General features: G+C 41.5%; 1 protein-coding gene across 1 annotated transcript; it reads right to left on the bottom strand.

Annotated features, from left to right (window-relative positions):
- Nucleotides 1–18,001: 18,001 nt before the first annotated feature.
- LOC144111977 (uncharacterized) lies at nt 18,002–22,261 on the bottom strand. Its single transcript, XM_077645065.1, has 3 exons — nt 21,868–22,261; nt 18,371–18,660; nt 18,002–18,017 (listed from the first exon to the last, which is right to left on the bottom strand). The coding sequence occupies exons 1-3, from the start codon at nt 22,036–22,038 to the stop codon at nt 18,002–18,004; spliced, it is 477 nt and encodes a 158-aa protein (XP_077501191.1). The 5' UTR covers nt 22,039–22,261.
- Between the last annotated feature and the right edge of the window lie 49,828 nt (nt 22,262–72,089).

Here is a 72,089-nt window from a genome sequence, read left to right as displayed (position 1 = left end):
GGTGTAAACATTTTCTCTCAGAACTGCGCGAAAACTTCTATTCCAGCTCAAAACAACGGGATACATCGTTGTAGATCGAAACTAGCAAGATATACGAGCATTGATTTTACAAGTCGTCGAAGAGTAGACGAGAGAAATGTGTAAACTTTTTCTCTCAGAACTGCGCCAAAACTTGTATTCCGGCTCAAAAAAAAACGGGATACATCGTTTTACATCGAAACTAGCAAGATTCACGAGCATCGATTTGACAAGTCTTCGAAGAGTAGACGAGAGAAAGGTGTAAACTTTTTCTCTCAGAACTGAGCGAAAACTTGTATTCCGGCTCAAAACAACGCGATACATCGTTTTAGATCGAAACTAGCAAGATTCACGGGCATCGATTTTACAAGTCTTCGAAGAGTAGACGAGAGAAAGGTGTAAACTTTTTCTCTCAGAACTGCGCGAAAACTTGTATTCCGGCTCAAAACAACGCGATACATCGTTTTAGGTCGAAACTAGCAAGATTCACGAGCATCGATTTTACCAGTAGTCGAAGAGTAGACATAAGAAAGGTGTAAACTTTTTCTCTCAGAACTGCGCGAAAACTTCTATTCCAGCTCAAAACAACGGGATACATCGTTGTAGATCGAAACTAGCAAGATATACGAGCATTGATTTTACAAATCGTCGAAGAGTGGACAAGAGAAAGGTGTAAACTTTTTCTCTCAGAACTGCGCCAAAACTTGTATTCCGGCTCAAAAAAAACGGGATACATCGTTTTACATCGAAACTAGCAAGATTCACGAGCATCGATTTGACAAGTCTTCGAAGAGTAGACGAGAGAAAGGTGTAAACTTTTTCTCTCAGAACTGCGCGAAAACTTGTATTCCGGCTCAAAACAACGCGATACATCGTTTTAGGTCGAAACTAGCAAGATTCACGAGCATCGATTTTACCAGTCGTCGAAGAGTAGACAAGAGAAAGGTGTAAACTTTTTCACTCAGAACTTCATGAAAACTCGTATTCCGGCTCAAAACAACGGAATACATCGTTTTAGATCGAAACTAGCAAGATTCACGAGCATCGATTTTACAAGTCGTCGAAGAGTACTCGAGAGAAAGGTGGAAACTTTTTCTCTCAGAACTGCGCGAAAACTTGTATTCCGGCTCAAAACAACGGGATTTATCGTTTTAGATCGAAACTAGCAAGATTCACGAGCATCGATTTTACAAGTCGTCGAAGAGTAGACGAGAGAAAGGTGTGAACTTTTTCTCTCAGAACTGCGCGAAAACTTGTATTCCGGCTCAAAACAACGGAATACATCGTTTTAGATCGAAACTAGCAAGATTCACGAGCAACGATTTTACAAGTCGTCGAAGAGTAGACGAGAGAAAGGTGTAAACTTTTTCTCTCAGAACTGCACGAAAACTTGTATTCCGGCTCAAAACAACGGGATACATCGTTTTAGATCGAAACTAGCAAGATTCACGAGCATCTATTTTACAAGTCGTCGAAGAGTAGACGAGAGAAAGGTGTAAATTTTTTCTCTCAGAACTGCGCGAAAACTTGCATCCCGGCTCAAAACAACGGGATTCATCGTTTTAGATCGAAACTACCAAGATTCACGAGCATCGATTTTACAAGTCGTCGAAGAGTAGACGAGAGAAAGGTGTAAACTTTTTCTCTCAGAACTGCGCGAAAACTTGTATTCCGGCTCAAAACAACGGTATATATCGTTTTAGATCGAAAGTAGCAAGATTCACGAGCATCGATTTTACAAGTCGTCGAAGAGTAGACGAGAGAAAGGTGTAAACCTTTTCTCTCAGAACTGCGTCAGAACTTGTATTCCGGCTCAGAACAACGGGTTACATCGTTTTAGATCGAAACTAGCAGGATTCACGAGCATCGATTTTACACGTCGTCGAAGAGTACACGAGAGAAAGGTGTAAACGTTTTCTCTCAGAACTGCGCGAAAACTTGTATACCGGCTCAAAAAGCGGGATACATCGTTTTAGATCGAAACTAGCAAGATTCACGAGCATCGATTTTACAAGTCGTCGAAGAGTATACGAGAGAAAGGTGTAAACTTTTTCTCTCAGAACTGCACGAAAACTTGTATTCCGGCTCAAAACAACGGGATGCATCGTTTTAGATCGTAACTAGCAAGATTCACGAGCATCGATTTTACAAGTCGTCGGAGAGTCCACGAGAGAAAGATGTAAACTTTTTCTCTCAGAACTGCGCGAAAACTTGTATTCCGGCTCAAAACAACGGGATACATCGTTTTAGGTCGAAACTAGCAATATTCACGAGCATCGATTTTACAAGTCGTCGAATAGTAGACGAGAGAAAGGTGTAAACATTTTCTCTCAGAACTGCGCGAAAACTTCTATTCCAGCTCAAAACAACGGGATACATCGTTGTAGATCGAAACTAGCAAGATATACGAGCATTGATTTTTCAAGTCGTCGAAGAGTAGACGAGAGAAAGGTGTAAACTTTTTCTCTCAGAACTGCGCGAAAACTTGTATTCCGGCTCAAAACAACGAGATACATCGTTTTAGATCGAAACTAGCAGGATTCACGAGCAAAGATATTACAAGTCGTCGAAGAGTAGACGACAGAAAGGTGTAAACTTTTTCTCTCAGAACTGCGCGAAAATTGTATTCTGGCTCAAAACAACGGGATACATCGTTTTAGATCGAAACTAGCAAGATTCACGAGCATCGATTTTACACGTCGTCGAAGAGTACACGAGAGAAAGGTGTAAACGTTTTCTCTCAGAACTGCGCGAAAACTTGTATACCGGCTCAAAAAGCGGGATACATCGTTTTAGATCGAAACTAGCAAGACACGAGCATCGATTTTACAAGTCGTCGAAGAGTGGACGAGAGAAAGGTGTAAACTTTTTCTCTCAGAACTGCACGAAAACTTGTATTCCGGCTCAAAAAAAAGGGGATACATCGTTTTAGATCGAAACTAGCAAGATTTACGAGCATCGATTTTACAAGTTGTCGGAGAGTCCACGAGAGAAAGGTGTAAACTTTTTCTCTCAGAACTGCGCGAAAACTTGTATTCCGGCTCAAAACAACGGGATACATCGTTTTAGGTCGAAACTAGCAATATTCACGAGCATCAATTTTACAAGTCGTCGAATAGTAGACGAGAGAAAGGTGTAAACTTTTGCTCTCAGAACTGCGCGACAACTTGTATTCCGGCTCAAAAAAACGGGATACATCGTTTCAGATCGAAACTAGCAAGATTCACGAGCATCGATTTTGCAAGTCCTCGAAGAGTAGACGAGAGAAAGGCTAAACTTTTTTTCTCAGAACTGCACGAAAAACTTCTATTTCAGCTCAAAACAACGGGATACATCGTTGTAGATCGAAACTGGCAAGATATACGAGCATTGATTTTTCAAGTCGTCGAAGAGTAGACGAGAGAAAGGTGTAAACTTTTTCTCTCAGAACTACGCCAAAACTTGTATTCCGGATAAAAAAAAACGGGATACATCGTTTTAGATCGAAACTAGCAAGATTCACGAGCATCGATTTTACAAGTCGTCGAAAAGTAGACGAGAGAAAGGTGTAAACTTTTTCTCTCAGAACGGCGCCAAAACTTGTATTCCGGCTCAAAAAAAAGGGGATACATCGTTTTAGATCGAAACTAGCAAGATTTACGAGCATCGATTTTACAAGACTTCGAAGAGTAGACGAGAGAAAGGTGTAAACTTTTTCTCTCAGAACTGCGCGAAAACTTGTATTGCGGCTCAAAACAACGAGATACATCGTTTTAGATCGAAACTAGCAAGATTCACGGGCATCGGTTTTACAAGTCTTCGAAGAGTAGACGAGAGAAAGGTGTAAACTTTTTCTCTCAGAACTGCGCGAAAACTTGTATTCCGGCTCAAAACAACGCGATACATCGTTTTAGGTCGAAACTAGCAAGATTCACGAGCATCGATTTTACCAGTCGTCGAAGAGTAGACAAGAAAAAGGTGTAAAATTTTTCTCTCAGAACTGCACGAAAACTTGTATTCCGGCTCAAAACAATGGGATACATCGTTTTAGGTCGAAACTAGCAATATTCACGAGCATCGATTTTACAAGTCGTCGAATAGTAGACGAGAGGAAGGTGTAAACTTTTTCTCTCAGAACTGCGCGAAAACTTGTATTCCGGCTCAAAACAACGGGATACATCGTTTTAGGTCGAAACTAGCAAGATTCACGAGCATCGATTTTACAAGTCGTCGAAGAGTGGACGAGAGAAAGGTGTAAACTTTTTCTCTCAGAACTGCACGAAAACTTGTATTCCGGCTCAAAACAACGGGGTGCATCGTTTTAGATTGTAACTAGCAAGATTCACGAGCATCGATTTTACAAGTCGTCGGAGAGTCCACGAGAGAAAGATGTAAACTTTTTCTCTCAGAACTGCGCGAAAACTTGTATTCCGGCTCAAAACAACGGGATACATCGTTTTAGGTCGAAACTAGCAATATTCACGAGCATCGATTTTACAAGTCGTCGAATAGTAGACGAGAGAAAGGTGTAAACATTTTCTCTCAGAACTGCGCGAAAACTTCTATTCCAGCTCAAAACAACGGGATACATCGTTGTAGATCGAAACTAGCAAGATATACGAGCATTGATTTTTCAAGTCGTCGAAGAGTAGACGAGAGAAAGGTGTAAACTTTTTCTCTCAGAACTGCGCGAAAACTTGTATTCCGGCTCAAAACAACGAGATACATCGTTTTAGATCGAAACTAGCAAGATTCATGGGCATCGATTTTACAAGTTGTCGGAGAGTCCACGAGAGAAAGGTGTAAACTTTTTCTCTCAGAACTGCGCGAAAACTTGTATTCCGGCTCAAAACAACGGGATACATCGTTTTAGATCGAAACTAGCAAGATTCACGAGCATCGATTTTGCAAGTCCTCGAAGAGTAGACGAGAGAAAGGCTAAACTTTTTTTCTCAAAACTGCACGAAAAACTTCTATTCCAGCTCAAAACAACGGGATACATCGTTGTAGACCGAAACTGGCAAGATATACGAGCATTGATTTTTCAAGTCGTCGAAGAGTAGACGAGAGAAAGGTGTAAACTTTTTCTCTCAGAACTACGCCAAAACTTGTATTCCGGCTCAAAAAAAAACGGGATACATCGTTTTAGATCGAAACTAGCAAGATTCACGAGCATCGATTTTACAAGTCGTCGAAGAGTAGACGAGAGAAAGGTGTAAACTTTTTCTCTCAGAACGGCGCCAAAACTTGTATTCCGGCTCAAAAAAAAAGGGGATACATCGTTTTAGATCGAAACTAGCAAGATTTACGAGCATCGATTTTACAAGTTGTCGGAGAGTCCACGAGAGAAAGGTGTAAACTTTTTCTCTCAGAACTGCACGAAAACTTGTATTTCGGCTCAAAACAACGGGATACATCGTTTTAGGTCGAAACTAGCAATATTCACGAGCATCAATTTTACAAGTCGTCGAATAGTAGACGAGAGAAAGGTGTAAACTTTTGCTCTCAGAACTGCGCGACAACTTGTATTCCGGCTCAAAAAAACGGGATACATCGTTTTAGATCGAAACTAGCAAGATTCACGAGCATCGATTTTGCAAGTCCTCGAAGAGTAGACGAGAGAAAGGCTAAACTTTTTTTCTCAGAACTGCACGAAAAACTTCTATTCCAGCTCAAAACAACGGGATACATCGTTGTAGATCGAAACTGGCAAGATATACGAGCATTGATTTTTCAAGTCGTCGAAGAGTAGACGAGAGAAAGGTGTAAACTTTTTCTCTCAGAACTACGCCAAAACTTGTATTCCGGATAAAAAAAAACGGGATACATCGTTTTAGATCGAAACTAGCAAGATTCACGAGCATCGATTTTACAAGTCGTCGAAAAGTAGACGAGAGAAAGGTGTAAACTTTTTCTCTCAGAACGGCGCCAAAACTTGTATTCCGGCTCAAAAAAAAGGGGATACATCGTTTTAGATCGAAACTAGCAAGATTTACGAGCATCGATTTTACAAGACTTCGAAGAGTAGACGAGAGAAAGGTGTAAACTTTTTCTCTCAGAACTGCGCGAAAACTTGTATTGCGGCTCAAAACAACGAGATACATCGTTTTAGATCGAAACTAGCAAGATTCACGGGCATCGGTTTTACAAGTCTTCGAAGAGTAGACGAGAGAAAGGTGTAAACTTTTTCTCTCAGAACTGCGCGAAAACTTGTATTCCGGCTCAAAACAACGCGATACATCGTTTTAGGTCGAAACTAGCAAGATTCACGAGCATCGATTTTACCAGTCGTCGAAGAGTAGACAAGAAAAAGGTGTAAAATTTTTCTCTCAGAACTGCACGAAAACTTGTATTCCGGCTCAAAACAATGGGATACATCGTTTTAGGTCGAAACTAGCAATATTCACGAGCATCGATTTTACAAGTCGTCGAATAGTAGACGAGAGGAAGGTGTAAACTTTTTCTCTCAGAACTGCGCGAAAACTTGTATTCCGGCTCAAAACAACGGGATACATCGTTTTAGGTCGAAACTAGCAAGATTCACGAGCATCGATTTTACAAGTCGTCGAAGAGTGGACGAGAGAAAGGTGTAAACTTTTTCTCTCAGAACTGCACGAAAACTTGTATTCCGGCTCAAAACAACGGGGTGCATCGTTTTAGATCGTAACTAGCAAGATTCACGAGCATCGATTTTACAAGTCGTCGGAGAGTCCACGAGAGAAAGATGTAAACTTTTTCTCTCAGAACTGCGCGAAAACTTGTATTCCGGCTCAAAACAACGGGATACATCGTTTTAGGTCGAAACTAGCAATATTCACGAGCATCGATTTTACAAGTCGTCGAATAGTAGACGAGAGAAAGGTGTAAACATTTTCTCTCAGAACTGCGCGAAAACTTCTATTCCAGCTCAAAACAACGGGATACATCGTTGTAGATCGAAACTAGCAAGATATACGAGCATTGATTTTTCAAGTCGTCGAAGAGTAGACGAGAGAAAGGTGTAAACTTTTTCTCTCAGAACTGCGCGAAAACTTGTATTCCGGCTCAAAACAACGAGATACATCGTTTTAGATCGAAACTAGCAGGATTCACGAGCATCGATATTACAAGTCGTCGAAGAGTAGACGAGAGAAAGGTGTAAACTTTTTCTCTCAGAACTGCGCGAAAATTGTATTCTGGCTCAAAACAACGGGATACATCGTTTTAGATCGAAACTAGCAAGATTCACGAGCATCGATTTTACACGTCGTCGAAGAGTACACGAGAGAAAGGTGTAAACGTTTTCTCTCAGAACTGCGCGAAAACTTGTATACCGGCTCAAAAAGCGGGATACATCGTTTTAGATCGAAACTAGCAAGATTCACGAGCATCGATTTTACAAGTCGTCGAAGAGTGGACGAGAGAAAGGTGTAAACTTTTTCTCTCAGAACTGCACGAAAACTTGTATTCCGGCTCAAAACAACGGGGTGCATCGTTTTAGATCGTAACTAGCAAGATTCACGAGCATCGATTTTACAAGTCGTCGGAGAGTCCACGAGAGAAAGATGTAAACTTTTTCTCTCAGAACTGCGCGAAAACTTGTATTCCGGCTCAAAACAACGGGATACATCGTTTTAGGTCGAAACTAGCAATATTCACGAGCATCAATTTTACAAGTCGTCGAATAGTAGACGAGAGAAAGGTGTAAACATTTTCTCTCAGAACTGCGCGAAAACTTCTATTCCAGCTCAAAACAACGGTATATATCGTTTTAGATCGAAAGTAGCAAGATTCACGAGCATCGATTTTACAAGTCGTCGAAGAGTAGACGAGAGAAATGTGTAAACCTTTTCTCTCAGAACTGAGTCAGAACTTGTATTCCGGCTCAGAACAATGGGTTACATCGTTTTAGATCGAAACTAGCAGGATTCACGAGCATCGATATTACAAGTCGTCGAAGAGTAGACGAGAGAAAGGTGTAAACTTTTTCTCTCAGAACTGCGCGAAAATTGTATTCTGGCTCAAAACAACGGGATACATCGTTTTAGATCGAAACTAGCAAGATTCACGAGCATCGATTTTACACGTCGTCGAAAAGTACACGAGAGAAAGGTGTAAACGTTTTCTCTCAGAACTGCGCGAAAACTTGTATACCGGCTCAAAAAGCGGGATACATCGTTTTAGATCGAAACTAGCAAGATTCACGAGCATCGATTTTACAAGTCGTCGAAGAGTATACGAGAGAAAGGTGTAAACTTTTTCTCTCAGAACTGCGCGACAACTTGTATTCCGTCTCAAAACAACAGAATACATCGTTTTATATTGAAACCAGAAAGATTCACGTGCATCAATTTTACAAGTCGTCGAAGAGTAGACGAGAGAAAGGTGTAAACTTTTTCTCTCAGAACTGCGCGAAAACTTGTATTCCATCACAAAACAAAGGGATACATCGTTTTAGGTCGAAACTAGCAAGATTCACGAGCATCGATTTTACAAGTCATCGAATAGTAGAAGAGAGAAAGGTGTAAACTTTTTCTCTCAGAACTGCGCGAAAACTTGTATTCCGGCTCAAAACAACGAGATACATCGTTTTAGATCGAAACTAGCAAGATTCATGGGCATCGATTTTACAAGTTGTCGGAGAGTCCACGAGAGAAAGGTGTAAACTTTTTCTCTCAGAACTGCGCGAAAACTTGTATTCCGGCTCAAAAAAAAAAGGGGATACATCGTTTTAGATCGAAACTAGCAAGATTTACGAGCATCGATTTTACAAGTTGTCGGAGAGTCCACGAGAGAAAGGTGTAAACTTTTTCTCTCAGAACTGCGCGAAAACTTGTATTCCGGCTCAAAACAACGGGATACATCGTTTTAGGTCGAAACTAGCAATATTCACGAGCATCAATTTTACAAGTCGTCGAATAGTAGACGAGAGAAAGGTGTAAACTTTTGCTCTCAGAACTGTGCGACAACTTGTATTCCGGCTCAAAAAAACGGGATACATCGTTTCAGATCGAAACTAGCAAGATTCACGAGCATCGATTTTGCAAGTCCTCGAAGAGTAGACGAGAGAAAGGCTAAACTTTTTTTCTCAGAACTGCACGAAAAACTTCTATTCCAGCTCAAAACAACGGGATACATCGTTGTAGATCGAAACTGGCAAGATATACGAGCATTGATTTTTCAAGTCGTCGAAGAGTAGACGAGAGAAAGGTGTAAACTTTTTCTCTCAGAACTACGCCAAAACTTGTATTCCGGATAAAAAAAACGGGATACATCGTTTTAGATCGAAACTAGCAAGATTCACGAGCATCGATTTTACAAGTCGTCGAAAAGTAGACGAGAGAAAGGTGTAAACTTTTTCTCTCAGAACGGCGCCAAAACTTGTATTCCGGCTCAAAAAAAAAGGGATACATCGTTTTAGATCGAAACTAGCAAGATTTACGAGCATCGATTTTACAAGACTTCGAAGAGTAGACGAGAGAAAGGTGTAAACTTTTTCTCTCAGAACTGCGCGAAATCTTGTATTGCGGCTCAAAACAACGAGATACATCGTTTTAGATCGAAACTAGCAAGATTCACGGGCATCGGTTTTACAAGTCTTCGAAGAGTAGACGAGAGAAAGGTGTAAACTTTTTCTCTCAGAACTGCGCAAAAACTTGTATTCCGGCTCAAAACAACGCGATACATCGTTTTAGGTCGAAACTAGCAAGATTCACGAGCATCGATTTTACCAGTCGTCGAAGAGTAGACAAGAAAAAGGTGTAAAATTTTTCTCTCAGAACTGCACGAAAACTTGTATTCCGGCTCAAAACAATGGGATACATCGTTTTAGGTCGAAACTAGCAATATTCACGAGCATCGATTTTACAAGTCGTCGAATAGTAGACGAGAGGAAGGTGTAAACTTTTTCTCTCAGAACTGCGCGAAAACTTGTATTCCGGCTCAAAACAACGGGATACATCGTTTTAGGTCGAAACTAGCAAGATTCACGAGCATCGATTTTACAAGTCGTCGAAGAGTGGACGAGAGAAAGGTGTAAACTTTTTCTCTCAGAACTGCACGAAAACTTGTATTCCGGCTCAAAACAACGGGGTGCATCGTTTTAGATCGTAACTAGCAAGATTCACGAGCATCGATTTTACAAGTCGTCGGAGAGTCCACGAGAGAAAGATGTAAACTTTTTCTCTCAGAACTGCGCGAAAACTTGTATTCCGGCTCAAAACAACGGGATACATCGTTTTAGGTCGAAACTAGCAATATTCACGAGCATCGATTTTACAAGTCGTCGAATAGTAGACGAGAGAAAGGTGTAAACATTTTCTCTCAGAACTGCGCGAAAACTTCTATTCCAGCTCAAAACAACGGGATACATCGTTGTAGATCGAAACTAGCAAGATATACGAGCATTGATTTTTCAAGTCGTCGAAGAGTAGACGAGAGAAAGGTGTAAACTTTTTCTCTCAGAACTGCGCGAAAACTTGTATTCCGGCTCAAAACAACGAGATACATCGTTTTAGATCGAAACTAGCAGGATTCACGAGCATCGATATTACAAGTCGTCGAAGAGTAGACGAGAGAAAGGTGTAAACTTTTTCTCTCAGAACTGCGCGAAAATTGTATTCTGGCTCAAAACAACGGGATACATCGTTTTAGATCGAAACTAGCAAGATTCACGAGCATCGATTTTACACGTCGTCGAAGAGTACACGAGAGAAAGGTGTAAACGTTTTCTCTCAGAACTGCGCGAAAACTTGTATACCGGCTCAAAAAGCGGGATACATCGTTTTAGATCGAAACTAGCAAGATTCACGAGCATCGATTTTACAAGTCGTCGAAGAGTGGACGAGAGAAAAGTGTAAACTTTTTCTCTCAGAACTGCACGAAAACTTGTATTCCGGCTCAAAACAACGGGGTGCATCGTTTTAGATCGTAACTAGCAAGATTCACGAGCATCGATTTTACAAGTCGTCGGAGAGTCCACGAGAGAAAGATGTAAACTTTTTCTCTCAGAACTGCGCGAAAACTTGTATTCCGGCTCAAAACAACGGGATACATCGTTTTAGGTCGAAACTAGCAATATTCAGGAGCATCAATTTTACAAGTCGTCGAATAGTAGACGAGAGAAAGGTGTAAACATTTTCTCTCAGAACTGCGCGAAAACTTCTATTCCAGCTCAAAACAACGGTATATATCGTTTTAGATCGAAAGTAGCAAGATTCACGAGCATCGATTTTACAAGTCGTCGAAGAGTAGACGAGAGAAAGGTGTAAACCTTTTCTCTCAGAACTGAGTCAGAACTTGTATTCCGGCTCAGAACAACGGGTTACATCGTTTTAGATCGAAACTAGCAGGATTCACGAGCATCGATATTACAAGTCGTCGAAGAGTAGACGAGAGAAAGGTGTAAACTTTTTCTCTCAGAACTGCGCGAAAATTGTATTCTGGCTCAAAACAACGGGATACATCGTTTTAGATCGAAACTAGCAAGATTCACGAGCATCGATTTTACACGTCGTCGAAAAGTACACGAGAGAAAGGTGTAAACGTTTTCTCTCAGAACTGCGCGAAAACTTGTATACCGGCTCAAAAAGCGGGATACATCGTTTTAGATCGAAACTAGCAAGATTCACGAGCATCGATTTTACAAGTCGTCGAAGAGTATACGAGAGAAAGGTGTAAACTTTTTCTCTCAGAACTGCGCGAAAACTTGTATTCCGTCTCAAAACAACAGAATACATCGTTTTATATTGAAACCAGAAAGATTCACGAGCATCAATTTTACAAGTCGTCGAAGAGTAGACGAGAGAAAGGTGTAAACTTTTTCTCTCAGAACTGCGCGAAAACTTGTATTCCATCACAAAACAAAGGGATACATCGTTTTAGGTCGAAACTAGCAAGATTCACGAGCATCGATTTTACAAGTCATCGAATAGTAGAAGAGAGAAAGGTGTAAACTTTTTCTCTCAGAACTGCGCGAAAACTTGTATTCCGGCTCAAAACAACGAGATACATCGTTTTAGATCGAAACTAGCAAGATTCATGGGCATCGATTTTACAAGTTATCGGAGAGTCCACGAGAGAAAGGTGTAAACTTTTTCTCTCAGAACTGCGCGAAAACTTGTATTCTGGCTCAAAACAACGGGATACATCGTTTTAGGTCGAAACTAGCAATATTCACGAGCATCAATTTTACAAGTCGTCGAATAGTAGACGAGAGAAAGGTGTAAACTTTTTCTCTCAGAACTGCGCGACAACTTGTATTCCGGCTCAAAAAAACGGGATACATCGTTTTAGATCGAAACTAGCAAGATTCACGAGCATCGATTTTGCAAGTCCTCGAAGAGTAGACGAGAGAAAGGCTAAACTTTTTTTCTCAGAACTGCACGAAAAACTTCTATTCCTGCTCAAAACAACGGGATACATCGTTGTAGATCGAAACTGGCAAGATATACGAGCATTGATTTTTCAAGTCGTCGAAGAGTAGACGAGAGAAAGGTGTAAACTTTTTCTCTCAGAACTACGCCAAAACTTGTATTCCGGCTAAAAAAAAACGGGATACATCGTTTTAGATCGAAACTAGCAAGATTCACGAGCATCGATTTTACAAGTCGTCGAAGAGTAGACGAGAGAAAGGTGTAAACTTTTTCTCTCAGAACGGCGCCAAAACTTGTATTCCGGCTCAAAAAAAAGGGGATACATCGTTTTAGATCGAAACTAGCAAGATTTACGAGCATCGATTTTACAAGTCTTCGAAGAGTAGACGAGAGAAAGGTGTAAACTTTTTCTCTCAGAACTGCGCGAAAACTTGTATTCCGGCTCAAAACAACGCGATACATCGTTTTAGGTCGAAACTAGCAAGATTCACGAGCATCGATTTTACCAGTCGTCGAAGAGTAGACAAGAAAAAGGTGTAAAATTTTTCTCTCAGAACTGCACGAAAACTTGTATTCCGGCTCAAAACAATGGGATACATCGTTTTAGGTCGAAACTAGCAATATTCACGAGCATCGATTTTACAAGTCGTCGAATAGTAGACGAGAGGAAGGTGTAAACTTTTTCTCTCAGAACTGCGCGAAAACTTGTATTCCGGCTCAAAACAACGGGATACATCGTTTTAGGTCGAAACTAGCAAGATTCACGAGCATCGATTTTACAAGTCGTCGAAGAGTGGACGAGAGAAAGGTGTAAACTTTTTCTCTCAGAACTGCACGAAAACTTGTATTCCGGCTCAAAACAACGGGGTGCATCGTTTTAGATCGTAACTAGCAAGATTCACGAGCATCGATTTTACAAGTCGTCGGAGAGTCCACGAGAGAAAGATGTAAACTTTTTCTCTCAGAACTGCGCGAAAACTTGTATTCCGGCTCAAAACAACGGGATACATCGTTTTAGGTCGAAACTAGCAATATTCACGAGCATCGATTTTACAAGTCGTCGAATAGTAGACGAGAGAAAGGTGTAAACATTTTCTCTCAGAACTGCGCGAAAACTTCTATTCCAGCTCAAAACAACGGGATACATCGTTGTAGATCGAAACTAGCAAGATATACGAGCATTGATTTTTCAAGTCGTCGAAGAGTAGACGAGAGAAAGGTGTAAACTTTTTCTCTCAGAACTGCGCGAAAACTTGTATTCCGGCTCAAAACAACGGGATACATCGTTTTAGGTCGAAACTAGCAATATTCACGAGCATCAATTTTACAAGTCGTCGAATAGTAGACGAGAGAAAGGTGTAAACATTTTCTCTCAGAACTGCGCGAAAACTTCTATTCCAGCTCAAAACAACGGTATATATCGTTTTAGATCGAAAGTAGCAAGATTCACGAGCATCGATTTTACAAGTCGTCGAAGAGTAGACGAGAGAAAGGTGTAAACCTTTTCTCTCAGAACTGAGTCAGAACTTGTATTCTGGCTCAGAACAACGGGTTACATCGTTTTAGATCGAAACTAGCAGGATTCACGAGCATCGATATTACAAGTCGTCGAAGAGTAGACGAGAGAAAGGTGTAAACTTTTTCTCTCAGAACTGCGCGAAAATTGTATTCTGGCTCAAAACAACGGGATACATCGTTTTAGATCGAAACTAGCAAGATTCACGAGCATCGATTTTACACGTCGTCGAAGAGTACACGAGAGAAAGGTGTAAACGTTTTCTCTCAGAACTGCGCGAAAACTTGTATACCGGCTCAAAAAGCGGGATACATCGTTTTAGATCGAAACTAGCAAGATTCACGAGCATCGATTTTACAAGTCGTCGAAGAGTATACGAGAGAAAGGTGTAAACTTTTTCTCTCAGAACTGCGCGAAAACTTGTATTCCGTCTCAAAACAACAGAATACATCGTTTTATATTGAAACCAGAAAGATTCACGAGCATCAATTTTACAAGTCGTCGAAGAGTAGACGAGAGAAAGGTGTAAACTTTTTCTCTCAGAACTGCGCGAAAACTTGTATTCCATCACAAAACAAAGGGATACATCGTTTTAGGTCGAAACTAGCAAGATTCACGAGCATCGATTTTACAAGTCGTCGAATAGTAGAAGAGAGAAAGGTGTAAACTTTTTCTCTCAGAACTGCGCGAAAACTTGTATTCCGGCTCAAAACAACGAGATACATCGTTTTAGATCGAAACTAGCAAGATTCATGGGCATCGATTTTACAAGTTGTCGGAGAGTCCACGAGAGAAAGGTGTAAACTTTTTCTCTCAGAACTGCGCGAAAACTTGTATTCCGGCTCAAAACAACGGGATACATCGTTTTAGGTCGAAACTAGCAATATTCAAGAGCATCAATTTTACAAGTCGTCGAATAGTAGACGAGAGAAAGGTGTAAACTTTTTCTCTCAGAACTGCGCGACAACTTGTATTCCGGCTCAAAAAAACGGGATACATCGTTTTAGATCGAAACTAGCAAGATTCACGAGCATCGATTTTGCAAGTCCTCGAAGAGTAGACGAGAGAAAGGCTAAACTTTTTTTCTCAGAACTGCACGAAAAACTTCTATTCCAGCTCAAAACAACGGGATACATCGTTGTAGATCGAAACTGGGAAGATATACGAGCATTGATTTTTCAAGTCGTCGAAGAGTAGACGAGAGAAAGGTGTAAACTTTTTCTCTCAGAACTACGCCAAAACTTGTATTCCGGCTAAAAAAAAAACGGGATACATCGTTTTAGATCGAAACTAGCAAGATTCACGAGCATCGATTTTACAAGTCGTCGAAGAGTAGACGAGAGAAAGGTGTAAACTTTTTCTCTCAGAACGGCGCCAAAACTTGTATTCCGGCTCAAAAAAAGGGGATACATCGTTTTAGATCGAAACTAGCAAGATTTACGAGCATCGATTTTACAAGTCTTCGAAGAGTAGACGAGAGAAAGGTGTAAACTTTTTCTCTCAGAACTGCGCGAAAACTTGTATTGCGGCTCAAAACAACGAGATACATCGTTTTAGATCGAAACTAGCAAGATTCACGGGCATCGATTTTACAAGTCTTCGAAGAGTAGACGAGACAAAGGTGTAAACGTTTTCTCTCAGAACTGCGCGAAAACTTGTATTCCGGCTCAAAACAACGCGATACATCGTTTTAGGTCGAAACTAGCAAGATTCACGAGCATCGATTTTACCAGTCGTCGAAGAGTAGAAGAGAAAAAGGTGTAAAATTTTTCTCTCAGAACTGCACGAAAACTTGTATTCCGGCTCAAAACAATGGGATACATCGTTTTAGGTCGAAACTAGCAATAATCACGAGCATCGATTTTACAAGTCGTCGAATAGTAGACGAGAGGAAGGTGTAAACTTTTTCTCTCAGAACTGCGCGAAAACTTGTATTCCGGCTCAAAACAACGGGATACATCGTTTTAGGTCGAAAATAGCAAGATTCACGAGCATCGATTTTACAAGTCGTCGAAGAGTGGACGAGAGAAAGGTGTAAACTTTTTCACTCAGAACTGCACGAAAACTTGTATTCCGGCTCAAAACAACGGGGTACATCGTTTTAGATCGTAACTAGCAAGATTCACGAGCATCGATTTTACAAGTCGTCGGAGAGTCCACGAGAGAAAGATGTAAACTTTTTCTCTCAGAACTGCGCGAAAACTTGTATTCCGGCTCAAAACAACGGGATACATCGTTTTAGGTCGAAACTAGCAATATTCACGAGCATCGATTTTACAAGTCGTCGAATAGTAGACGAGAGAAAGGTGTAAACATTTTCTCTCAGAACTGCGCGAAAACTTCTATTCCAGCTCAAAACAACGGGATACATCGTTGTAGATCGAAACTAGCAAGATATACGAGCATTGATTTTTCAAGTCGTCGAAGAGTAGACGAGAGAAAGGTGTAAACTTTTTCTCTCAGAACTGCGTGAAAACTTGTATTCCGGCTCAAAACAACGGGATACATCGTTTTAGGTCGAAACTAGCAATATTCACGAGCATCAATTTTACAAGTCGTCGAATAGTAGACGAGAGAAAGGTGTAAACATTTTCTCTCAGAACTGCGCGAAAACTTCTATTCCAGCTCAAAACAACGGGATACATCGTTGTAGATCTAAACTAGCAAGATATACGAGCATTGATTTTACAAGTCGTCGAAGAGTAGACGAGAGAAATCTGTAAACTTTTTCTCTCAGAACTGCGCTAAAACTTGTATTCCGGCTCAAAACAACGGGATACATCGTTTTAAGTCGAAACTAGCAATATTCACGAGCATCGATATTACAAGTGGTCGAATAGTAGACGAGAGAAAGGTGTAAACTTTTTCTCTCAGAACTGCGCGAAAATTTGTATTCCGGCTCAAAACAACGGGATACATCGTTTTAGGTCGAAACTAGCAAGATTCACGAGCATCGATTTTAAGAGTCGTCGAAGAGTGGACGAGAGAAAGGTGTAAACTTTTTCTCTCAGAACTGCGCGAAAACTTGTATTCCGGCCTAAAACAACGGAATACATCGTTTTAGATCGAAACTAGCAATATTCACGAGCATCGATTTTACAAGTCGTCGAATAGTAGACGAGAGAAAGGTGTAAACTTTTTCTCTCAGAACTGCGCGAAAACTTCTATTCCAGCTCAAAACAACTGGATACATCGTTGTAGATCGAAACTAGCAAGATATACGAGCATTGAGTTTACAAGTCGTCGAAGAGTAGACGAGAGAAAGGTGTAAACTTTTTCTCTCAGAACTGCGCCAAAACTTGTATTCCGGCTAAAAAAAAAACGGGATACATCGTTTTAGATCGAAACTAGCAAGATTCACGAGCATCGATTTTACAAGTCTTCGAAGAGTAGACGAGAGAAGGGTGTAAACTTTTTCTCTCAGAACTGCGCGAAAACTTGTATTGCGGCTCGAAACAACGAGATACATCGTTTTAGATCGAAACTAGCAAGATTCACGAGCATCGCTTTTACAAGTCGTCGAAGAGTAGACGAGAGAAAGTTGTAAACTTTTTCTCTCAGAACTGCACGAAAACTTGTATTCCGGCTCAAAACAACGGGATACATCGTTTAAGATCGAAACTAGCAAGATTCACGAGCATCGATTTTACAAGTCTTCGAAGAGTAGACGAGAGAAAGGTGTAAACTTTTTCTCTCAGAGCTGCGCGAAAACTTGTATTGCGGCTCAAAACAACGAGATACATCGTTTTAGATCGAAACTAGCAAGATTCACGAGCATCAATTTTACAAGTCGTCGAAGAGTAGACGAGAGAAAGTTGTAAACTTTTTCTCTCAGAACTGCACGAAAACTTGTATTCCGGCTCAAAACAACGGGATACATCGTTTTAGATCGAAACGAGCAAAATTCGCGAGCATCGATTTTACAAGTCGTCAAAGAGTACACGAGAGAAAGGTGTAAACTTTTTCTCTCAGAACTGCGCGAAAACTTGTATTCCGGCTCAAAACAACGGGATACATCGTTTTAGGTCGAAACTAGCAATATTCACGAGCATCGATTTTACAAGTCGTCGAATAGTAGACGAGAGAAAGGTGTAAACTTTTTCTCTCAGAACTGCGCGAAAACTTTTATTCCGGCTCAATCCAACGGGATACTGTGGACACGACGAAGCATGGTGCATGAATGACGCTTTATTGAAGAAGGCGAGCGGTTAGATAACAGAAATGGGGGCTGCTTCTGTCCGGCTAGGCGCGTGTGCATGACTTGCACTACGTCACATCTCCCCTCTCTCTCTTTTTTTTTTCGTCGAATCAAGTAGAGTTTCAGAACTCAGGCGCCGGGTATCTTCGTGGTGGTTGGCGCTTCCGTTCACTCCTGCGGAGTTGTGTAGATTCGGATGTCCCTGTAGTGTCTGGGACTCCCACAGCTGGCAGCGGCGCGGGAGTCTTGTGGTCTGGAGACGAGGGACGAGGAGCCGGATTGAGGTGTTCTCTTGTGCGCTGAAACTGTTGACCCTCTTCCGTTTTGACGATGTAGGCACGAGGAGTCTCAGCCCGCTGTACGACTGTGACAGGGGACCATGATCTTGAGGGCACATTGTACATAGTTGCGGTCGAGCCAGTGCGAAGCTCTGGAAGAGGCCGTGTACCTCTGTTGTAGAAGCAGCGTTGCTTGCTCCTGATGTCTTCTAGCCTTCGTCGCACGGTCTTGGGTGGCACTGTTTGTGGCTGTAGGTGGCTAGTTGGTACAGGAAGCAGCGTTCTTGTCTGTCGGCCCATGAGCCTCTGCACAGGGGACTTCAGAGAAGAGTCCCGAGGTGAATTTCGACACTCAAGCAATGCGGCACAAAACTCAGTGCTACCGAAAGGAAACCGCCTTAACAGCTTCTTAGCTTCCTGTACTGCTCTTTCTGCCATTCCATTCGAGCGGGGATAGTACGGACTAGACCGGACGTGTTGCAGGCCAATCTTATCGGCGTAATCCTTGAACTGTTGGCTACTGAAGGGTGGTCCGTTGTCTGTGCAAAGTCGCCTTGGGAAGCCATGTGTTGCGAAGATGTCATTGCATGCTGCAATAACCTTGTTGGCTGACGGCGCTTGCACAAGCCTGATTTCAAAAAAGAAAGAGTAGAAGTCAACAACGACTAAGTACTCGGCACCGTTGTGATGACAAATATCAGCTCCTACTGACTCCCAGGGCAGAGTTGGTATCTCGTGACTTAACAGCGGTAGTCGCGCATTTCTTGATTTGTACTTTTGGCATGTTTGACAGCGTTGAGCGACTTCCTCAATATCGCTGTTTATACTTGGCCAGAAGACAACGGTTCGGGCGCGTGCCTTCATTTTTTCTGCTCCTGTGTGCGCGGCATGAAGAGAAGCCAGTACCTCACTGCGCAGTCTGGCAGGAATGATAAGGCGATTGCTCCAGAACACAAGGCCGGAATCAGTATGCAGCTCGTCGCGGAAGCTCCAGTAGCTGCGTAGCTCGGTAGGGACGTCAGCCTTGTCAATGGGCCACGCTGTGCTTGCATACTGGCGAAGTTTCACCATGCTTGGGTCACGGTCCGTCTCCCGCAGAACTTGCTCCAGGCGCCTGTCTGAAGCTTGAAGACAAGCGATAGTGTTAACGTGGAAATGCGCGCAATGTTCTACGAGCTGTGCTTTATTAGGAAAACTTGATAACGCGTCAGCGATGAACAGTTGTTGTCCCGGAGTATACTTGACGTTTATATGGTATTTTTGTAGGTTTAGACGCATACGCTGCAGGCGGAGAGGGCACTGGCATAATGGCTTCTTGAAAATCATTTCGAGCGGCTTGTGATCAGATTCCACAATGACTTCAGGCTGCCCGAAAATGTAGTCCTTGAATTTTTCACAGCCGTGGACGATTGCAAGCATCTCTTTCTCTATCTGCGCGTACCTTTGCTGTGCTTCTGTCAGCGAGCGAGATGAGTAAGCTAAGGGGTGTCCATCCTGCATTATCACAGCGCCAATTCCGTTTTGGCTGGCGTCTACAGATAGGGTGATTGGTTTGCCCTTCTGGTAATATGCCAATATGGGAGCCGTTGCTAGTGCTTCGCGCAGTGCTTCAAAGCTTTTTTGATGTCTGTCTTCCCAAACCCATGCAGCATTCTTTTTTAAAAGTTCTCGGAGCGATGCTGTGAGCGTTGACATATTAGGAATGAAGCGGGAAACGAAGTTCACCATACCCAAGAATGTCTGTAGCTCTTTCCGGTTGCAAGGGGCCTGCACGTGGAAAATATCTTCCAGTCTCCCTGGATCCAGGCTCAACCCGTCGCGCGTCAACACCTGGCCTAGGTACTTGACGGATTCCTGCAAGAAGTTACACTTTGTTTTGTTCAATTTCAAGTTGTGCTCCTGACATCTTGTCAGCACATTGACAAGATTTGCGTCATGCTCTTCTTTAGTGCGACCCCAGACTAGAATGTCGACTGCTGTGCCAGTGAGACCTTCTAATACTTTGTGCATGGCGCGCTGAAATATTTCGGGAGCCGAAGAAATGCCGAAAGGCATACGTAGGAACCTGTAACGACCGTACGGAGTGCTCATTGTGCAAATTCTGGAGCTTTCCTCATCCAGTTTTATCTGCCAAAATCCCGTAGCGGCATCCAAAGTCGAAAAGTATTGTGCTCCACACAGAGACGGTGCAATGTCTTCTAGCGTTGGCATAGAATAATGTTCCCTCAGCAGCGCTTTGTTCAAATCAGATGGATCGAGACATATGCGTACCTTGTCGTTCTTTATGACGGTAACCATGTGGCTGGACCACTCGGTTGGCTCGGTCACCTTGGAAACTACACCGGCTGCTTCCATGCGGTCCAGTTCCGCTTTTACTCTGTCCTCGAGTGCGAACGGAATCCGGCGTGTTGCTTTGACCACTCCTTGGGAACCTGGCTTGAGCTTCAAGTGGTAGACGACACCCTTGAGCTCGCCTAATCCGGAGAAGACGTCTTCATACGGCTTGACTACGTCGTACAGCTCTTGGTGCTCCAGTGAAGCAATTCGGCGAATCAAGCCTAGCTTCTCGGCAACTGAGCCGCTAAGAGTCACGGGTATGTCGTCTTCCATTACGAAGAATGTCGTTTCAAATGTTCCCTCGGGTCCGGTCACATGAAGGTGACTACGTTTCGTTGCTTTTTTCTGAAAGCCAAAAAATGTGTTCAGCACGACAGCGCAGTTTTCGGGTTGCTTTTGAGTTATCTTCTGCAGCAGGCTGCGTGATATGACCGAGCAATTGGCTCCTGTATCAAGCTTGCAGGCAACGGGCGTTTCTTCTATTTTCACGATTGCAGTCCAGCGGTCGTCTTTCTTGCTGCTTGGCGATAAAGTTTGCAACCAGAAATTATCTGCCTGTCCGTCTGAATTCGCTTCCAGTGACGCCACTTTTTGCTCTTTCACGCAGAGGTTAGCGCTCTTCGTTTTGCACGCAGCTGCAAAATGATTTCTTTTGCCACATTTTAAGCACGTGCGTCCCTTTGCAGGGCATGTTTCACTGTTGTGAACACGAGCACATTTGTTACAGCGACTTTTCATTTGGAGGACCGCATTGACGTCCACTTGACAGTTCTTGCTGGAGTGTATTTCTTCACTTTGCTCTTTGCCGTGTTCCCGAGCTCGACACATTTCAACAGTTTTGGCCAAGGAAGCATTTTCAGAAAGAAGCGTTTCTTGAAGCTTCTTGTCTCTCATTCCCAGAATGATTCTGCTTCTTAGCATGCGTTCTTCCAGCTCACCGAATTCACAGCTTTTTGCTAGTACACGCAGCTCCGTTAACCAATCGTTAAAATGATCATCTTCCTTCTGGTCACGCTTTCCAAATCGAAACTCGTGATAAGCTAGGTTTAGTGCTGGTTTGCAGAACGCTTCAAACTTTCGCTTCAGTACAGCAATGTCGCTTTTATCCTCTCCAGCATCAAATACGAAAGTGCTGTACGTTTTGCGTGCGTCTTCTCCAATACTGATGAGAAAAGTGGCTCCCTGTACCTCTTTCGGTTGTTGGTCCAGGTAGGTTGCAGTTGAGAAGAGCTCGAACTCTTGCTTCCATGCTTCCCAGCTATGCCAGACATCTCCCGTTGTATCCAGGGCCTTCGGTGGTGGCAGCAGCGAAGTGACGGGGGCGGCAGGCTGGGCGCGGTGCTGCTCGGCGTCTGTCATGGCTCTGGTCCGATGAAATTACCCGGGCCTCCCGGATTGCCGTGCTTCTGCCGTCGGTTACGTTGCCCGGTTGCGTTGCGCGATCGCTAACCGGCCACTTCTGACACCATGTGGACACGACGAAGCATGGTGCATGAATGACGCTTTATTGAAGAAGGCGAGCGGTTATATAGGCAAGCGGTTAGATAACAGAAATGGGGGCTGCTTCTGTCCGGCTAGGCGCGTGTGCATGACTTGCACTACGTCACAGATACATCGTTTTAGATCCAAACTAGCAAGATTCACGAGCATCGATTTTTCAAGTCCTCGAAGAGTAGACGAGAGAAAGGCGTAAACTTTTTCTCTCAGAACTGCGCGAAAACTCGTATTCCGGCTCAAAACAACGGAATACATCGTTTTAGATCGAAATTAGCAAGATTCACGAGCATCGATTTTACAAGTCGTCGAAGAGTAGACGAGAGAAAGGTGTAAACTTTTTCTCTCAGAACTGCACGAAAACTCGTATTCCGGCTCAAAACAACGGAATACATCGTTTTAAATCGAAATTAGCAAGATTCACGAGCATCGATTTTACAAGTCGTCGAAGAGTAGACGAGAGAAAGGTGTGAACTTTTTCTCTCAGAACTGCGCGAAAACTTGTATTCCGGCTCAAAACAACGGAATACATCGTTTTAAATCGAAACTAGCAAGATTCACGAGCAACGATTTTACAAGTCGTCGAAGAGTAGACGAGAGAAAGGTGTAAACTTTTTCTCTCAGAACTGCGCCAAAACTTGTATTCCGGCTCAAAACAACGGGATATTCGTTTTAGGTCGAAACTAGCAATATTCACGAGCATCGATTTTACAAGTCGTCGAAGAGTAGACGAGAGAAAGTTGTAAACTTTTTTTCTCAGAACTGCACGAAAACTTGTATTCCGGCTCAAAACAACGGGATACATCGTTTTAGATCGAAACGAGCAAAATTCGCGAGCATCGATTTTACAAGTCGTCAAAGAGTACACGAGAGAAAGGTGTAAACTTTTTCTCTCAGAACTGCGCGAAAACTTGTATTCCGGCTCAAAACAACGGGATACATCGTTTTAGGTCGAAACTAGCAATATTCACGAGCATCGATTTTACAAGTCGTCGAATAGTAGACGAGAGAAAGGTGTAAACTTTTTCTCTCAGAACTGCGCGAAAACTTGTATTGGGGCTCAAAACAACGAGATACATCGTTTTAGATTGAAACTAGCAAGATTCACGAGCATCGATTTTAAGTGTCGTCGAAGAGTAGACGAGAGAAAGTTGTAAACTTTTTCTCTCAGAACTGCACGAAAACTTGTATTCCGACTCAAAACAACGGGATACATCGTTTTAGATCGAAACGAGCAAAATTCGCGAGCATCGATTTTACAAGTCGTCGAATAGTAGACGAGAGAAAGGTGTAAACTTTTTCTCTCAGAACTGCGCGAAAACTTTTATTCCGGGTCAAAACAACGGGATACATCGTTTTAGATCGAAACTAGGAAGATTCACGAGCATCGATTTTGCAAGTCCTCGAAGAGTAGACGAGAGAAAGGCGTAAACTTTTTCTCTCAGAACTGCGCGAAAACTTCTATTCCAGCTCAAAACAACTGGATACATCGTTGTAGATCGAAACTAGCAAGATATTCGAGCATTGATTTTACAAGTCGTCGAAGAGTAGACGACAGAAAGGTGTAAACTTTTTCTCTCAGAACTGCGCCAAAACTTGTATTCCGGCTAAAAAAACGGGATACATCGTTTTAGATCGAAACTAGCAAGATTCACGAGCATCGATTTTACAAGTCTTCGAAGAGTAGACGAGAGAAAGGTGTAAACTTTTTCTCTCAGAGCTGCGCGAAAACTTGTATTGCGGCTCAAAACAACGAGATACATCGTTTTAGATCGAAACTAGCAAGATTCACGGGCATCAATTTTACAAGTCGTCGAAGAGTAGACGAGAGAAAGTTGTAAACTTTTTCTCTCAGAACTGCACGAAAACTTGTATTCCGGCTCAAAACAACGGGATACATCGTTTTAGATCGAAACGAGCAAAATTCGCGAGCATCGATTTTACAAGTCGTCAAAGAGTACACGAGAGAAAGGTGTAAACTTTTTCTCTCAGAACTGCGCGAAAACTTGTATTCCGGCTCAAAACAACGGGATACATCGTTTTAGGTCGAAACTAGCAATATTCACGAGCATCGATTTTACAAGTCGTCGAATAGTAGACGAGAGAAAGGTGTAAACTTTTTCTCTCAGAACTGCGCGAAAATTTTTATTCCGGCTCAATCCAACGGGATACATCGTTTTAGATCGAAACTAGCAAGATTCACGAGCATCGATTTTTCAAGTCCTCGAAGAGTAGACGAGAGAAAGGCGTAAACTTTTTCTCTCAGAACTGCGCGAAAACTCGTATTCCGGCTCAAAACAACGGAATACATCGTTTTAGATCGAAATTAGCAAGATTCACGAGCATCGATTTTACAAGTCGTCGAAGAGTAGACGAGAGAAAGGTGTAAACTTTTTCTCTCAGAACTGCACGAAAACTCGTATTCCGGCTCAAAACAACGGAATACATCGTTTTAGATTGAAATTAGCAAGATTCACGAGCATCGATTTTACAAGTCGTCGAAGAGTAGACGAGGGAAAGGTGTGAACTTTTTCTCTCAGAACTGCGCGAAAACTTGTATTCCGGCTCAAAACAACGGAATACATCGTTTTAAATCGAAACTAGCAAGATTCACGAGCAACGATTTTACAAGTCGTCGAAGAGTAGACGAGAAAAAGGTGTAAACTTTTTCTCTCAGAACTGCGCCAAAACTTGTATTCCGGCTCAAAACAACGGGATACATCGTTTTAGGTCGAAACTAGCAATATTCACGAGCATCGATTTTACAAGTCGTCGAAGAGTAGACGAGAGAAAGTTGTAAACTTTTTCTCTCAGAACTGCACGAAAACTTGTATTCCGGCTCAAAACTACGGGATACATCGTTTTAGATCGAAACGAGCAAAATTCGCGAGCATCGATTTTACAAGTCGTCAAAGAGTACACGAGAGAAAGGTGTAAACTTTTTCTCTCAGAACTGCGCGAAAACTTGTATTCCGGCTCAAAACAACGGGATACATCGTTTTAGGTCGAAACTAGCAATATTCACGAGCATCGATTTTACAAGTCGTCGAATAGTAGACGAGAGAAAGGTGTAAACTTTTTCTCTCAGAACTGCGCGAAAACTTTTATTCCGGCTCAATCCAAAGGGATACATCGTTTTAGATCGAAACTAGCAAGATTCACGAGCATCAATTTTTCAAGTCCTCGAAGAGTAGACGAGAGAAAGGCGTAAACTTTTTCTCTCAGAACTGCGCGAAAACTTCTATTCCAGTTCAAAACAACGGGATACATCGTTGTAGATCGAAACTAGCAAGATATACGAGCATTGATTTTACAAGTCGTCGAAGAGTAGACGAGAGAAAGGTGTAAACTCTTTCTCTCAGAACTGCGCCAAAACTTTTAATCCGGCTCAAAAAAACGGGATACATCGTTTTAGATCGAAACTAGCAAGATTCACGAGCATCGATTTTACAAGTCTTCGAAGAGTAGACGAGAGAAAGGTGTAAACTTTTTCTCTCAGAACTGCGCGAAAACTTGTATTCCGGCTCAAAACAACGCGATACATCGTTTTAGGTCGAAACTAGCAAGATTCACGAGCATCGATTTTACCAGTCGTCGAAGAGTAGACAAGAGAAAGGTGTAAACTTTTTCTCTCAGAACTGCACGAAAACTCGTATTCCGGCTCAAAACAACGGAATACATCGTTTTAGATCGAAATTAGCAAGATTCAAGAGCATCGATTTTACAAGTCGTCGAAGAGTAGACGAGAGAAAGGTGTGAACTTTTTCTCTCAGAACTGCGCGAAAACTTGTATTCCGGCTCAAAACAACGGAATACATTGTTTTAAATCGAAACTAGCAAGATTCACGAGCAACGATTTTACAAGTTGTCGAAGTGTATACGAGAGAAAGGTGTAAACTTTTTCTCAGAACTGCGCGAAAACTTGTATTCCGTCTCAAAACAACAGAATACATCGTTTTATATCGAAACCAGCAAGATTCACGAGCATCGATTTTACAAGTCGTCGAAGAGTAGACGAGAGAAAGGTGTAAACTTTTTCTCTCAGAACTGCGCGAAAACTTGTATTCCATCACAAAACAACCGAATACATCGTTTTAGATCGAAACTAGCAAGATTCACGCGCATCGATTTTACAAGTCGTCGAATAGTAGACGAGAGAAAGGTGTAAACTTTCTCTCTCAGAACTGCGCGAAAACTTGTATTCCGGCTCAAAACAACGGGATTCATCGTTTTAGATCGAAACTAGCAAGATTCACGAGCATCGATTTTACAAGTCGTCGAAGAGTACACGAGAGAAAGGTGTAAACTTTTTCTCTCAGAACTGCGCGAAAACTTGTATTCCGGCTCAAAACAACGGGATACATCGTTTTAGGTCGAAACTAGCAATATTCACGAGCATCGATTTTACAAGTCGTCGAATAGTAGACGAGAGAAAGGTGTAAACTTTTTCTCTCAGAACTGCGCGAAAACTTGTATTGCGGCTCAAAACAACGAGATACATCGTTTTAGATCGAAACTAGCAAGATTCACGAGCATCGATTTTACAAGTCGTCGAAGAGTAGACGAGAGAAAGTTGTAAACTTTTTCTCTCAGAACTGCACGAAAACTTGTATTCCGGTTCAAAACAACGGGATACATCGTTTTAGATCGAAACGAGCAAAATTCGCGAGCATCGATTTTACAAGTCGTCGAATAGTAGACGAGAGAAAGGTGTAAACTTTTTCTCTCAGAACTGCGCGAAAACTTTTATTCCGGCTCAAAACAACGGGATACATCGTTTTAGATCGAAACTAGAAAGATTCACGAGCATCGATTTTGCAAGTCCTCGAAGAGTAGACGAGAGAAAGGCGTAAACTTTTTCTCTCAGAACTGCGCGAAAACTTCTATTCCAGTTCAAAACAACGGGATACGTCGTTGTAGATCGAAACTAGCAAGATATACGAGCATTGATTTTACAAGTCGTCGAAGAGTAGACGAGAGAAAGGTGTAAACTCTTTCTCTCAGAACTGCGCCAAAACTTTTAATCCGGCTCAAAAAAACGGGATACATCGTTTTAGATCGAAACTAGCAAGATTCACGAGCATCGATTTTACAAGTCGTCGAAGAGTAGACGAGAGAAAGTTGTAAACTTTTTCTCTCAGAACTGCACGAAAACTTGTATTCCGGCTCAAAACAACGGGATACATCGTTTTAGATCGAAACTAGCAATATTCACGAGCATCGATTTTACAAGTCGTCGAATAGTAGACGAGAGAAAGGTGTAAACTTTTTCTCTCAGAACTGCGCGAAAACTTTTATTCCGGCTCAATCCAAAGGGATACGTCGTTGTAGATCGAAACTAGCAAGATATACGAGCATTGATTTTACAAGTCGTCGAAGAGTAGACGAGAGAAAGGTGTAAACTCTTTCTCTCAGAACTGCGCCAAAACTTTTAATCCGGCTCAAAAAAACGGGATACATCGTTTTAGATCGAAACTAGCAAGATTCACGAGCATCGATTTTACAAGTCGTCGAAGAGTAGACGAGAGAAAGTTGTAAACTTTTTCTCTCAGAACTGCACGAAAACTTGTATTCCGGCTCAAAACAACGGGATACATCGTTTTAGATCGAAACTAGCAATATTCACGAGCATCGATTTTACAAGTCGTCGAATAGTAGACGAGAGAAAGGTGTAAACTTTTTCTCTCAGAACTGCGCGAAAACTTTTATTCCGGCTCAATCCAAAGGGATACATCGTTTTAGATCGAAACTAGCAAGATTCACGAGCATCAATTTTTCAAGTCCTCGAAGAGTAGACGAGAGAAAGGCGTAAACTTTTTCTCTCAGAACTGCGCGAAAACTTCTATTCCAGTTCAAAACAACGGGATACATCGTTGTAGATCGAAACTAGCAAGATATACGAGCATTGATTTTACAAGTCGTCGAAGAGTAGACGAGAGAAAGGTGTAAACTCTTTCTCTCAGAACTGCGCCAAAACTTTTAATCCGGCTCAAAAAAACGGGATACATCGTTTTAGGTCGAAACTAGCAAGATTCACGAGCATCGATTTTACCAGTCGTCGAAGAGTAGACAAGAGAAAGGTGTAAACTTTTTCTCTCAGAACTGCACGAAAACTCGTATTCCGGCTCAAAACAACGGAATACATCGTTTTAGATCGAAATTAGCAAGATTCAAGAACATCGATTTTACAAGTCGTCGAAGAGTAGACGAGAGAAAGGTGTGAACTTTTTCTCTCAGAACTGCGCGAAAACTTGTATTCCGGCTCAAAACAACGGAATACATTGTTTTAAATCGAAACTAGCAAGATTCACGAGCAACGATTTTACAAGTTGTCGAAGAGTATACGAGAGAAAGGTGTAAACTTTTTCTCTCAGAACTGCGCGAAAACTTGTATTCCGTCTCAAAACAACAGAATATATCGTTTTATATCGAAACCAGCAAGATTCACGAGCATCGATTTTACAAGTCGTCGAAGAGTAGACGAGAGAAAGGTGTAAACTTTTTCTCTCAGAACTGCGCGAAAACTTGTATTCCATCACAAAACAACCGAATACATCGTTTTAGATCGAAACTAGCAAGATTCACGCGCATCGATTTTACAAGTCGTCGAATAGTAGACGAGAGAAAGGTGTAAACTTTCTCTCTCAGAACTGCGCGAAAACTTGTATTCCGGCTCAAAACAACGGGATTCATCGTTTTAGATCGAAACTAGCAAGATTCACGAGCATCGATTTTACCAGTCGTCGAAGAGTAGACAAGAGACAGGTGTGAACTTTTTCTCTCAGAACTGCACGAAAACTCGTATTCCGGCTCAAAACAACGGAATACATCGTTTTAGATCGAAATTAGCAAGATTCAAGAGCATCGATTTTACAAGTCGTCGAAGAGTAGACGAGAGAAAGGTGTGAACTTTTTCTCTCAGAACTGCGCGAAAACTTGTATTCCGGCTCAAAACAACGGAATACATTGTTTTAAATCGAAACTAGCAAGATTCACGAGCAACGATTTTACAAGTTGTCGAAGAGTATACGAGAGAAAGGTGTAAACTTTTTCTCAGAACTGCGCGAAAACTTGTATTCCGTCTCAAAACAACAGAATACATCGTTTTATATCGAAACCAGCAAGATTCACGAGCATCGATTTTACAAGTCGTCGAAGAGTAGACGAGAGAAAGGTGTAAACTTTTTCTCTCAGAACTGCGCGAAAACTTGTATTCCATCACAAAACAACCGAATACATCGTTTTAGATCGAAACTAGCAAGATTCACGCGCATCGATTTTACAAGTCGTCGAATAGTAGACGAGAGAAAGGTGTAAACTTTCTCTCTCAGAACTGCGCGAAAACTTGTATTCCGGCTCAAAACAACGGGATTCATCGTTTTAGATCGAAACTAGCAAGATTCACGAGCATCGATTTTACAAGTCGTCGAAGAGTACACGAGAGAAAGGTGTAAACTTTTTCTCTCAGAACTGCGCGAAAACTTGTATTCCGGCTCAAAACAACGGGATACATCGTTTTAGGTCGAAACTAGCAATATTCACGAGCATCGATTTTACAAGTCGTCGAATAGTAGACGAGAGAAAGGTGTAAACTTTTTCTCTCAGAACTGCGCGAAAACTTGTATTGCGGCTCAAAACAACGAGATACATCGTTTTAGATCGAAACTAGCAAGATTCACGAGCATCGATTTTACAAGTCGTCGAAGAGTAGACGAGAGAAAGTTGTAAACTTTTTCTCTCAGAACTGCACGAAAACTTGTATTCCGGCTCAAAACAACGGGATACATCGTTTTAGATCGAAACGAGCAAAATTCGCGAGCATCGATTTTACAAGTCGTCGAATAGTAGACGAGAGAAAGGTGTAAACTTTTTCTCTCAGAACTGCGCGAAAACTTTTATTCCGGCTCAAAACAACGGGATACATCGTTTTAGATCGAAACTAGGAAGATTCACGAGCATCGATTTTGCAAGTCCTCGAAGAGTAGACGAGAGAAAGGCGTAAACTTTTTCTCTCAGAACTGCGCGAAAACTTCTATTCCAGTTCAAAACAACGGGATACGTCGTTGTAGATCGAAACTAGCAAGATATACGAGCATTGATTTTACAAGTCGTCGAAGAGTAGACGAGAGAAAGGTGTAAACTCTTTCTCTCAGAACTGCGCCAAAACTTTTAATCCGGCTCAAAAAAACGGGATACATCGTTTTAGATCGAAACTAGCAAGATTCACGAGCATCGATTTTACAAGTCGTCGAAGAGTAGACGAGAGAAAGTTGTAAACTTTTTCTCTCAGAACTGCACGAAAACTTGTATTCCGGCTCAAAACAACGGGATACATCGTTTTAGATCGAAACTAGCAATATTCACGAGCATCGATTTTACAAGTCGTCGAATAGTAGACGAGAGAAAGGTGTAAACTTTTTCTCTCAGAACTGCGCGAAAACTTTTATTCCGGCTCAATCCAAAGGGATACATCGTTTTAGATCGAAACTAGCAAGATTCACGAGCATCAATTTTTCAAGTCCTCGAAGAGTAGACGAGAGAAAGGCGTAAACTTTTTCTCTCAGAACTGCGCGAAAACTTCTATTCCAGTTCAAAACAACGGGATACATCGTTGTAGATCGAAACTAGCAAGATATACGAGCATTGATTTTACAAGTCGTCGAAGAGTAGACGAGAGAAAGGTGTAAACTCTTTCTCTCAGAACTGCGCCAAAACTTTTAATCCGGCTCAAAAAAACGGGATACATCGTTTTAGATCGAAACTAGCAAGATTCACGAGCATCGATTTTACAAGTTGTCGAAGAGTATACGAGAGAAAGGTGTAAACTTTTTCTCAGAACTGCGCGAAAACTTGTATTCCGGCTCAAAACAACGGGATACATCGTTTTAGATCGAAACTAGCAATATTCACGAGCATCGATTTTACAAGTCGTCGAATAGTAGACGAGAGAAAGGTGTAAACTTTTTCTCTCAGAACTGCGCGAAAACTTTTATTCCGGCTCAATCCAAAGGGATACATCGTTTTAGATCGAAACTAGCAAGATTCACGAGCATCAATTTTTCAAGTCCTCGAAGAGTAGACGAGAGAAAGGCGTAAACTTTTTCTCTCAGAACTGCGCGAAAACTTCTATTCCAGTTCAAAACAACGGGATACATCGTTGTAGATCGAAACTAGCAAGATATACGAGCATTGATTTTACAAGTCGTCGAAGAGTAGACGAGAGAAAGGTGTAAACTCTTTCTCTCAGAACTGCGCCAAAACTTTTAATCTGGCTCAAAAAAACGGGATACATCGTTTTAGGTCGAAACTAGCAAGATTCACGAGCATCGATTTTACCAGTCGTCGAAGAGTAGACAAGAGAAAGGTGTAAACTTTTTCTCTCAGAACTGCACGAAAACTCGTATTCCGGCTCAAAACAACGGAATACATCGTTTTAGATCGAAATTAGCAAGATTCAAGAGCATCGATTTTACAAGTCGTCGAAGAGTAGACGAGAGAAAGGTGTGAACTTTTTCTCTCAGAACTGCGCGAAAACTTGTATTCCGGCTCAAAACAACGGAATACATTGTTTTAAATCGAAACTAGCAAGATTCACGAGCAACGATTTTACAAGTTGTCGAAGAGTATACGAGAGAAAGGTGTAAACTTTTTCTCTCAGAACTGCGCGAAAACTTGTATTCCGTCTCAAAACAACAGAATACATCGTTTTATATCGAAACCAGCAAGATTCACGAGCATCGATTTTACAAGTTGTCGAAGAGTAGACGAGAGAAAGGTGTAAACTTTTTCTCTCAGAACTGCGCGAAAACTTGTATTCCATCACAAAACAACCGAATACATCGTTTTAGATCGAAACTAGCAAGATTCACGCGCATCGATTTTACAAGTCGTCGAATAGTAGACGAGAGAAAGGTGTAAACTTTCTCTCTCAGAACTGCGCGAAAACTTGTATTCCGGCTCAAAACAACGGGATTCATCGTTTTAGATCGAAACTAGCAAGATTCACGAGCATCGATTTTACAAGTCGTCGAAGAGTACACGAGAGAAAGGTGTAAACTTTTTCTCTCAGAACTGCGCGAAAACTTGTATTCCGGCTCAAAACAACGGGATACATCGTTTTAGGTCGAAACTAGCAATATTCACGAGCATCGATTTTACAAGTCGTCGAATAGTAGACGAGAGAAAGGTGTAAACTTTTTCTCTCAGAACTGCGCGAAAACTTGTATTGCGGCTCAAAACAACGAGATACATCGTTTTAGATCGAAACTAGCAAGATTCACGAGCATCGATTTTACAAGTCGTCGAAGAGTAGACGAGAGAAAGTTGTAAACTTTTTCTCTCAGAACTGCACGAAAACTTGTATTCCGGCTCAAAACAACGGGATACATCGTTTTAGATCGAAACGAGCAAAATTCGCGAGCATCGATTTTACAAGTCGTCGAATAGTAGACGAGAGAAAGGTGTAAACTTTTTCTCTCAGAACTGCGCGAAAACTTTTATTCCGGCTCAAAACAACGGGATACATCGTTTTAGATCGAAACTAGGAAGATTCACGAGCATCGATTTTGCAAGTCCTCGAAGAGTAGACGAGAGAAAGGCGTAAACTTTTTCTCTCAGAACTGCGCGAAAACTTCTATTCCAGCTCAAAACAACGGGATACATCGTTTTAGATCGAAACTAGCAAGATTCACGAGCATCGATTTTACAAGTCTTCGAAGAGTAGACGAGAGAAAGGTGTAAACTTTTTCTCTCAGAGCTGCGCGAAAACTTGTATTGCGGCTCAAAACAACGAGATACATCGTTTTAGATCAAAACTAGCAAGATTCACGAGCATCAATTTTACAAGTCGTCGAAGAGTAGACGAGAGAAAGTTGTAAACTTTTTCTCTCAGAACTGCACGAAAACTTGTATTCCGGCTCAAAACAACGGGATACATCGTTTTAGATCGAAACGAGCAAAATTCGCGAGCATCGATTTTACAAGTCGTCAAAGAGTACACGAGAGAAAGGTGTAAACTTTTTCTCTCAGAACTGCGCGAAAACTTGTATTCCGGCTCAAAACAACGGGATACATCGTTTTAGGTCGAAACTAGCAATATTCACGAGCATCGATTTTACAAGTCGTCGAATAGTAGACGAGAGAAAGGTGTAAACTTTTTCTCTCAGAACTGCGCGAAAACTTTTATTCCGGCTCAATCCAACGGGATACATCGTTTTAGATCGAAACTAGCAAGATTCACGAGCATCGATTTTTCAAGTCCTCGAAGAGTAGACGAGAGAAAGGCGTAAACTTTTTCTCTCAGAACTGCGCGAAAACTCGTATTCCGGCTCAAAACAACGGAATACATCGTTTTAGATCGAAATTAGCAAGATTCATGAGCATCGATTTTACAAGTCGTCGAAGAGTAGACGAGAGAAAGGTGTAAACTTTTTCTCTCAGAAGTGCACGAAAACTCGTATTCCGGCTCAAAACAACGGAATACATCGTTTTAGATCGAAATTAGCAAGATTCACGAGCATCGATTTTACAAGTCGTCGAAGAGTAGACGAGGGAAAGGTGTGAACTTTTTCTCTCAGAACTGCGCGAAAACTTGTATTCCGGCTCAAAACAACGGAATACGTCGTTTTAAATCGAAACTAGCAAGATTCACGAGCAACGATTTTACAAGTCGTCGAAGAGTAGACGAGAAAAAGGTGTAAACTTTTTCTCTCAGAACTGCGCCAAAACTTGTATTCCGGCTCAAAACAACGGGATACATCGTTTTAGGTCGAAACTAGCAATATTCACGAGCATCGATTTTACAAGTCGTCGAAGAGTAGACGAGAGAAAGTTGTAAACTTTTTCTCTCAGAACTGCACGAAAACTTGTATTCCGGCTCAAAACTACGGGATACATCGTTTTAGATCGAAACGAGCAAAATTCGCGAGCATCGATTTTACAAGTCAAAGAGCACACGAGAGAAAGGTGTAAACTTTTTCTCTCAGAACTGCGCGAAAACTTGTATTCCGGCTCAAAACAACGGGATACATCGTTTTAGGTCGAAACTAGCAATATTCACGAGCATCGATTTTACAAGTCGTCGAATAGTAGACGAGAGAAAGGTGTAAACTTTTTCTCTCAGAACTGCGCGAAAACTTTTATTCCGGCCCAATCCAAAGGGATACATCGTTTTAGATCGAAACTAGCCAGATTCACGAGCATCAATTTTTCAAGTCCTCGAAGAGTAGACGAGAGAAAGGCGTAAACTTTTTCTCTCAGAACTGCGCGAAAACTTCTATTCCAGTTCAAAACAACGGGATACATCGTTGTAGATCGAAACTAGCAAGATATATGAGCATTGATTTTACAAGTCGTCGAAGAGTAGACGAGAGAAAGGTGTAAACTCTTTCTCTCAGAACTGCGCCAAAACTTTTAATCCGGCTCAAAAAAACGGGATACATCGTTTTAGATCGAAACTAGCAAGATTCACGAGCATCGATTTTACAAGTCTTCGAAGAGTAGACGAGAGAAAGGTGTAAACTTTTTCTCTCAGAACTGCGCGAAAACTTGTATTCCGGCTCAAAACAACGCGATACATCGTTTTAGGCCGAAACTAGCAAGATTCACGAGCATCGATTTTACCAGTCGTCGAAGAGTAGACAAGAGAAAGGTGTAAACTTTTTCTCTCAGAACTGCACGAAAACTCGTATTCCGGCTCAAAACAACGGAATACATCGTTTTAGATCGAAATTAGCAAGATTCAAGAGCATCGATTTTACAAGTCGTCGAAGAGTAGACGAGAGAAAGGTGTGAACTTTTTCTCTCAGAACTGCGCGAAAACTTGTATTCCGGCTCAAAACAACGGAATACATTGTTTTAAATCGAAACTAGCAAGATTCACGAGCAACGATTTTACAAGTTGTCGAAGAGTATACGAGAGAAAGGTGTAAACTTTTTCTCTCAGAACTGCGCGAAAACTTGTATTCCGTCTCAAAACAACAGAATACATCGTTTTATATCGAAACCAGCAAGATTCACGAGCATCGATTTTACAAGTCGTCGAAGAGTAGACGAGAGAAAGGTGTAAACTTTTTCTCTCAGAACTGCGCGAAAACTTGTATTCCATCACAAAACAACAGGATACATCGTTTTAGGTTGAAACTAGCAAGATTCACGAGCATCGATTTTACAATTTGTCGAATAGTAGGAGAGAAAGGTGTAAACGTTTTCTCTCAGAACTGCGCGAAAACTTGCATTCCAGCTCAAAACAACGGGATACATCGTTTTAGATCGAAACGAGCAAAATTCGCGAGCATCGATTTTACAAGTCGTCGAAGAGTAGACGAGAGAAAGTTGTAAACTTTTTCTCTCAGAACTGCACAAAAACTTGTATTCCGGCTCAAAACAACGGGATACATCGTTTTAGATCGAAACGAGCAAAATTCGCGAGCATCGATTTTACAAGTCGTCGAATAGTAGACGAGAGAAAGGTGTAAACTTTTTCTCTCAGAACTGCGCGAAAACTTTTATTCCGGCTCAATCAAACGGGATACATCGTTTTAGATCGAAACTAGCAAGATTCACGAGCATCGATTTTTCAAGTCCTCGAAGAGTAGACGAGAGAAAGGCGTAAACTTTTTCTCTCAGAACTGCGCGAAAACTCGTATTCCGGCTCAAAACAACGGAATACATCGTTTTAGATCGAAATTAGCAAGATTCACGAGCATCGATTTTACAAGTCGTCGAAGAGTAGACGAGAGAAAGGTGTAAACTTTTTCTCTCAGAACTGCACGAAAACTCGTATTCCGGCTCAAAACAACGGAATACATCGTTTTAGATCGAAATTAGCAAGATTCACGAGCATCGATTTTACAAGTCGTCGAAGAGTAGACGAGGGAAAGGTGTGAACTTTTTCTCTCAGAACTGCGCGAAAACTTGTATTCCGGCTCAAAACAACAGAATACATCGTTTTAAATCGAAACTAGCAAGATTCACGAGCAACGATTTTACAAGTCGTCGAAGAGTAGACGAGAGAAAGGTGTAAACTTTTTCTCTCAGAACTGCGCCAAAACTTGTATTCCGGCTCAAAACAACGGGATACATCGTTTTAGGTCGAAACTAGCAATATTCACGAGCATCGATTTTACAAGTCGTCGAAGAGTACACGAGAGAAAGGTGTAAACTTTTTCTCTCAGAACTGCGCGAAAACTTGTATTCCGGCTCAAAACAACGGGATACATCGTTTTAGGTCGAAACTAGCAATATTCACGAGCATCGATTTTACAAGTCGTCGAATAGTAGACGAGAGAAAGGTGTAAACTTTTTCTCTCAGAACTGCGCGAAAACTTTTATTCCGGCCCAATCCAAAGGGATACATCGTTTTAGATCGAAACTAGCAAGATTCACGAGCATCAATTTTTCAAGTCCTCGAAGAGTAGACGAGAGAAAGGCGTAAACTTTTTCTCTCAGAACTGCGCGAAAACTTCTATTCCAGTTCAAAACAACGGGATACATCGTTGTAGATCGAAACTAGCAAGATATACGAGCATTGATTTTACAAGTCGTCGAAGAGTATACGAGAGAAGGTGTAAACTTTTTCTCTCAGAACTGCGCGAAAACTTGTATTCCGGCTCAAAACAACGGGATACATCGTTTTAAATCGAAACTATCAAGATTCACGAGCATCGATTTTGCAAGTCCTCGAAGAGTAGACGAGAGAAAGGCTAAACTTTTTCTCTCAGAACTGCACGAAAAACTTCTATTCCAGCTCGAAACAACGGGATACATCGTTGTAGATCGAAACTATCAAGATATACGAGCATTGATTTTACAAGTCTTCGAAGAGTAGACGAGAGAAAGGTGTAAACTTTTTCTCTCAGAACTGCGCAAAAAACTTGTATTCCGGCTCAAAACAACGGAATATATCGTTTTAGATCGAAACTAGCAAGATTCACGAGCATCAATTTTACAAGTCGTCGAAGAGTAGACGAGAGAAAGGTGTAAACGTTTTCTCTCAGAACTGCACGAAAACTTGTATTCCGGCTCAAAACAACGGGATACATCGTTTTAGATCGAAACGAGCAAAATTCACGAGCATCGATTTTACAAGTCGTCAAAGAGCGCACGAGAGAAAAGTGTAAACTTTTTCTCCCAGAACTGCGCGAAAACTTGTATTCCGGCTCAAAACAACGCGATACATCGTTTTAGATCGAAACTAGCAAGATTCACGAGCATCGATTTTACATGTCGTCGAAGAGTAGACGAGAGAAAGGTGTGAACTTTTTCTCTCAGAACTGCGCGAAAACTTGTATTCCGGCTCAAAACAACAGAATACATCGTTTTAGATCGAAACTAGCAAGATTCACGAGCAACGATTTTACAAGTCGTCGAAGAGTAGACGAGAGAAAGGTGTAAACTTTTTCTCTCAGAACTGCACGAAAACTTGTATTCCGGCTCAAAACAACGGGATACATCGTTTTAGATCGAAACTAGCAAGATTCACGAGCATCGATTTTACAAGTCGTCGAAGAGTAGACGAGAGAAAGGTGTAAACTTTTTCTCTCAGAACTGCGCGAAAACTTGCATTCCGGCTCAAAACAACGGGATTCATCGTTTTAGATAAAAACTAGCAAGATTCACGGGCATCAATTTTACAAGTCTTCGAAGAGTAGACGAGAGAAAGGTGTAAACGTTTTCTCTCAGAACTGCGCGAAAACTTGTATTCCGGCTCAAAACAACGGGGTACATCGTTTTAGATCGTAACTAGCAAGATTCACGGGCATCGATTTTACAAGTCGTCGGAGAGTAGGCGAGAGAAAGGCGTAAACTTTTTCTCTCAGAACGGCGCGAAAACTTCTATTCCAGCTCAAAACAACGGGGTACATCGTTGTAGATCGAAACTAGCAAGATATACGAGCATTGATTTTACAAGTCGTCGAAGAGTAGACGAGAGAAAGGTGTAAACTTTTTCTCTCAGAACTGCGCCAAAACTTGTATTCCGGCTCAAAAAAACGGGATACATCGTTTTAGATCGAAACTGGCAAGATTCACGAGCATCGATTTTACAAGTCTTCGAAGAGTAGACGAGAGAAAGGTGTAAACTTTTTCTCTCAGAAAGGCGCGAAAACTTATATTCCGGCTCAAAACAACGCGATACATCGTTTTAGGTCGAAACTAGCAAGATTCACGAGCATCGATTTTACCAGTCGTCGAAGAGTAGACAACAGAAAGGTGTAAACTTTTTCTCTCAGAACTGCACGAAAACTCGTATTCCGGCTCAAAACAACGGAATACATCGTTTTAGATCGAAACTAGCAAGATTCACGAGCATCGATTTTACAAGTCGTCGAAGAGTAGACGAGAGAAAGGTGTGAACTTTTTCTCTCAGAACTGCGCGAAAACTTGTATTCCGGCTCAAAACAACAGAATACATCGTTTTAGATCGAAACTAGCAAGATTCACGAGCAACGATTTTACAAGTCGTCGAAGAGTAGAGGAGAGAAAGGTGTAAACTTTTTCTCTCAGAACTGCACGAAAACTTGTATTCCGGCTCAAAACAACGGGATACATCGTTTTAGATCGAAACTAGCAAGAATCACGAGCATCGATTTTACCAGTCGTCGAAGAGAAGACAAGAGAAAGGTGTAAACTTTTTCTCTCAGAACTGCACGAAAACTTGTATTCCGGCTCAAAACAACGGGGTACATCGTTTTAGATCGTAACTAGCAAGATTCACGGGCATCGATTTTACAAGTCGTCGGAGAGTAGGCGAGAGAAAGGCGTAAACTTTTTCTCTCAGAACGGCGCGAAAACTTCTATTCCAGCTCAAAACAACGGGGTACATCGTTGTAGATCGAAACTAGCAAGATATACGAGCATTGATTTTACAAGTCGTCGAAGAGTAGACGAGAGAAAGGTGTAAACTTTTTCTCTCAGAACTGCGCCAAAACTTGTATTCCGGCTCAAAAAAACGGGATACATCGTTTTAGATCGAAACTGGCAAGATTCACGAGCATCGATTTTACAAGTCTTCGAAGAGTAGACGAGAGAAAGGTGTAAACTTTTTCTCTCAGAAAGGCGCGAAAACTTATATTCCGGCTCAAAACAACGCGATACATCGTTTTAGGTCGAAACTAGCAAGATTCACGAGCATCGATTTTACCAGTCGTCGAAGAGTAGACAACAGAAAGGTGTAAACTTTTTCTCTCAGAACTGCACGAAAACTCGTATTCCGGCTCAAAACAACGGAATACATCGTTTTAGATCGAAACTAGCAAGATTCACGAGCATCGATTTTACAAGTCGTCGAAGAGTAGACGAGAGAAAGGTGTGAACTTTTTCTCTCAGAACTGCGCGAAAACTTGTATTCCGGCTCAAAACAACAGAATACATCGTTTTAGATCGAAACTAGCAAGATTCACGAGCAACGATTTTACAAGTCGTCGAAGAGTAGAGGAGAGAAAGGTGTAAACTTTTTCTCTCAGAACTGCACGAAAACTTGTATTCCGGCTCAAAACAACGGGATACATCGTTTTAGATCGAAACTAGCAAGAATCACGAGCATCGATTTTACCAGTCGTCGAAGAGAAGACAAGAGAAAGGTGTAAACTTTTTCTCTCAGAACTGCACGAAAACTTGTATTCCGGCTCAAAACAACGGGGTACATCGTTTTAGATCGTAACTAGCCAGATTCACGGGCATCGATTTTACAAGTCGTCGGAGAGTAGACGAGAGAAAGGCGTAAACTTTTTCTCTCAGAACTGAGCGAAAACTTCTGTTCCAGCTCAAAACAACGGGATACATCGTTGTAGATCGAAACTAGCAAGATATACGAGCATTGATTTTACAAGTCGTCGAAGAGTAGACGAGAGAAAGGTGTAAACTTTTTCTCTCAGAACTGCGCCAAAACTTGTATTCCGGCTCGAAAAAACGGGATACATCGTTTTAGGTCGAAACTAGCAATATTCACGAGCATCGATTTTACAAGTCGTCGAATAGTAGACGAGAGAAAGGTGTAAACTTTTTCTCTCAGAACTGCGCGAAAACTTTTATTCCGGCTCAATCCAAAGGGATACATCGTTTTAGATCGAAACTAGCAAGATTCACGAGCATCAATTTTTCAAGTCCTCGAAGAGTAGACGAGAGAAAGGCGTAAACTTTTTCTCTCAGAACTGCGCGAAAACTTCTATTCCAGTTCAAAACAACGGGATACATCGTTGTAGATCGAAACTAGCAAGATATACGAGCATTGATTTTACAAGTCGTCGAAGAGTAGACGAGAGAAAGGTGTAAACTCTTTCTCTCAGAACTGCGCCAAAACTTTTAATCCGGCTCAAAAAAACGGGACACATCGTTTTAGATCGAAACTAGCAAGATTCACGAGCATCGATTTTACAAGTCTTCGAAGAGTAGACGAGAGAAAGGTGTAAACTTTTTCTCTCAGAACTGCGCGAAAACTTGTATTCCGGCTCAAAACAACGCGATACATCGTTTTAGGTCGAAACTAGCAAGATTCACGAGCATCGATTTTACCAGTCGTCGAAGAGTAGACAAGAGAAAGGTGAAAACTTTTTCTCTCAGAACTGCACGAAAACTCGTATTCCGGCTCAAAACAACGGAATACATCGTTTTAGATCGAAATTAGCAAGATTCACGAGCATCGATTTTACAAGTCGTCGAAGAGTAGACGAGAGAAAGTTGTGAACTTTTTCTCTCAGAACTGCGCGAAAACTTGTATTCCGGCTCAAAACAACGGGATGCATTGTTTTAAATCGAAACTAGCAAGATTCACGAGCAACGATTTTACAAGTCGTCGAAGAGTAGACGAGAGAAAGGTGTAAACTTTTTCTCTCAGAACTTCGCCAAAACTTGTATTGCGGCTCAAAACAACGGGATACATCGTTTTAGGTCGAAACTAGCAATATTCACGAGCATCGATTTTACAAGTTCTCGAAGAGTATACGAGAGAAAGGTGTAAACTTTTTCTCTCAGAACTGCGCGAAAACTTGTATTCCGTCTCAAAACAACAGAATACATCGTTTTATATCGAAACCAGCAAGATTCACGAGCATCGATTTTACAAGTCGTCGAAGAGTAGACGAGAGAAAGGTGTAAACTTTTTCTCTCAGAACTGCGCGAAAACTTGTATTCCATCACAAAACAACGGGATACATCGTTTTAGGTTGAAACTAGCAAGATTCACGAGCATCGATTTTACAATTTGTCGAATAGTAGGAGAGAAAGGTGTAAACTTTTTCTCTCAGAACTGCGCGAAAACTTGCATTCCAGCTCAAAACAACGAGATACATCGTTTTAGATCGAAACTAGCAAGATTCATGGGCATCAATTTTACAAGTCGTCGGAGAGTCCACGAGAGAAAGGTGTAAACTTTTTCTCTCAGAACTGCGCGAAAACTTGTATTCCGGCTCAAAACAACGGGATACATCGTTTTAGGTCGAAACTAGCAATATTCACGAGCATCAATTTTACAAGTCTTCGAATAGTAGACGAGAGAAAGGTGTAAACTTTTTCTCTCAGAACTGTGCGAAAACTTGTATTCCGGCTCAAAAAAACGGGATACATCGTTTTAGATCAAAACTATCAAGATTCACGAGCATCGATTTTGCAAGTCCTCGAAGAGTAGACGAGAGAAAGGCTAAACTTTTTCTCTCAGAACTGCACGAAAAACTTCTATTCCAGCTCAAAACAACGGGATACATCGTTGTAGATCGAAACTATCAAGATATACGAGCATTGATTTTACAAGTCGTCGAAGAGTAGACGAGAGAAAGGTGTAAACTTTTTCTCTCAGAACTGCGCCAAAACTTGTATTCCGGCTCAAAAAAAAAACGGGATACATCGTTTTAGATCGAAACTAGCAAGATTCACGAGCATCGATTTTACAAGTCTTCGAAGAGTAGACGAGAGAAAGGTGCAAACTTTTTCTCTCAGAACGGCACGAAAACTTGTATTACGGCTCAAAACAACGAGATACATCGTTTTAGATAAAAACTAGTAAGATTCACGGGCATCGATTTTACAAGTCTTCGAAGAGTAGACGAGAGAAAGGTGTAAACGTTTTCTCTCAGAACTGCGCAAAAACTTGTATTCCGGCTCACAACAACGGAATACATCGTTTTAAATCGAAACTAGCAAGATTCACGAGCATCGATTTTACAGGTCGTCGAAGAGTAGACGAGAGAAAGGTGTAAACTTTTTCTCTCAGAACTGCGCGAAAACTTGTATTCCGGCTCAAAACAACGGGATACATTGTTTAAGATCTAAACTAGCAAGATTCACGAGCATCGAGTTTACAAGTCGTCGAAGAGTAGACGAGAGAAAGGTGTAAACTTTTTCTCTCAGAACTGCGGGAAAACTTGCATTCCGGCTCAAAACAACGGGATTGATCGTTTTATATAAAAACTAGCAAGATTCACGGGCATCGATTTTACAAGTCTTCGAAGAGTAGACGAGAGAAAGGTGTAAACGTTTTCTCTCAGAACTGCGCGAAAACTTGTATTCCGGCTCAAAACAACGGGGTACATCGTTTTAGATCGTAACTAGCAAGATTCACGGGCATCGATTTTACAAGTCGTCGGAGAGTAGGCGAGAGAAAGGCGTAAACTTTTTCTCTCAGAACGGCGCGAAAACTTCTATTCCAGCTCAAAACAACGGGGTACATCGTTGTAGATCGAAACTAGCAAGATATACGAGCACTTATTTTACAAGTCGTCGAAGAGTAGACGAGAGAAAGGTGTAAACTTTTTCTCTCAGAACTGCGCCAAAACTTGTATTCCGGCTCAAAAAAACGGGATACATCGTTTTAGATCGAAACTAGCAAGATTCACGAGCATCGATTTTACAAGTCTTCGAAGAGTAGACGAGAGAAAGGTGTAAACTTTTTCTCTCAGAAAGGCGCGAAAACTTGTATTCCGGCTCAAAACAACGCGATACATCGTTTTAGGTCGAAACTAGCAAGATTCACGAGCATCGATTTTACCAGTCGTCGAAGAGTAGACAAGAGAAAGGTGTAAACTTTTTCTCTCAGAACTGCACGAAAACTCGTATTCCGGCTCAAAACAACGGAATACATCGTTTTAGATCGAAACTAGCAAGATTCACGAGCATCGATTTTACAAGTCGTCGAAGAGTAGACGAGAGAAAGGTGTGAACTTTTTCTCTCAGAACTGCGCGAAAACTTGTATTTCGGCTCAAAACAACAGAATACATCGTTTTAGATCGAAACTAGCAAGATTCACGAGCAACGATTTTACAAGTCGTCGAAGAGTAGACGAGAGAAAGGTGTAAACTTTTTCTCTCAGAACTGCACGAAAACTTGTATTCCGGCTCAAAACAACGGGATACATCGTTTTAGATTGAAACTAGCAAGATTCACGAGCATCGATTTTACAGGTCGTCGAAGAGTAGACGAGAGAAAGGTGTAAACTTTTTCTCTCAGAACTGTGCGAAAACTTGTATTCCGGCTCAAAACAACGCGATACATCGTTTTAGGTCGAAACTAGCAAGAATCACGAGCATCGATTTTACCAGTCGTCGAAGAGTAGACCACAGAAAGGTGTAAACTTTTTCTCTCAGAACTGCACGAAAACTCGTATTCCGGCTCAAAACAACGGAATACATCGTTTTAGATCGAAACTAGCAAGATTCACGAGCATCGATTTTACAAGTCGTCAAAGAGTAGACGAGAGAAAGGTGTGAACTTTATCTCTCAGCACTGCGCGAAAACTTGTATTCCGGCTCAAAACAACAGAATACATCGTTTTAGATCGAAACTAGCAAGATTCACGAGCAACGATTTTACAAGTCGTCGAAGAGTAGACGAGAGAAAGGTGTAAACTTTTTCTCTCAGAACTGCACGAAAACTTGTATTCCGGCTCAAAACAACGGGATACATCGTTTTAGATCGAAACTAGCAAGATTCACGAGCATCGATTTTACAAGTCGTCGAAGAGTAGACGAGAGAAAGGTGTAAACTTTTTCTCTCAGAACTGCGCGAAAACTTGTATTCCGGCTCAAAACAACGCGATACATCGTTTTAGGTCGAAACTAGCAAGAATCACGAGCATCGATTTTACCAGTCGTCGAAGAGAAGACAAGAGAAAGGTGTAAACTTTTTCTCTCAGAACTGCACGAAAACTTGTATTCCGGCTCAAAACAACGGGGTACATCGTTTTAGATCGTAACTAGCAAGATTCACGGGCATCGATTTTACAAGTCGTCGGAGAGTAGACGAGAGAAAGGCGTAAACTTTTTCTCTCAGAACTGAGCGAAAACTTCTGTTCGAGCTCAAAACAACGGGATACATCGTTGTAGATCGAAACTAGCAAGATATACGAGCATCAATTTTACAAGTCGTCGAAGAGTAGACGAGAGAAAGGTGTAAACGTTTTCTCTCAGAACTGCACGAAAACTTGTATTCCGGCTCAAAACAACGGGATACATCGTTTTAGATCGAAACGAGCAAAATTCACGAGCATCGATTTTACAAGTTGTCAAAGAGCACATGAGAGAAAGGTGTAAACTTTTTCTCCCAGAACTGCGCGAAAACTTGTATTCCGGCTCAAAACAACGCGATACATCGTTTTAGATCGAAACTAGCAAGATTCACGAGCATCGATTTTACAAGTCGTCGAAGAGTAGACGAGAGAAAGGTGTGAACTTTTTCTCTCAGAACTGCGCGAAAACTTGTATTCCGGCTCAAAACAACAGAATACATCGTTTTAGATCGAAACTAGCAAGATTCACGAGCAACGATTTTGCAAGTCGTCGAAGAGTAGACGAGAGAAAGGTGAAAACTTTTTCTCTCAGAACTGCACGAAAACTTGTATTCCGGCTCAAAACAACGGGATACATCGTTTTAGATCGAAACTAGCAAGATTCACGAGCATCGATTTTACAAGTCGTCGAAGACTAGACGAGAGAAAGGTGTAAACTTTTTCTCTCAGAACTGCGCGAAAACTTGCATTCCGGCTCAAAACAACGGGATTCATCGTTTTAGATAAAAACTAGCAAGATTCACGGGCATCGATTTTACAAGTCTTCGAAGAGTAGACGAGAGAAAGGTGTAAACGTTTTCTCTCAGAACTGCGCGAAAACTTGTATTCCGGCTCAAAACAACGGGGTACATCGTTTTAGATCGTAACTAGCAAGATTCACGGGCATCGAATTTACAAGTCGTCGGAGAGTAGGCGAGAGAAAGGCGTAAACTTTTTCTCTCAGAACGGCGCGAAAACTTCTATTCCAGCTCAAAACAACGGGGTACATCGTTGTAGATCGAAACTAGCAAGATATACGAGCATTGATTTTACAAGTCGTCGAAGAGTAGACGAGAGAAAGGTGTAAACGTTTTCTCTCAGAACTGCGCCAAAACTTGTATTCCGGCTCAAAACAACGGGGTACATCGTTTTAGATCGTAACTAGCAAGATTCACGGGCATCGATTTTACAAGTCGTCGGAGAGTAGACGAGAGAAAGGCGTAAACTTTTTCTCTCAGAACTGAGCGAAAACTTCTGTTCCAGCTCAAAACAACGGGATACATCGTTGTAGATCGAAACTAGCAAGATATACGAGCATCAATTTTACAAGTCTTCGAAGAGTAGACGAGAGAAAGGTGTAAACTTTTTCTCTCAGAAAGGCGCGAAAACTTGTATTCCGGCTCAAAACAACGCGATACATCGTTTTAGGTCGAAACTAGCAAGATTCACGAGCATCGATTTTACCAGTCGTCGAAGAGTAGACAAGAGAAAGGTGTAAACTTTTTCTCTCAGAACTGCACGAAAACTCGTATTCCGGCTAAAACAACGGAATACATCGTTTTAGATCGAAACTAGCAAGATTCACGAGCATCGATTTTACAAGTCGTCGAAGAGTAGACGAGAGAAAGGTGTAAACGTTTTCTCTCAGAACTGCACGAAAACTTGTATTCCGGCTCAAAACAACGGGATACATCGTTTTAGATCGAAACGAGCAAAATTCACGAGCATCGATTTTACAAGTCGTCAAAGAGCACATGAGAGAAAGGTGTAAACTTTTTCTCCCAGAACTGCGCGAAAACTTGTATTCCGGCTCAAAACAACGCGATACATCGTTTTAGATCGAAACTAGCAAGATTCACGAGCATCGATTTTACAAGTCGTCGAAGAGTAGACGAGAGAAAGGTGTGAACTTTTTCTCTCAGAACTGCGCGAAAACTTGTATTCCGGCTCAAAACAACAGAATACATCGTTTTAGATCGAAACTAGCAAGATTCACGAGCAACGATTTTGCAAGTCGTCGAAGAGTAGACGAGAGAAAGGTGTAAACTTTTTCTCTCAGAACTGCACGAAAACTTGTATTCCGTCTCAAAACAACGGGATACATCGTTTTAGATCGAAACTAGCAAGATTCACGAGCATCGATTTTACAAGTCGTCGAAGAGTAGACGAGAGAAAGGTGTAAACTTTTTCTCTCAGAACTGCGCGAAAACTTGCATTCCGGCTCAAAACAACGGGATTCATCGTTTTAGATAAAAACTAGCAAGATTCACGGGCATCGATTTTACAAGTCTTCGAAGAGTAGACGAGAGAAAGGTGTAAACGTTTTCTCTCAGAACTGCGCGAAAACTTGTATTCCGGCTCAAAACAACGGGGTACATCGTTTTAGATCGTAACTAGCAAGATTCACGGGCATCGATTTTACAAGTCGTCGGAGAGTAGGCGAGAGAAAGGCGTAAACTTTTTCTCTCAGAACGGCGCGAAAACTTCTATTCCAGCTCAAAACAACGGGGTACATCGTTGTAGATCGAAACTAGCAAGATATACGAGCATTGATTTTACAAGTCGTCGAAGAGTAGACGAGAGAAAGGTGTAAACTTTTTCTCTCAGAACTGCGCCAAAACTTGTATTCCGGCTCAAAACAACGGGGTACATCGTTTTAGATCGTAACTAGCAAGATTCACGGGCATCGATTTTACAAGTCGTCGGAGAGTAGACGAGAGAAAGGCGTAAACTTTTTCTCTCAGAACTGAGCGAAAACTTCTGTTCCAGCTCAAAACAACGGGATACATCGTTGTAGATCGAAACTAGCAAGATATACGAGCATCAATTTTACAAGTCTTCGAAGAGTAGACGAGAGAATGGTGTAAACTTTTTCTCTCAGAAAGGCGCGAAAACTTGTATTCCGGCTCAAAACAACGCGATACATCGTTTTAGGTCGAAACTAGCAAGATTCACGAGCATCGATTTTACCAGTCGTCGAAGAGTAGACAAGAGAAAGGTGTAAACTTTTTCTCTCAGAACTGCACGAAAACTCGTATTCCGGCTAAAACAACGGAATACATCGTTTTGGATCGAAACTAGCAAGATTCACGAGCATCGATTTTACAAGTCGTCGAAGAGTAGACGAGAGAAAGGTGTGAACTTTTTCTCTCAGAACTGCGCGAAAACTTGTATTTCGGCTCAAAACAACAGAATACATCGTTTTAGATCGAAACTAGCAAGATTCACGAGCAACGATTTTACAAGTCGTCGAAGAGTAGACGAGAGAAAGGTGTAAACTTTTTCTCTCAGAACTGCACGAAAACTTGTATTCCGGCTCAAACCAACGGGATACATCGTTTTAGATCGAAACTAGCAAGATTCACGAGCATCGATTTTACAGGTCGTCGAAGAGTAGACGAGAGAAAGGTGTAAACTTTTTCTCTCAGAACTGCGCGAAAACTTGTATTCCGGCTCAAAACAACGCGATACATCGTTTTAGGTCGAAACTAGCAAGAATCACGAGCATCGATTTTACCAGTCGTCGAAGAGTAGACAACAGAAAGGTGTAAACTTTTTCTCTCAGAACTGCACGAAAACTCGTATTCCGGCTCAAAACAACGGAATACATCGTTTTAGATCAAAACTAGCAAGATTCACGAGCATCGATTTTACAAGTCGTCGAAGAGTAGACGAGAGAAAGGTGTGAACTTTTTCTCTCAGAACTGCGCGAAAACTTGTATTCCGGCTCAAAACAACAGAATACATCGTTTTAGATCGAAACTAGCAAGATTCACGAGCAACGATTTTACAAGTCGTCGAAGAGTAGACGAGAGAAAGGTGTAAACTTTTTCTCTCAGAACTGCACGAAAACTTGTATGCCGGCTCAAAACAACGGGATACATCGTTTTAGATCGAAACTAGCAAGATTCACGAGCATCGATTTTACAGGTCGTCGAAGAGTAGACGAGAGATAGGTGTAAACTTTTTCTCTCAGAACTGCGCGAAAACTTGTATTCCGGCTCAAAACAACGCGATACATCGTTTTAGGTCGAAACTAGCAAGAATCACGAGCATCGATTTTACCAGTCGTCGAAGAGAAGACAAGAGAAAGGTGTAAACTTTTTCTCTCAGAACTGCACGAAAACTTGTATTCCGGCTCAAAACAACGGGGTACATCGTTTTAGATCGTAACTAGCAAGATTCACGGGCATCGATTTTACAAGTCGTCGGAGAGTAGACGAGAGAAAGGCGTAAACTTTTTCTCTCAGAACTGAGCGAAAACTTCTGTTCCAGCTCAAAACAACGGGATACATCGTTGTAGATCGAAACTAGCAAGATATACGAGCATTGATTTTACAAGTCGTCGAAGAGTAGACGAGAGAAAGGTGTAAACTTTTTCTCTCAGAACTGCGCCAAAACTTGTATTCCGGCTCAAAAAAACGGGATACATCGTTTTAGGTCGAAACTAGCGATATTCACGAGCATCGATTTTACAAGTCGTCGAATAGTAGACGAGAGAAAGGTGTAAACTTTTTCTCTCAGAACTGCGCGAAAACTTTTATTCCGGCTCAATCCAAAGGGATACATCGTTTTAGATCGAAACTAGCAAGATTCACGAGCATCAATTTTTCAAGTCTTCGAAGAGTAGACGAGAGAAAGGTGTAAACTTTTTCTCTCAGAACTGCGCGAAAACTTGTATTCCGGCTCAAAACAACGCGATACATCGTTTTAGGTCGAAACTAGCAAGATTCACGAGCATCGATTTTACCAGTCGTCGAAGAGTAGACAAGAGAAAGGTGTAAACTTTTTCTCTCAGAACTGCACGAAAACTCGTATTCCGGCTCAAAACAACGGAATACATCGTTTTAGATCGAAATTAGCAAGATTCACGAGCATCGATTTTACAAGTCGTCGAAGAGTAGACGAGAGAAAGGTGTGAACTTTTTCTCTCAGAACTGCGCGAAAACTTGTATTCCGGCTCAAAACAACGGAATACATTGTTTTAAATCGAAACTAGCAAGATTCACGAGCAACGATTTTACAAGTCGTCGAAGAGTAGACGAGAGAAAGGTGTAAACTTTTTCTCTCAGAACTGCGCCAAAACTTGTATTGCGGCTCAAAACAACGGGATACATCGTTTTAGGTCGAAACTAGCAATATTCACGAGCATCGATTTTACAAGTTGTCGAAGAGTATACGAGAGAAAGGTGTAAACTTTTTCTCTCAGAACTGCGCGAAAACTTGTATTCCGTCTCAAAACAACAGAATACATCGTTTTATATCGAAACCAGCAAGATTCACGAGCATCGATTTTACAAGTCGTCGAAGAGTAGACGAGAGAAAGGTGTAAACTTTTTCTCTCAGAACTGCGCGAAAACTTGTATTCCACCACAAAACAACGGGATACATCGTTTTAGGTTGAAACTAGCAAGATTCACGAGCATCGATTTTACAATTTGTCGAATAGTAGGAGAGAAAGGTGTAAACTTTTTCTCTCAGAACTGCGCGAAAACTTGCATTCCAGCTCAAAACAACGAGATACATCGTTTTAGATCGAAACTAGCAAGATTCATGGGCATCGATTTTACAAGTCGTCGGAGAGTCCACGAGAGAAAGGTGCAAACTTTTTCTCTCAGAACTGCGCGAAAACTTGTATTCCGGCTCAAAACAACGGGATACATCGTTTTAGGTCGAAACTAGCAATATTCACGAGCATCAATTTTACAAGTCTTCGAATAGTAGACGAGAGAAAGGTGTAAACTTTTTCTCTCAGAACTTCGCGAAAACTTGTATTCCGGCTCAAAAAAACGGGATACATCGTTTTAGATCGAAACTATCAAGATTCACGAGCATCGATTTTGCAAGTCCTCGAAGAGTAGACGAGAGAAAGGCTAAACTTTTTCTCTCAGAACTGCACGAAAAACTTCTATTCCAGCTCAAAACAACGGGATACATCGTTGTAGATCGAAACTATCAAGATATACGAGCATTGATTTTACAAGTCGTCGAAGAGTAGACGAGAGAAAGGTGTAAACTTTTTCTCTCAGAACTGCGCCAAAACTTGTATTCCGGCTCAAAAAAAAACGGGATACATCGTTTTAGATCGAAACTAGCAAGATTCACGAGCATCGATTTTACAAGTCTTCGAAGAGTAGACGAGAGAAAGGTGTAAACTTTTTCTCTCAGAACGGCGCGAAAACTTGTATTACGGCTCAAAACAACGAGATACATCGTTTTAGATAAAAACTAGCAAGATTCACGGGCATCGATTTTACAAGTCTTCGAAGAGTAGACGAGAGAAAGGTGTAAACGTTTTCTCTCAGAACTGCGCGAAAACTTGTATTCCGGCTCACAACAACGGAATACATCCTTTTAGATCGAAACTAGCAAGATTCACGAGCATCGATTTTACAGGTCGTCGAAGAGTAGACGAGAGAAAGGTGTAAACTTTTTCTCTCAGAACTGCGCGAAAACTTGTATTCCGGCTCAAAACAACGGGATACATCGTTTTAGATCGAAACGAGCAAAATTCACGAGCATCGATTTTACAAGTCGTCAAAGAGCACATGAGAGAAAGGTGTAAACTTTTTCTCCCAGAACTGCGCGAAAACTTGTATTCCGGCTCAAAACAACGCGATACATCGTTTTAGATCGAAACTAGCAAGATTCACGAGCATCGATTTTACAAGTCGTCGAAGAGTAGACGAGAGAAAGGTGTGAACTTTTTCTCTTAGAACTGCGCGAAAACTTGTATTCCGGCTCAAAACAACAGAATACATCGTTTTAGATCGAAACTAGCAAGATTCACGAGCAACGATTTTGCAAGTCGTCGAAGAGTAGACGAGAGAAAGGTGTAAACTTTTTCTCTCAGAACTGCACGAAAACTTGTATTCCGGCTCAAAACAACGGGATACATCGTTTTAGATCGAAACTAGCAAGATTCACGAGCATCGATTTTACAAGTCGTCGAAGAGTAGACGAGAGAAAGGTGTAAACTTTTTCTCTCAGAACTGCGCGAAAACTTGCATTCCGGCTCAAAACAACGGGATTCATCGTTTTAGATAAAAACTAGCAAGATTCACGGGCATCGATTTTACAAGTCTTCGAAGAGTAGACGAGAGAAAGGTGTAAACGTTTTCTCTCAGAACTGCGCGAAAACTTGTATTCCGGCTCAAAACAACGGGGTACATCGTTTTAGATCGTAACTAGCAAGATTCACGGGCATCGATTTTACAAGTCGTCGGAGAGTAGGCGAGAGAAAGGCGTAAACTTTTTCTCTCAGAACGGCGCGAAAACTTCTATTCCAGCTCAAAACAACGGGGTACATCGTTGTAGATCGAAACTAGCAAGATATACGAGCATTGATTTTACAAGTCGTCGAAGAGTAGACGAGAGAAAGGTGTAAACTTTTTCTCTCAGAACTGCGCCAAAACTTGTATTCCGGCTCAAAAAAACGGGATACATCGTTTTAGATCGAAACTAGCAAGATTCACGAGCATCGATTTTACAAGTCTTCGAAGAGTAGACGAGAGAAAGGTGTAAACTTTTTCTCTCAGAAAGGCGCGAAAACTTGTATTCCGGCTCAAAACAACGCGATACATCGTTTTAGGTCGAAACTAGCAAGATTCACGAGCATCGATTTTACCAGTCGTCGAAGAGTAGACAAGAGAAAGGTGTAAACTTTTTCTCTCAGAACTGCACGAAAACTCGTATTCCGGCTCAAAACAACGGAATACATCGTTTTAGATCGAAACTAGCAAGACTCACGAGCATCGATTTTACAAGTCGTCGAAGAGTAGACGAGAGAAAGGTGTGAACTTTTTCTCTCAGAACTGCGCGAAAAATTGTATTTCGGCTCAAAACAACAGAATACATCGTTTTAGATCGAAACTAGCAAGATTCACGAGCAACGATTTTACAAGTCGTCGAAGAGTAGACGAGAGAAAGGTGTAAACTTTTTCTCTCAGAACTGCACGAAAACTTGTATTCCGGCTCAAAACAACGGGATACATCGTTTTAGATCGAAACTAGCAAGATTCACGAGCATCGATTTTACAGGTCGTCGAAGAGTAGACGAGAGAAAGGTGTAAACTTTTTCTCTCAGAACTGCGCGAAAACTTGTATTCCGGCTCAAAACAACGGGGTACATCGTTTTAGATCGTAACTAGCAAGATTCACGGGCATCGATTTTACAAGTCGTCGGAGAGTCCACGAGAGAAAGGTGTAAACTTTTTCTCTCAGAACTGCGCGAAAATTGTATTCCGGCTCAAAACAACGGGATACATCGTTTTAGGTCGAAACTAGCAATATTCACGAGCATCGATTTTACAAGTCGTCGAAGAGTATACGAGAGAAAGGTGTAAACTTTTTCTCTCAGAACTGCGCTAAAACTTGTATTCCATCACAAAACAACGGGATACATCGTTTTAGGTCGAAACTAGCAAGATTCACGAGCATCGATTTTACAAGTCGTCGAATAGTAGAAGAGAGAAAGGTGTAAACTTTTTCTCTCAGAACTGCGCGAAAACTTGTATTCCGGCTCAAAACAACGAGATACATCGTTTTAGATTGAAACTAGCAAGATTTATGGGCATCGATTTTACAAGTCGTCGGAGAGTCCACGAGAGAAAGGTGTAAACTTTTTCTCTCAGAACTGCGCGAAAACTTGTATTCCGGCTCAAAACAACGGGATACATCGTTTTAGGTCGAAACTAGCAATATTCACGAGCATCAATTTTACAAGTCGTCGAATAGTAGACGAGAGAAAGGGGTAAACTTCTTCTCTCAGAACTGCGCGACAACTTGTATTCCGGCTCAAAAAAAACGGGATACATCGTTTTAGATCGAAACTAGCAAGATTCACGAGCATCGATTTTGCAAGTACTCGAAGAGTAGACGAGAGAAAGGCTAAACTTTTTTTCCCAGAACTACACGAAAAACTTCTATTCCAGCTCAAAACAACGGGATCCATCGTTGTAGATCGAAACTGGCAAGATATACGAGCATTGATTTTTCAAGTCGTCGAAGAGTAGACGAGAGAAAGGTGTAAACTTTTTCTCTCAGAACTGCGCCAAAACTTGTATTCCGGCTCAAAAAAAAACGGGATACATCGTTTTAGATCGAAACTAGCAAGATTCACGAGCATCGATTTTACAAGTCGTCGAAGAGTAGACGAGAGAAAGGTGTAAACTTTTTCTCTCAGAACGGCGCCAAAACTTGTATTCCAGCTCAAAAAAAAGGATACATCGTTTTAGATCGAAACTAGCAAGATTCACGAGCATCGATTTTACAAGTCTTCGAAGAGTAGACGAGATAAAGGTGTAAACTTTTTCTCTCAGAACTGCGCGAAAACTTGTATTGCGGCTCAAAACAACGAGATACATCGTTTTAGATCGAAACTAGCAAGATTCACGGGCATCGATTTTACAAGTCTTCGAAGAGTAGACGAGAGAAAGGTGTAAACTTTTTCTCTCAGAACTGCGCGAAAACTTGTATTCCGGCTCAAAACAACGCGATACATCGTTTTAGGTCGAAACTAGCAAGATTCACGAGCATCGATTTTACCAGTCGTCGAAGAGTAGACAAGAAAAAGGTGTAAAATTTTTCTCTCAGAACTGCACGAAAACTTGTATTCCGGCTCAAAACAATGGGATACATCGTTTTAGGTCGAAACTAGCAATATTCACGAGCATCGATTTTACAAGTCGTCGAATAGTAGACGAGAGGAAGGTGTAAACTTTTTCTCTCAGAACTGCGCGAAAACTTGTATTCCGGCTCAAAACAACGGGATACATCGTTCTAGGTCGAAACTAGCAAGATTCACGAGCATCGATTTTACAAGTCGTCGAAGAGTGGACGAGAGAAAGGTGTAAACTTTTTCTCTCAGAACTGCACGAAAACTTGTATTCCGGCTCAAAACAACGGGGTACATCATTTTAGATCGTAACTAGCAAGATTCACGAGCATCGATTTTACAAGTCATCGGAGAGTCCACGAGAGAAAGATGTAAACTTTTTCTCTCAGAACTGCGCGAAAACTTGTATTCCGGCTCAAAACAACGGGATACATCGTTTTAGGTCGAAACTAGCAATATTCACGAGCATCGATTTTACAAGTCGCCGAATAGTAGACGAGAGAAAGGTGTAAACATTTTCTCTCAGAACTGCGCGAAAACTTCTATTCCAGCTCAAAACAACGGGATACATCGTTGTAGATCGAAACTAGCAAGATATACGAGCATTGATTTTTCAAGTCGTCGAAGAGTAGACGAGAGAAAGGTGTAAACTTTTTCTCTCAGAACTGCGCGAAAACTTGTATTCCGGCTCAAAACAACGGGATACATCGTTTTAGGTCGAAACTAGCAATATTCACGAGCATCAATTTTACAAGACGTCGAATAGTAGACGAGAGAAAGGTGTAAACATTTTCTCTCAGAACTGCGCGAAAACTTGTATTACGGCTCAAAACAACGAGATATATCGTTTTAGATCGAAACTAGCAAGATTCACGGGCATCGATTTTACAAGTCTTCGAAGAGTAGACGAGAGAAAGGTGTAAACGTTTTCTCTCAGAACTGCGCGAAAACTTGTATTCCGGCTCAAAACAACGCGATACATCGTTTTAGGTCGAAACTAGGAAGATTCACGAGCATCGATTTTACCAGGCGTCGAAGAGTAGACATGAGAAAGGTGTAAACGTTTTCTCTCAGAACTGCGCGAAAACTTCTATTCCTGCTCAAAACAACGGGATACATTGTTTTAGGTCGAAACTAGCAATATTCACGAGCATCGATTTTACCAGTCGTCGAAGAGTAGACAATAGAAAGGTGTAAACTTTTTCTCTCAGAACTGCAAGAAAACTTGTATTCCTGCTCAAAACAACGGGATACATTGTTTTAGGTCGAAACTAGCAAGATATACGAGCATTGATTTTACAAAGTCGTCGAAGAGTAGACGAGAGAAAGGTGTAAACTTTTTCTCTCAGAACTGCGCGAAAACTTGTATTCCGGCTCAAAAAAACGGGATACATCGTTTTAGATCGAAACTAGCAAGATTCACGAGCATCGATTTTACAAGTCGTCGAAGAGTACACGAGAGAATGGTGTAAACTTTTTCTCTCAGAACTGCGCCAAAACTTGTATTCCGGCTCAAAAAAACGGGATACATCGTTTTAGATCGAAACTAGCAAGATTCACGAGCATCGATTTTACAAGTCTTCGAAGAGTAGACGAGAGAAAGGTGTAAACTTTTTCTCTCAGAAAGGCGCGAAAACTTGTATTCCGGCTCAAAACAACGCGATACATCGTTTTAGTTCGAAAGTAGCAAGATTCACGAGCATCGATTTTACCAGTCGTCGAAAGTAGACAAGAGAAAGGTGTAAACTTTTTCTCTCAGAACTGCACGAAAACTCGTATTCCGGCTCAAAACAACGGAATACATCGTTTTAGATCGAAACCAGCAAGATTCACGAGCATCGATTTTACAAGTCGTCGAAGAGTAGACAATAGAAAGGTGTGAACTTTTTCTCTCAGAACGGCACGAAAACTTGTATTCCGGCTCAAAACAACGGAATACATCGTTTTAGATCGAAACTAGCAAGATTCACGAGCAACGATTTTACAAGTCGTCGAAGAGTAGACGAGAGAAAGGTGTAAACTTTTTCTCTCAGAACTGCGCGAAAACTTGCATTCCGGCTCAAAACAACGGGATTCATCGTTTTAGATCGAAACTAGCAAGATTCATGAGCATCGATTTTACAAGTCGTCGAAGAGTAGACGAGAGAAAGGTGTAAACTTTTTCTCTCAGAACTGCGCCAAAACTTGTATTCCGGCTCAAAACAACGAGATACATCGTTTTAGATCGAAACTAGCAAGATTCATGGGCATCGATTTTACAAGTCGTCGGAGAGTCCACGAGAGAAAGGTGTAAACTTTTTCTCTCAGAACTGCGCGAAAACCTGTATTCCGGCTCAAAACAACGGGATACATCGTTTTAGGTCGAAACTAGCAATATTCACGAGCATCGATTTTAGAAGTCGTCGAAGAGTATACGAGAGAAAGGTGTAAACTTTTTCTCTCAGAACTGCGCTAAAACTTGTATTCCATCACAAAACAACGGGATACATCGTTTTAGGTCGAAACTAGCAAGATTCACGAGCATCGATTTTACAAGTCGTCGAATAGTAGAAGAGAGAAAGGTGTAAACTTTTTCTCTCAGAACTGCGCGAAAACTTGTATTCCGGCTCAAAACAACGAGATACATCGTTTTAGATTGAAACTAGCAAGATTCATGGGCATCGATTTTACAAGTCGTCGGAGAGTCCACGAGAGAAAGGTGTAAACTTTTTCTCTCAGAACTGCGCGAAAACTTGTATTCCGGCTCAAAACAACGCGATACATCGTTTTAGGTCGAAACTAGCAAGATTCACGAGCATCGATTTTACCAGGCGTCGAAGAGTAGACATGAGAAAGGTGTAAACTTTTTCTCTCAGAACTGCGCGAAAACTTCTATTCCTGCTCAAAACAACGGGATACATTGTTTTAGGTCGAAACTAGCAATATTCACGAGCATCGATTTTACCAGTCGTCGAAGAGTAGACAATAGAAAGGTGTAAACTTTTTCTCTCAGAACTGCAAGAAAACTTGTATTCCTGCTCAAAACAACGGGATACATTGTTTTAGGTCGAAACTAGCAAGATATACGAGCATTGATTTTACAAAGTCGTCGAAGAGTAGACGAGAGAAAGGTGTAAACTTTTTCTCTCAGAACTGCGCGAAAACTTGTATTCCGGCTCAAAAAAACGGGATACATCGTTTTAGATCGAAACTAGCAAGATTCACGAGCATCGATTTTACAAGTCGTCGAAGAGTACACGAGAGAATGGTGTAAACTTTTTCTCTCAGAACTGCGCCAAAACTTGTATTCCGGCTCAAAAAAACGGGATACATCGTTTTAGATCGAAACTAGCAAGATTCACGAGCATCGATTTTACAAGTCTTCGAAGAGTAGACGAGAGAAAGGTGTAAACTTTTTCTCTCAGAAAGGCGCGAAAACTTGTATTCCGGCTCAAAACAACGCGATACATCGTTTTAGTTCGAAAGTAGCAAGATTCACGAGCATCGATTTTACCAGTCGTCGAAAGTAGACAAGAGAAAGGTGTAAACTTTTTCTCTCAGAACTGCACGAAAACTCGTATTCCGGCTCAAAACAACGGAATACATCGTTTTAGATCGAAACCAGCAAGATTCACGAGCATCGATTTTACAAGTCGTCGAAGAGTAGACAATAGAAAGGTGTGAACTTTTTCTCTCAGAACGGCACGAAAACTTGTATTCCGGCTCAAAACAACGGAATACATCGTTTTAGATCGAAACTAGCAAGATTCACGAGCAACGATTTTACAAGTCGTCGAAGAGTAGACGAGAGAAAGGTGTAAACTTTTTCTCTCAGAACTGCGCGAAAACTTGCATTCCGGCTCAAAACAACGGGATTCATCGTTTTAGATCGAAACTAGCAAGATTCATGAGCATCGATTTTACAAGTCGTCGAAGAGTAGACGAGAGAAAGGTGTAAACTTTTTCTCTCAGAACTGCGCCAAAACTTGTATTCCGGCTCAAAACAACGAGATACATCGTTTTAGATCGAAACTAGCAAGATTCATGGGCATCGATTTTACAAGTCGTCGGAGAGTCCACGAGAGAAAGGTGTAAACTTTTTCTCTCAGAACTGCGCGAAAACCTGTATTCCGGCTCAAAACAACGGGATACATCGTTTTAGGTCGAAACTAGCAATATTCACGAGCATCGATTTTAGAAGTCGTCGAAGAGTATACGAGAGAAAGGTGTAAACTTTTTCTCTCAGAACTGCGCTAAAACTTGTATTCCATCACAAAACAACGGGATACATCGTTTTAGGTCGAAACTAGCAAGATTCACGAGCATCGATTTTACAAGTCGTCGAATAGTAGAAGAGAGAAAGGTGTAAACTTTTTCTCTCAGAACTGCGCGAAAACTTGTATTCCGGCTCAAAACAACGAGATACATCGTTTTAGATTGAAACTAGCAAGATTCATGGGCATCGATTTTACAAGTCGTCGGAGAGTCCACGAGAGAAAGGTGTAAACTTTTTCTCTCAGAACTGCGCGAAAACTTGTATTCCGGCTCAAAACAACGCGATACATCGTTTTAGGTCGAAACTAGCAAGATTCACGAGCATCGATTTTACCAGGCGTCGAAGAGTAGACATGAGAAAGGTGTAAACTTTTTCTCTCAGAACTGCGCGAAAACTTCTATTCCAGCTCAAAACAAAGGGATACATCGTTTTGGGTCGAAACTAGCAAGATTCACGAGCATCGATTTTACCAGTCGTCGAAGAGTAGACAAGAGAAAGGTGTAAACTTTTTCTCTCAGAACTGCACGAAAACTCGTATTCCGGCTCAAAACAACGGAATACATCGTTTTAGATCGAAACCAGCAAGATTCACGAGCATCGATTTTACAAGTCGTCGAAGAGTAGACAAGAGAAAGGTGTGAACTTTTTCTCTCAGAACGGCACGAAAACTTGTATTCCGGCTCAAAACAACGGAATACATCGTTTTAGATCGAAACTAGCAAGATTCACGAGCAACGATTTTACAAGTCGTCGAAGAGTAGACGAGAGAAAGGTGTAAACTTTTTCTCTCAGAACTGCGCGAAAACTTGCATTCCGGCTCAAAACAACGGGATTCATCGTTTTAGATCGAAACTAGCAAGATTCATGAGCATCGATTTTACAAGTCGTCGAAGAGTAGACGAGAGAAAGGTGTAAACTTTTTCTCTCAGAACTGCGCCAAAACTTGTATTCCGGCTCAAAACAACGAGATACATCGTTTTAGATCGAAACTAGCAAGATTCATGGGCATCGATTTTACAAGTCGTCGGAGAGTCCACGAGAGAAAGGTGTAAACTTTTTCTCTCAGAACTGCGCGAAAACCTGTATTCCGGCTCAAAACAACGGGATACATCGTTTTAGGTCGAAACTAGCAATATTCACGAGCATCGATTTTACAAGTCGTCGAAGAGTATACGAGAGAAAGGTGTAAACTTTTTCTCTCAGAACTGCGCTAAAACTTGTATTCCATCACAAAACAACGGGATACATCGTTTTAGGTCGAAACTATCAAGATTCACGAGCATCGATTTTACAAGTCGTCGAATAGTAGAAGAGAGAAAGGTGTAAACTTTTTCTCTCAGAACTGCGCGAAAACTTGTATTCCGGCTCAAAACAACGAGATACATCGTTTTAGATTGAAACTAGCAAGATTCATGGGCATCGATTTTACAAGTCGTCGGAGAGTCCACGAGAGAAAGGTGTAAACTTTTTCTCTCAGAACTGCGCGAAAACTTGTATTCCGGCTCAAAACAACGGGATACATCGTTTTAGGTCGAAACTAGCAATATTCACGAGCATCAATTTTACAAGTCGTCGAATAGTAGACGAGAGAAAGGGGTAAACTTCTTCTCTCAGAACTGCGCGACAACTTGTATTCCGGCTCAAAAAAACGGGATACATCGTTTTAGATCGAAACTAGCAAGATTCACGAGCATCGATTTTGCAAGTACTCGAAGAGTAGACGAGAGAAAGGCTAAACTTTTTTTCCCAGAACTGCACGAAAAACTTCTATTCCAGCTCAAAACAACGGGATCCATCGTTGTAGATCGAAACTGGCAAGATATACGAGCATTGATTTTTCAAGTCGTCGAATAGTAGACGAGAGAAAGGTGTAAACTTTTTCTCTCAGAACTGCGCCAAAACTTGTATTCCGGCTCAAAAAAACGGGATACATCGTTTTAGATCGAAACTAGCAAGATTCACGAGCATCGATTTTACAAGTCGTCGAAGAGTAGACGAGAGAAAGGTGTAAACTTTTTCTCTCAGAACGGCGCCAAAACTTGTATTCCGGCTCAAAAAAAAGGGGATACATCGTTTTAGATCGAAACTAGCAAGATTCACGAGCATCGATTTTACAAGTCTTCGAAGAGTAGACGAGAGAAAGGTGTAAAATTTTCTCTCAGAACTGTGCGAAAACTTGTATTGCGGCTCAAAACAACGAGATACATCGTTTTAGATCGAAACTAGCAAGATTCACGGTCATCGATTTTACAAGTCTTCGAAGAGTAGACGAGAGAAAGGTGTAAACTTTTTCTCTCAGAACTGCGCGAAAACTTGTATTCCGGCTCAAAACAACGCGATACATCGTTTTAGGTCGAAACTAGCAAGATTCACGAGCATCGATTTTACCAGTCGTCGAAGAGTAGACAAGAAAAAGGTGTAAAATTTTTCTCTCAGAACTGCACGAAAACTTGTATTCCGGCTCAAAACAATGGGATACATCGTTTTAGGTCGAAACTAGCAATATTCACGAGCATCGATTTTACAAGTCGTCGAATAGTAGACGAGAGGAAGGTGTAAACTTTTTCTCTCAGAACTGCGCGAAAACTTGTATTCCGGCTCAAAACAACGGGATACATCGTTTTAGGTCGAAACTAGCAAGATTCACGAGCATCGATTTTACAAGTCCTCGAAGAGTGGACGAGAGAAAGGTGTAAACTTTTTCTCTCAGAACTGCACGAAAACTTGTATTCCGGCTCAAAACAACGGGGTACATCGTTTTAGATCGTAACTGGCAAGATTCACGAGCATCGATTTTACAAGTCATCGGAGAGTCCACGAGAGAAAGATGTAAACTTTTTCTCTCAGAACTGCGCGAAAACTTGTATTCCGGCTCAAAACAACGGGATACATCGTTTTAGGTCGAAACTAGCAATATTCACGAGCATCGATTTTACAAGTCGCCGAATAGTAGACGAGAGAAAGGTGTAAACATTTTCTCTCAGAACTGCGCGAAAACTTCTATTCCAGCTCAAAACAACGGGATACATCGTTGTAGATCGAAACTAGCAAGATATACGAGCATTGATTTTTCAAGTCGTCGAAGAGTAGACGAGAGAAAGGTGTAAACTTTTTCTCTCAGAACTGCGCGAAAACTTGTATTCCGGCTCAAAACAACGGGATACATCGTTTTAGGTCGAAACTAGCAAGATTCACGAGCATCGATTTTACAAGTCTTCGAAGAGTAGACGAGAGAAAGGTGTAAACTTTTTCTCTCAGAACTGCGCGAAAACTTGTATTACGGCTCAAAACAACGAGATACATCGTTTTAGATCGAAACTAGCAAGATTCACGGGCATCGATTTTACAAGTCTTCGAAGAGTAGACGAGAGAAAGGTGTAAACTTTTTCTCTCAGAACTGCGCGAAAACTTGTATTCCGGCTCAAAACAACGCGATACATCGTTTTAGGTCGAAACTAGCAAGATTCACGAGCATCGATTTTACCAGCCGTCGAAGAGTAGACATGAGAAAGGTGTAAACTTTTTCTCTCAGAACTGCGCGAAAACTTGTATTCCTGCTCAAAACAACGGGATACATCGTTTTAGGTCGAAACTAGCAATATTCACGAGCATCGATTTTACAAGTCGCCGAATAGTAGACGAGAGAAAGGTGTAAACATTTTCTCTCAGAACTGCGCGAAAACTTCTATTCCAGCTCAAAACAACGGGATACATCGTTGTAGATCGAAACTAGCAAGATATACGAGCATTGATTTTTCTAGTCGTCGAAGAGTAGACGAGAGAAAGGTGTAAACTTTTTCTCTCAGAACTGCGCGAAAACTTGTATTCCGGCTCAAAACAACGGGATACATCGTTTTAGGTCGAAACTAGCAAGATTCACGAGCATCGATTTTACAAGTCTTCGAAGAGTAGACGAGAGAAAGGTGTAAACTTTTTCTCTCAGAACTGCGCGAAAACTTGTATTACGGCTCAAAACAACGAGATACATCGTTTTAGATCGAAACTAGCAAGATTCACGGGCATCGATTTTACAAGTCTTCGAAGAGTAGACGAGAGAAAGGTGTAAACTTTTTCTCTCAGAACTGCGCGAAAACTTGTATTCCGGCTCAAAACAACGCGATACATCGTTTTAGGTCGAAACTAGCAAGATTCACGAGCATCGATTTTACCAGGCGTCGAAGAGTAGACATGAGAAAGGTGTAAACTTTTTCTCTCAGAACTGCGCGAAAACTTCTATTCCAGCTCAAAACAAAGGGATACATCGTTTTGGGTCGAAACTAGCAAGATTCACGAGCATCGATTTTACCAGTCGTCGAAGAGTAGACAAGAGAAAGGTGTAAACTTTTTCTCTCAGAACTGCACGAAAACTCGTATTCCGGCTCAAAACAACGGAATACATCGTTTTAGATCGAAACCAGCAAGATTCACGAGCATCGATTTTACAAGTCGTCGAAGAGTAGACGAGAGAAAGGTGTGAACTTTTTCTCTCAGAACGGCGCGAAAACTTGTATTCCGGCTCAAAACAACGGAATACATCGTTTTAGATCGAAACTAGCAAGATTCACGAGCAACGATTTTACAAGTCGTCGAAGAGTAGACGAGAGAAAGGTGTAAGCTTTTTCTCTCAGAACTGCGCGAAAACTTGCATTCCGGCTCAAAACAACGGGATTCATCGTTTTAGATCGAAACTAGCAAGATTCATGAGCATCGATTTTACAAGTCGTCGAAGAGTAGACGAGAGAAAGGTGTAAACTTTTTCTCTCAGAACTGCGCCAAAACTTGTATTCCGGCTCAAAACAACGAGATACATCGTTTTAGATCGAAACTAGCAAGATTCATGGGCATCGATTTTACAAGTCGTCGGAGAGTCCACGAGAGAAAGGTGTAAACTTTTTCTCTCAGAACTGCGCGAAAACTTGTATTCCGGCTCAAAACAACGGGATACATCGTTTTAGGTCGAAACTAGCAAGATTCACGAGCATCGATTTTACAAGTCTTCGAAGAGTAGACGAGAGAAAGGTGTAAACTTTTTCTCTCAGAACTGCGCGAAAACTTGTATTACGGCTCAAAACAACGAGATACATCGTTTTAGATCGAAACTAGCAAGATTCACGGGCATCGATTTTACAAGTCTTCGAAGAGTAGACGAGAGAAAGGTGTAAACTTTTTCTCTCAGAACTGCGCGAAAACTTGTATTCCGGCTCAAAACAACGCGATACATCGTTTTAGGTCGAAACTAGCAAGATTCACGAGCATCGATTTTACCAGGCGTCGAAGAGTAGACATGAGAAAGGTGTAAACTTTTTCTCTCAGAACTGCGCGAAAACTTCTATTCCAGCTCAAAACAAAGGGATACATCGTTTTGGGTCGAAACTAGCAAGATTCACGAGCATCGATTTTACCAGTCGTCGAAGAGTAGACAAGAGAAAGGTGTAAACTTTTTCTCTCAGAACTGCACGAAAACTCGTATTCCGGCTCAAAACAACGGAATACATCGTTTTAGATCGAAACCAGCAAGATTCACGAGCATCGATTTTACAAGTCGTCGAAGAGTAGACGAGAGAAAGGTGTGAACTTTTTCTCTCAGAACGGCGCGAAAACTTGTATTCCGGCTCAAAACAACGGAATACATCGTTTTAGATCGAAACTAGCAAGATTCACGAGCAACGATTTTACAAGTCGTCGAAGAGTAGACGAGAGAAAGGTGTAAGCTTTTTCTCTCAGAACTGCGCGAAAACTTGCATTCCGGCTCAAAACAACGGGATTCATCGTTTTAGATCGAAACTAGCAAGATTCATGAGCATCGATTTTACAAGTCGTCGAAGAGTAGACGAGAGAAAGGTGTAAACTTTTTCTCTCAGAACTGCGCCAAAACTTGTATTCCGGCTCAAAACAACGAGATACATCGTTTTAGATCGAAACTAGCAAGATTCATGGGCATCGATTTTACAAGTCGTCGGAGAGTCCACGAGAGAAAGGTGTAAACTTTTTCTCTCAGAACTGCGCGAAAACCTGTATTCCGGCTCAAAACAACGGGATACATCGTTTTAGGTCGAAACTAGCAATATTCACGAGCATCGATTTTACAAGTCGTCGAAGAGTATACGAGAGAAAGGTGTAAACTTTTTCGCTCAGAACTGCGCTAAAACTTGTATTCCATCACAAAACAACGGGATACATCGTTTTAGGTCGAAACTAGCAAGATTCACGAGCATCGATTTTACAAGTCGTCGAATAGTAGAAGAGAGAAAGGTGTAAACTTTTTCTCTCAGAACTGCGCGAAAACTTGTATTCCGGCTCAAAACAACGAGATACATCGTTTTAGATTGAAACTAGCAAGATTCATGGGCATCGATTTTACAAGTCGTCGGAGAGTCCACGAGAGAAAGGTGTAAACTTTTTCTCTCAGAACTGCGCGAAAACTTGTATTCCGGCTCAAAACAACGGGATACATCGTTTTAGGTCGAAACTAGCAATATTCACGAGCATCAATTTTACAAGTCGTCGAATAGTAGACGAGAGAATGGGGTAAACTTCTTCTCTCAGAACTGCGCGACAACTTGTATTCCGGCTCAAAAAAACGGGATACATCGTTTTAGATCGAAACTAGCAAGATTCACGAGCATCGATTTTGCAAGTACTCGAAGAGTAGACGAGAGAAAGGCTAAACTTTTTTTCCCAGAACTGCACGAAAAACTTCTATTCCAGCTCAAAACAACGGGATCCATCGTTGTAGATCGAAACTGGCAAGATATACGAGCATTGATTTTTCAAGTCGTCGAATAGTAGACGAGAGAAAGGTGTAAACTTTTTCTCTCAGAACTGCGCCAAAACTTGTATTCCGGCTCAAAAAAACGGGATACATCGTTTTAGATCGAAACTAGCAAGATTCACGAGCATCGATTTTACAAGTCGTCGAAGAGTAGACGAGAGAAAGGTGTAAACTTTTTCTCTCAGAACGGCGCCAAAACTTGTATTCCGGCTCAAAAAAAAGGGGATACATCGTTTTAGATCGAAACTAGCAAGATTCACGAGCATCGATTTTACAAGTCTTCGAAGAGTAGACGAGAGAAAGGTGTAAACTTTTTCTCTCAGAACTGTGCGAAAACTTGTATTGCGGCTCAAAACAACGAGATACATCGTTTTAGATCGAAACTAGCAAGATTCACGGTCATCGATTTTACAAGTCTTCGAAGAGTAGACGAGAGAAAGGTGTAAACTTTTTCTCTCAGAACTGCGCGAAAACTTGTATTCCGGCTCAAAACAACGCGATACATCGTTTTAGGTCGAAACTAGCAAGATTCACGAGCATCGATTTTACCAGTCGTCGAAGAGTAGACAAGAAAAAGGTGTAAAATTTTTCTCTCAGAACTGCACGAAAACTTGTATTCCGGCTCAAAACAATGGGATACATCGTTTTAGGTCGAAACTAGCAATATTCACGAGCATCGATTTTACAAGTCGTCGAATAGTAGACGAGAGGAAGGTGTAAACTTTTTCTCTCAGAACTGCGCGAAAACTTGTATTCCGGCTCAAAACAACGGGATACATCGTTTTAGGTCGAAACTAGCAAGATTCACGAGCATCGATTTTACAAGTCGTCGAAGAGTGGACGAGAGAAAGGTGTAAACTTTTTCTCTCAGAACTGCACGAAAACTTGTATTCCGGCTCAAAACAACGGGGTACATCGTTTTAGATCGTAACTGGCAAGATTCACGAGCATCGATTTTACAAGTCATCGGAGAGTCCACGAGAGAAAGATGTAAACTTTTTCTCTCAGAACTGCGCGAAAACTTGTATTCCGGCTCAAAACAACGGGATACATCGTTTTAGGTCGAAACTAGCAATATTCACGAGCATCGATTTTACAAGTCGCCGAATAGTAGACGAGAGAAAGGTGTAAACATTTTCTCTCAGAACTGCGCGAAAACTTCTATTCCAGCTCAAAACAACGGGATACATCGTTGTAGATCGAAACTAGCAAGATATACGAGCATTGATTTTTCAAGTCGTCGAAGAGTAGACGAGAGAAAGGTGTAAACTTTTTCTCTCAGAACTGCGCGAAAACTTGTATTCCGGCTCAAAACAACGGGATACATCGTTTTAGGTCGAAACTAGCAAGATTCACGAGCATCGATTTTACAAGTCTTCGAAGAGTAGACGAGAGAAAGGTGTAAACTTTTTCTCTCAGAACTGCGCGAAAACTTGTATTACGGCTCAAAACAACGAGATACATCGTTTTAGATCGAAACTAGCAAGATTCACGGGCATCGATTTTACAAGTCTTCGAAGAGTAGACGAGAGAAAGGTGTAAACTTTTTCTCTCAGAACTGCGCGAAAACTTGTATTCCGGCTCAAAACAACGCGATACATCGTTTTAGGTCGAAACTAGCAAGATTCACGAGCATCGATTTTACCAGGCGTCGAAGAGTAGACATGAGAAAGGTGTAAACTTTTTCTCTCAGAACTGCGCGAAAACTTGTATTCCTGCTCAAAACAACGGGATACATCGTTTTAGGTCGAAACTAGCAATATTCACGAGCATCGATTTTACAAGTCGCCGAATAGTAGACGAGAGAAAGGTGTAAACATTTTCTCTCAGAACTGCGCGAAAACTTCTATTCCAGCTCAAAACAACGGGATACATCGTTGTAGATCGAAACTAGCAAGATATACGAGCATTGATTTTTCAAGTCGTCGAAGAGTAGACGAGAGAAAGGTGTAAACTTTTTCTCTCAGAACTGCGCGAAAACTTGTATTCCGGCTCAAAACAACGGGATACATCGTTTTAGGTCGAAACTAGCAAGATTCACGAGCATCGATTTTACAAATCTTCGAAGAGTAGACGAGAGAAAGGTGTAAACTTTTTCTCTCAGAACTGCGCGAAAACTTGTATTACGGCTCAAAACAACGAGATACATCGTTTTAGATCGAAACTAGCAAGATTCACGGGCATCGATTTTACAAGTCTTCGAAGAGTAGACGAGAGAAAGGTGTAAACTTTTTCTCTCAGAACTGCGCGAAAACTTGTATTCCGGCTCAAAACAACGCGATACATCGTTTTAGGTCGAAACTAGCAAGATTCACGAGCATCGATTTTACCAGGCGTCGAAGAGTAGACATGAGAAAGGTGTAAACTTTTTCTCTCAGAACTGCGCGAAAACTTGTATTCCTGCTCAAAACAACGGGATACATCGTTTTAGGTCGAAACTAGCAATATTCACGAGCATCGATTTTACAAGTCGTCGAATAGTAGACGAGAGAAAGGTGTAAACTTTTTCTCTCAGAACTGCGCGAAAACTTCTATTCCAGCTCAAAACAACGGGATACATCGTTTTGGGTCGAAACTAGCAAGATTCACGAGCATCGATTTTACCAGTCGTCGAAGAGTAGACAATAGAAAGGTGTAAACTTTTTCTCTCAGAACTGCAAGAAAACTTGTATTCCTGCTCAAAACAACGGGATACATTGTTTTAGGTCGAAACTAGCAAGATATACGAGCATTGATTTTACAAAGTCGTCGAAGAGTAGACGAGAGAAAGGTGTAAACTTTTTCTCTCAGAACTGCGCGCAAACTTGTATTCCGGCTCAAAAAAACGGGATACATCGTTTTAGATCGAAACTAGCAAGATTCACGAGCATCGATTTTACAAGTCGTCGAAGAGTACACGAGAGAAAGGTGTAAACTTTTTCTCTCAGAATTGCGCCAAAACTTGTATTCCGGCTCAAAAAAACGGGATACATCGTTTTAGATCGAAACTAGCAAGATTCACGAGCATCGATTTTACAAGTCTTCGAAGAGTAGACGAGAGAAAGGTGTAAACTTTTTCTCTCAGAAAGGCGCGAAAACTTGTATTCCGGCTCAAAACAACGCGATACATCGTTTTAGTTCGAAACTAGCAAGATTCACGAGCATCGATTTTACCAGTCGTCGAAGAGTAGACAAGAGAAAGGTGTAAACTTTTTCTCTCAGAACTGCACGAAAACTCGTATTCCGGCTCAAAACAACGGAATACATCGTTTTAGATCGAAACTAGCAAGATTCACGAGCATCGATTTTACAAGTCGTCGAAGAGTAGACGAGAGAAAGGTGTGAACTTTTTCTCTCAGAACGGCGCGAAAACTTGTATTCCGGCTCAAAACAACGGAATACATCGTTTTAGATCGAAACTAGCAAGATTCACGAGCAACGATTTTACAAGTCGTCGAAGAGTAGACGAGAGAAAGGTGTAAACTTTTTCTCTCAGAACTGCGCGAAAACTTGCATTCCGGCTCAAAACAACGGGATTCATCGTTTTAGATCGAAACTAGCAAGATTCATGAGCATCGATTTTACAAGTCGTCGAAGAGTAGACGAGAGAAAGGTGTAAACTTTTTCTCTCAGAACTGCGCCAAAACTTGTATTCCGGCTCAAAACAACGAGATACATCGTTTTAGATCGAAACTAGCAAGATTCATGGGCATCGATTTTACAAGTCTTCGAAGAGTAGACGAGAGAAAGGTGTAAACTTTTTCTCTCAGAACTGCGCGAAAACTTGTATTCCGGCTCAAAACAACGCGATACATCGTTTTAGGTCGAAACTAGCAAGATTCACGAGCATCGATTTTACCAGGCGTCGAAGAGTAGACATGAGAAAGGTGTAAACTTTTTCTCTCAGAACTGCGCGAAAACTTGTATTCCGGCTCAAAACAACGGGATACATCGTTTTAGGTCGAAACTAGCAATATTCACGAGCATCAATTTTACAAGTCGTCGAATAGTAGACGAGAGAAAGGGGTAAACTTCTTCTCTCAGAACTGCGCGACAACTTGTATTCCGGCTCAAAAAAACGGGATACATCGTTTTAGATCGAAACTAGCAAGATTCACGAGCATCGATTTTGCAAGTACTCGAAGAGTAGACGAGAGAAAGGCTAAACTTTTTTTCCCAGAACTGCACGAAAAACTTCTATTCCAGCTCAAAACAACGGGATCCATCGTTGTAGATCGAAACTGGCAAGATGTACGAGCATTGATTTTTCAAGTCGTCGAAGAGTAGACGAGAGAAAGGTGTAAACTTTTTCTCTCAGAACTGCGCCAAAACTTGTATTCCGGCTCAAAAAAAACGGGATACATCGTTTTAGATCGAAACTAGCAAGATTCACGAGCATCGATTTTACAAGTCGTCGAAGAGTAGACGAGAGAAAGGTGTAAACTTTTTCTCTCAGAACGGCGCCAAAACTTGTATTCCGGCTCAAAAAAAGGGGATACATCGTTTTAGATCGAAACTAGCAAGATTCACGAGCATCGATTTTACAAGTCTTCGAAGAGTAGACGAGAGAAAGGTGTAAACTTTTTCTCTCAGAACTGCGCGAAAACTTGTATTGCGGCTCAAAACAACGAGATACATCGTTTTAGATCGAAACTAGCAAGATTCACGGGCATCGATTTTACAAGTCTTCGAAGAGTAGACGAGAGAAAGGTGTAAACTTTTTCTCTCAGAACTGCGCGAAAACTTGTATTCCGGCTCAAAACAACGCGATACATCGTTTTAGGTCGAAACTAGCAAGATTCACGAGCATCGATTTTACCAGTCGTCGAAGAGTAGACAAGAAAAAGGTGTAAAATTTTTCTCTCAGAACTGCACGAAAACTTGTATTCCGTCTCAAAACAATGGGATACATCGTTTTAGGTCGAAACTAGCAATATTCACGAGCATCGATTTTACAAGTCGTCGAATAGTAGACGAGAGGAAGGTGTATACTTTTTCTCTCAGAACTGCGCGAAAACTTGTATTCCGGCTCAAAACAACGGGATACATCGTTTTAGGTCGAAACTAGCAAGATTCACGAGCATCGATTTTACAAGTCGTCGAAGAGTGGACGAGAGAAAGGTGTAAACTTTTTCTCTCAGAACTGCACGAAAACTTGTATTCCGGCTCAAAACAACGGGGTACATCGTTTTAGATCGTAACTAGCAAGATTCACGAGCATCGATTTTACAAGTCATCGGAGAGTCCACGAGAGAAAGATGTAAACTTTTTCTCTCAGAACTGCGCGAAAACTTGTATTCCGGCTCAAAACAACGGGATACATCGTTTTAGGTCGAAACTAGCAATATTCACGAGCATCGATTTTACAAGTCGCCGAATAGTAGACGAGAGAAAGGTGTAAACATTTTCTCTCAGAACTGCGCGAAAACTTCTATTCCAGCTCAAAACAACGGGATACATCGTTGTAGATCGAAACTAGCAAGATATACGAGCATTGATTTTTCAAGTCGTCGAAGAGTAGACGAGAGAAAGGTGTAAACTTTTTCTCTCAGAACTGCGCGAAAACTTGTATTCCGGCTCAAAACAACGGGATACATCGTTTTAGGTCGAAACTAGCAAGATTCACGGGCATCGATTTTACAAGTCTTCGAAGAGTAGACGAGAGAAAGGTGTAAAATTTTTCTCTCAGAACTGCGCGAAAACTTGTATTCCGGCTCAAAACAACGCGATACATCGTTTTAGGTCGAAACTAGCAAGATTCACGAGCATCGATTTTACCAGGCGTCGAAGAGTAGACATGAGAAAGGTGTAAACTTTTTCTCTCAGAACTGCGCGAAAACTTGTATTCCTGCTCAAAACAACGGGATACATCGTTTTAGGTCGAAACTAGCAATATTCACGAGCATCGATTTTACAAGTCGTCGAATAGTAGACGAGAGAAAGGTGTAAACTTTTTCTCTCAGAACTGCGCGAAAACTTCTATTCCAGCTCAAAACAAAGGGATACATCGTTTTAGGTCGAAACTAGCAAGATTCACGAGCATCGATTTTACAAGTCGTCGAAGAGTAGACGAGAGAAAGGTGTAAACTTTTTCTCTCAGAACTGCGCGAAAACTTGCATTCCGGCTCAAAACAACGGGATTCATCGTTTTAGATCGAAACTAGCAAGATTCATGAGCATCGATTTTACAAGTCGTCGAAGAGTAGACGAGAGAAAGGTGTAAACTTTTTCTCTCAGAACTGCGCCAAAACTTGTATTCCGGCTCAAAACAACGAGATACATCGTTTTAGATCGAAACTAGCAAGATTCATGGGCATCGATTTTACAAGTCTTCGAAGAGTAGACGAGAGAAAGGTGTAAACTTTTTCTCTCAGAACTGCGCGAAAACTTGTATTCCGGCTCAAAACAACGCGATACATCGTTTTAGGTCGAAACTAGCAAGATTCACGAGCATCGATTTTACCAGGCGTCGAAGAGTAGACATGAGAAACGTGTAAACTTTTTCTCTCAGAACTGCGCTAAAACTTGTATTCCATCACAAAACAACGGGATACATCGTTTTAGGTCGAAACTAGCAAGATTCACGAGCATCGATTTTACAAGTCGTCGAATAGTAGAATAGAGAAAGGTGTAAACTTTTTCTCTCAGAACTGCGCGAAAACTTGTATTCCGGCTCAAAACAACGAGATACATCGTTTTAGATTGAAACTAGCAAGATTCATGGGCATCGATTTTACAAGTCGTCGGAGAGTCCACGAGAGAAAGGTGTAAACTTTTTCTCTCAGAACTGCGCGAAAACTTGTATTCCGGCTCAAAACAACGGGATACATCGTTTTAGGTCGAAACTAGCAATATTCACGAGCATCAATTTTACAAGTCGTCGAATAGTAGACGAGAGAAAGGGGTAAACTTCTTCTCTCAGAACTGCGCGACAACTTGTATTCCGGCTCAAAAAAACGGGATACATCGTTTTAGATCGAAACTAGCAAGATTCACGAGCATCGATTTTGCAAGTACTCGAAGAGTAGACGAGAGAAAGGC

The sequence above is a fragment of the Amblyomma americanum genome, unplaced genomic scaffold, assembly GCF_052857255.1.
Source record: "Amblyomma americanum isolate KBUSLIRL-KWMA unplaced genomic scaffold, ASM5285725v1 scaffold_21, whole genome shotgun sequence".
Taxonomy (NCBI): Eukaryota; Metazoa; Arthropoda; class Arachnida; order Ixodida; family Ixodidae; genus Amblyomma; species Amblyomma americanum.
The sequence above is the reverse complement of the archived record's forward strand: the minus strand, read 5'-3'. Positions and strand labels throughout refer to the sequence as shown.

Bases quoted from the DNA above. Each gene is read 5' to 3' on its own strand.
- LOC144111977 (XM_077645065.1), bottom strand. From the start codon at position 22,038: ATGACAGACGCCGAGCAGCACCGCGCCCAGCCTGCCGCCCCCGTCACT. The intron at 18,661-21,867 runs GTACAGGGAGCC...TCTTCTCTGAAG, and splicing joins TGGACCAACAACCGAAAGAG to TCCCCTGTGCAGAGGCTCAT.